At 44.9% G+C, this 60948-nt stretch overlaps 2 protein-coding genes across 3 annotated transcripts; both read right to left on the bottom strand.

The window, feature by feature from the left end:
* Positions 1-556: 556 nt before the first annotated feature.
* Positions 557-20519, bottom strand: LOC119170934 (uncharacterized). 2 transcript variants are annotated; one of them, XM_037422175.2, is made up of 4 exons: positions 20340-20519; positions 17517-17575; positions 14902-15003; positions 557-3274 (listed from the first exon to the last, which is right to left on the bottom strand). In XM_037422175.2, the coding sequence occupies exons 1-4, from the start codon at positions 20374-20376 to the stop codon at positions 1127-1129; spliced, it is 2346 nt and encodes a 781-aa protein (XP_037278072.2). In that variant the 5' UTR covers positions 20377-20519; the 3' UTR covers positions 557-1126. The 2 variants fall into 2 exon arrangements, with proteins under 2 accessions (XP_037278072.2, XP_037278074.2); XM_037422177.2 differs by lacking the exon at positions 557-3274 and adding an exon at positions 11562-12535 and having other exon boundaries at positions 20340-20510.
* Positions 20520-34551: 14032 nt separating this feature from the next.
* On the bottom strand, positions 34552-40237 carry LOC119170970 (uncharacterized). The gene is made up of 3 exons (XM_037422178.2): positions 40084-40237; positions 38540-38587; positions 34552-36583 (listed from the first exon to the last, which is right to left on the bottom strand). Exons 1-3 carry the CDS (start codon positions 40115-40117, stop codon positions 34710-34712), a joined length of 1956 nt encoding a protein of 651 aa, XP_037278075.2. The 5' UTR covers positions 40118-40237; the 3' UTR covers positions 34552-34709.
* Positions 40238-60948: the final 20711 nt, after the last annotated feature.

Genomic DNA, 60948 nt, shown 5'->3' with positions numbered 1-60948 from the left:
ATGGACAAGCAGATAGACAGACAGACGGACGGACGGATGGATGGATGGATGGATGGATGGACGCACAGGCGGATGCACGGATGGACGCAAGAGCGGGCACGCAGGCGGATGGATGGAAGTGCGGACGGATTGATGAACGCTTCGCCCCACTAGTCACCATTCATCGCGTGGGTATGCTGTGATTTTTTTATTTCGTCTAGCCACATACAGCTTTCGCTGTAAAAAGAAAACAGAAGAGAAACAACGAAAGCAGCCCAGCTGCACCCTTCCTACAGGTTTTGGAACCCCTTGTGTGAAGCTGTCTTCATTTAGTTTTTAAGAGGGATGGCTGACTAATAAATGATAACGACCCCGAAATAAGTGCCATACAATCTGGGAACTGTGACACCTTGGACCCTGTTTTGCAACAATCTTTCCTGAGAACGATATTTCACCCGTTTTGTCATGTGGCTCATCTTCGGAAAAACGGAGATGTGGCTTTGTGCTACCCGGTATTTCAGTAGCGATATATTTATAAGAAAAACTGTTACAATTGTAATGATACAGGCAAAACGCATTATTTACTAAGGGATACATTTATTGATCGGGAAACATTTATGACCGTTTTTTCAACTTGCAAAGACAATATAATTGGATTTTACTTTCTACAAGTCAAAAGGTCTCCAAGATGAACGTGAATTTATATTTAATGGGGCAGATGCACGAATCAGTTCCGACCGGATCGTTTAAAGAACTCACATGAATTTGTCGGATAAACTTAGTTCGACGTCGTACCTGCGTACATTGGTCGGTATCATTACCTGATTAGTCTGTGCCGAATTCCCATGCCAAGGAAATTGCGAACAAGTCTTCTAGGTGCACCCACTCCACCGGTCACTGGAGAAGTGATGGCTGCTCTGAATCCTTGAATCTTTGATAATATAGGGGATGACATTCCTTCCGATTTGCCACTAGTAACGGGCGTTTCTTTAGACCTTGAAACTGTTGATGTGCTGCCGGGCAGTAATACTGAACTTGAAGTTGGTCCTAGCGGAACACTTCCCTCTGTGCCACGTATTGCTGTGCTCAAAGAGCTTACCACCGCGCCTCCTACTGGAGGACCAAGGCTTGGTGTAGCTTTTGCAGGTTACTTCCCTGCTACGCCTTCAATGGATGAAACAGCAGTCTCATGCGGTGTTTTGATTAAGGTCGACCCCCCTGCTTCAGATGCCCGGGCAGAACTAGATTCCGTTACTGGAGGCGTTGCGGAGGGGGTAATCGAACTTTCGGACGTCATCGAAGGCACCGGGAGTGCGTGCGATACTCGCGTTGTCTCCGGTTTTGCAGAATGTGGAGGCGTTGCATTGATTCCAGGAATTTCGACAACCTGTACAAGTGAGGCACCACCTTGTACTTTAGTCGATGTAGTCGCTACTGACGGATTTGCTACACCGGTGCCAGATGCCGCCAAGCTTGGGTTCGTTGGAGAAATGCCCAATTGAGTCTTCGCCTCTGGAAGTTCACTAGAGCTTTTGTTTACCGCTAGTACAGTACTACGCTCGGACGTTGTTACTGTTGATAAAGTCAACTGAGGCGCGCCTGATATTGTGTTTTTGTTACCACTGCGTGCAGGTGTCGTCAGCGGCGTGGCATTTGATGGACTAGTTGCATAGTTTGTAAACGTACTGGGGGTTGAACCTACTTTTATAGAGAGTTCATTATTACTCGCTCCGCTTCCCGCATCTATTTCAGTTGCGGAATTGTTCGTGCTCTTCACTACCGTACTTGATCCTGGGTTCTTACCATGTGAAGTGCTTGGTATTTTACCCGGTGCTCTTGTCGACGTAGGTCCTAATGATGTTCCGGGTGAGCTGAACTGTTGTGGTGTCCCTAAGGCTGGGACATCTTTATTGTTGCCTTGTGCCGTCAGTGATGGCAGGGCTGGCACACCTCGATCAACGTCGGGAGAATTCACCGGTGTTGCAACACTTGATGCTCCAGCTATTGCATTCGTCCCCGTCACCCTTTGACTTGCACGAGAACTCGAGACCGGCGGAGCACCGCTGGATTCGGAACTTTTATGTTTCAATTTACTTAGAGCACTTCTTATTGCTGCAGTGCTCCGAAGTTTTGATATAAGTCGAAGCGATCGTAACGCTGGCAGTGTACCTGATGGTATGTTTCTGTTGCTGCTTTCATCTGGCGCCGCTGGAGCAGATACTGGTGGACCTCTCACAGAGTTCGCATTTGGGGGCGACATTCCACCCACAATACCAGTCATTCCATCACTGCTATTCGGTGAATTTTGAACGTCAGTGGCACTTGTGGTAGGCATAGGACTCCCTAAAATACCTGCTCTCTTGTTCCCGCCTAGCGGTGTCGCTAGTCGTCTCCCTAATACTATTGCTGACAAAAGTCCGGGTATTACTCTGCGAGACCCCAATCCTGGCGGCACCGCTGGGGTCGATATTTCACTGGTGTTACCAAGCGCTGGTGGCACCGACGTTTGCAGACTTTTCCCGGTCTTGACTGAATTTGTTCCTGTCGTTAAACTTGATGCTCCAGGCACCCCTTTCTTGATTGTCGTCGCATTTATCGCGTCCATTTCAGCTACGGGAGAAATAGGACTCCCTGTGACAACAGCTGGCGCTGAACCTTTGCCTGGTAATTTCAATAATTTGTTGGTGAAAGTCAATGTTGGGGACAGTCGTGAAATTCGGCTAAAAAGTTTCGACCCTAAGATATTGTTTGTAGGCGGGCTGTGGTTGCTGCTGCCCTCTGTTGGCGATGGTGGCACAACTGGTGCAGCTCCACCAACATCGGCAATGCTCGTTCCGCCACTGCTGGTTGCTGTCGATTCACCTGGTTCCTGCTGAGGGGTGCTTGACGGTGTCTTATTGGCAGCAGTAGGCCGCCTGGGAGGTCCGGCTTTGAGGTTAAAAGGAAATGCTTGCACCCAGATACTCGTGAGTGCAGAGCCCACTGATCTGACCAAGGAGCTAGTGCTGTTGCTGAAGGATGGTAAAACTGAAGAGCTGGGCGGTTGGCTGCTCGCAGGGGGCGACGTGCCGTTTACAGTGTCCTTCGAACTGATTCCGCGCAGGGAAGGATTGACGGACACAATGGGTCCAGATTGTGTGCCTGGTTTATCGATGGCTTTTTTGTAGGAACCGGAGGCAAACTTGTCGATGTTTGTGATTACTCGTCTGAAAATTCCTTTGCGCTTTTGACCCTCAGGTTCAAAAGGATAGCATGCTCCATTCTTGCATACTCCTCGCCGGCGTAACAGGAGCGTCTGCAAAAATAAAAAAAAAGAGAGAGAGAACTGATTGATTTTATTTTTGCTCAGATTTCATATGCCTTATATTGCGAATCAATATTTACCTGTGGCTATGGTGGTTTGATTTCAAATGGAGTGTGAAAAAGTAATTTAAATTGAATTGCGAAGTACTGAAATGGGGAAATGAAAGCTCCGGCTTTTGGCACATGTTTGCTTAAAATGGATGGACAGATATGGAAACACTATAGTCCTGAGAGACGCGACAAGCACGCAGTCCATGGGCTTCGCCCACGTTGGGATGGGCACGCTAAGCCTGAACGCCGCATCGTGGGCTCCTTGGATGTGCTGATCCCCGTTGTTCGGGATTCTGATGGCAGAGCACCACTTGACCGGGTTGGCTTGATCGCGGCCTAGGAACGAGGCCAAACGCCAGAGCATATGCTCTAAGTTAGCTACTTCCCCACAACAGGGACATGACCTGGTAGTGCAAGTATCCGGGTAAACCTTGTGAAAGAAGGTCAAACTTTGATATGAATCCGTTTGTAGGAGTCTAAGTGTTATTGCCTGGACTTTGTGTAGTTTTTTGTGATGAGGGGGGTAGACCCTCCTGCTTTGGTAGAAGTGCTTCGTAATATCATTGTATGTGGCGCGCTTATCTCTATTGTATAGTGTTGTGGGCTGGGAAGAACCACCGTGGTTGCGGAACGTGATACTTGGTGCCTTGGAGTAGACCAGCTTGTTAAGATATCCTCGAAAAATTCACGTCAGTATTTGAGCTCTACTACATAGATGCGCAGCCCCGCCGCGGTGGTCTAGTGGCTAAGGTACTCGGCTGCTGACCCGCAGGGCGCGGGTTCGAATCCCGGCTGCGGCGGCTGCATTTCCGATGGAGGCGGAAATGTTGTAGGCCCGTGTGCTCAGATTTGGGTGCACGTTAAAGAACCCCAGGTGGTCTAAATTTCCGGAGCCCTCCACTACGGCGTCTCTCATAATCATATAGTGGTTTTGGGACGTTAAACCCCACATATCAATCAATCATAGATGCGCAAAAATCATACGACTAATTGTGTTTGAAGTGACACTAATTGAGTGCTTTGGCCTCATTTGTGGACCAGCACATACATACATACATACATACATACATACATACATACATACATACATACATACATACATACATACATCTAGATAACTACAGCAAAAGTGAAGTTAGATTGTTAAGAAACGTTTCGCTCTGTAAAGCATTAGGTTAATGTGGGCACAGTAATTCAATGCTCCTCATAGTCATGAACCTATGAAGAAGAAGAAGAAGAAGAAGAAGAACGAGGAGAGGCCGTCTTGAAAAGCTGGTTACTAGCCTGCTATTTTTCACGGGGGCAAGAGAAAAAGGCAAACAATGAAACCTCCTGTTGCTTCATACGGCCAATACATACGCTTTCGAAAGCAACCACGACGCTGCGCCACTCTACCACAGATGCCATCGTTCACGCGTCGAAGGGCTTGCGCGGTGCGACACGAGCTGATCACTGTTGTGCCTTCTGTGCGTCTACGGCGTTATGTTTAAGACAATTGAAGTGTGAGTGTGGGGCGATGACGTAGAACACGTTTTGCATGCAGGTGGGTGGTTCTGTTTACAAGAAAACAACCGAAAGACGCGTTTCGTTTACCGAGTAACAAGGAGCAGCACGGCATGTTGAATTGTGACCTACGCTGCTAAACAGTGGTGAATACAATTTCGAATCGATGTGCAGAAGTATGTGCACAAAACTCATTGATACCTCGAGATTGTCGTTTCCTGCGATTCTAATTTTAATTGCCTAAACTGGGTAGGGAATCGGTATCACGTTGGCGAAACCTTTGCAGTTGGCTAAGCTCTTTATCTTCATTTTCATGCTCGTTAGGCTAATGCTACCTACCGGAGCGGACATCGCAGCAATGATACGTAGACTTCCCGTTTACGTACTTCTCACATTTTAACAGATAATTGAACAGCCCTGCTGCATTAACAATCGGTTGTTTGCGTAAACAATGGATTGGAATTTCTCACTGGTGAATCTGAATGCAATAGCTCAGATGACAGATGTACAAGTGGCACCTCCGAGACATTGTTCGAGCTACGTAGCACTTGATTTTAACAAAATAATAAATTTATTATTTTAGGAAAAAAGTATTATGTACATATACGATCGTCAGCGTACAAGGAATATCTTTTTAGGCATGCCCTGAAATGTACAGAGCAGTCCAACAACATACTGCGAATAGAATCTATGAAAGGTGACCTCGAGATATATCCGTTAGGAACATGAATGTAAGGGAGAGAAACAGCTATGCCAGTTACTAATAGTTCATGATATAACTTCTTTAGCGTGCACAAAAAAAAAAAACAGGAGAAGAAAAAGACAGACGAGTGCTAACGAGTGCTAAATGTATGGCATCGGTGTTGTTTTGAGCGCCCCTATTAGGACGCAACATTTGTGCCAGGCCATTGGCGAAAAGCTCAAAACAGGATAAAGAAAATGTGGCTGTGGCCTAAAAGAACAATTGAAGTTCATAAAATGCCGAGAAAGAGTGGTATATCTGATACCACTAATTTGTGGGAATGTATACATAGGAAAGACTGGCCGCTGCAACAATACATGACTAAAAAAGCAGGGTAACTAAAAAAAACATTTTCACACTTGTCAGATCATTGTAAATCATGCAATTGTGATCCCGTGTTTCGCGATACACATATTTAGAGATAAACTAACACGTGAACTGACGGAAGCCTTTCATATACATAGGTGTAAAAACAAATGTCTTAGTCAACCATCGGTGGCTCTAACAGATAGAGAGCATAGTTTTCAAATTTTATTTAGCGATGTCTTTGTATGTCTGCCTGTCGCATGACTTGCACATGTAACGTACTGATTTTCAGGTCTTTATATGTTTTCTTCCTTTCAAAAATTAATTAGTTGTGAGTTAGCGCTCGTCTGCCTCTTTCTTGTCCCGTTTTTTTGTGTGTGCGCTAAATAAAGTTATACTTACATACAAACTCGCCTAGCTATCCGTTCTACTACTAATAGTCAATTAGGCTTGTGCCGTATAAAGACTCGCGAAGAGCTGTAAACTGAGAGGGTACGAATGAAAGAAATGTTGCAAAAAAGTTACAAAGAGCGTGTTCGTGCGCCTTCTTCGTTTTTCGTTTGTCTTGTTAACAGTTATGTTTTACGAACTAGCCCTACCAGAAACACTTTTTTACTATTTTTAAGGAGGAAGACACGGAACGTCTATGCTATTTAGGGCAACACCACAGAACAAGCACTACAATAAATGCAATGGGCAGTGTATCCAGGCTGCTTTCTTGATTGGATTCACTCTACACAGGGGTTTAGAACTTATCTCAGGCCACGTGCCACAGTCACAGAATTTATTCCCTCAGGGGCCGAGTTAAAGAAGCCCTTGCCAGCGAAAAGATGACAGGCAGGGAGTCTTGGCACAATACGTCGCCAAACTCAGTCATCAGTAGACTCGCTGGGACTCGCTCAGAATCAGATCAAGCCATGAGCCTTACCCTGAGTTAGTCCGGGTGAATATATGTGAGTTTGAGCCCCAGTGAGTTCGGTCTAAGAATATTTTCGTGAGTGTGAGTCCCAGCGATTCCGGCCCAAGAAAACTTTGGTGAATCTCACTCTGAATGAGCCGAAAGCGCAAAATATATTTAATGAGTAAATCTGATTGAGCTGCACGTTTTTGGCCGACCTGTGGGACTCCTATCTACTCGTTTCTAGAATTTTTATCAGCCTAACTTCAATTCACGCTTATGCTCACGTCGACTCTGATGTAATTCAAAGTAGTGTTGTGCATACACCATTTAAAATTTAGGAAGTTTTTGAATACTTTTGGGGCCCAAACAATTAGCGTCAAGGCCACTGCGCGTGCGCAAAACCCAAACCGCGTTTTGCTTTCGGGTTGGGAACGCAATTTCTTGAATTGAGTGGGAGCCCTAAAACCTGCCCCGAAAGTTTTAGGTCAGACAAACGTGACGGCACCCACCAAAGTGATGGCTCTCGGTCAAGACTAGAGTGACATAAAATAGGAGTGTCCAAAACACCGCAGACCCTATTTGAAAACTCCTCACTCCTGCTTGACCCAAAGCGTCCATACGCGAAGGGCTTTGATTTGGGGCCCCTATTCGAAAACTCCCTATTTACTTATCATAAGCGTAAATAACGTAGGGGTGGTGCCTCGAGCTCCCACCCACCGACTCTTCCGAGGAAGTTCTTGATAAATATATTTTCCCTTGTAATTTTTAAAAACATTTCCTTAGTCGTCTGAAACCACTCGTAGTTCGTTTTCCTGGGCACCACAATAAAAAGCATCAAGAAGATCACTGATTATGAGAGATATTTGTGGTGAAGAACATTGACACCATGGTCAAACAAGCTAATTCTAGGCTAAGGGACTCGCGAGTCGACTCACACAGATTCACTCAGACTAAGGTTGAGCCATGAGCCTGAGTTTGAGTGAATCTGGGCGAGTAATATTTTGGTGAGCTTGAGTTCTAGTGAGTCCAGTCCAACGTTTTTAGATACTGTACAGTATCTAAAAACGTTGGTCCAGTCAAAGAAAATTTTGGTGATTCCGAGTCCGAGTGAGCCTTAAGCGCAAGCTATATTTAATGAGTGAGTCTAAGTGAAGTCACATTTTTTACCAACCTATAGTTGACCCACAGTGTTAGAAAACGTTGCCAATTCCCATATCTTATAGATGGGTCATTTCTGAAGAATATTTCTGACAAGGATTTCGTTCACCAATATGTCGGTACTGATCTCCAACATGAGCTAAGTCTGGACGCCGATAATATTGTTTTTATTTAACGGTTACGCTTCAACACATGGTAACCATATGACCTCACGAAAGCAACGCTTTATATCAGTCGTGTCCGTGTTTTTATGCACATGCCTATTGTGAAAATAAAGTAAACATATAGGGCGAACACAGCCATGTCTGGGCCGAGGGCCGCAGGTGAGAGATTCGCGTGCCACATGCGGCCAGCGGGTCGCCTGTTCGAGAGTGCTGCTCCATGACAACACGTTTCGCATGATGCGTCCGAAATGTCAAATGAACTGAGGGGAGTGTTTGTCGTTTTTCGCTTGCTGCTGAGTTCTGTCGAAGTTCTCAAAATAAACATTACGAGGGAGGAGAGCTCTCGTGTTGAATTAGCATGGCTTGTAATTATATATATATATATATATATATATATATATATATGGCGTTCAGTAATAATTGGGACTTCTCACGAAACTGGTACAGCTCCAGCGGCACATGTAGAGGCAGAAAGTACTATGCATATTGTGGAAGAAATAGTACTTATTTTAGACTTTGTGTTGGGTAAAGCGGGAACACGAAGCTCTACGCATTTGCACATAAGTATTCATTATACCTTCCTGTCCTTGAAAAGTCTAGCACTTTAAATAACGCCAGAATTGTCAAAGTCATCATTACACTGTTATCACAGCTGAATGATTGAAATAAAGTGGATCAGTTGATCGGCTTTGTGGTGATAGATATCATAAGTGTTACGCGGGTAATGGAAAAAAAGCTCTTGTTCATCGTATCAGTAAAATGACCTTTAGCAATGCCAAAAAAAAATAACCCTTCCGCCGAGAAGACGTCTGTTGAATCCGAAAACGCGCAGAAAAGCAATTATAAGTGGTGTTACCACCTCGACTTTCGAGCACTAGCTTTTTGTGAGGTTCTGAATTTTGATGACGTGTATAAAGGATCACGCAACGTTTTGTTACAAAATTGAAGTGCATTGCATTCTGCGAGAGGGAGATACGTAACATAGCCAGAATAAACATCTTTATTTCGAAAGTTAGCTGAAATTTCATTCAGCCAGCATAAATGGTACTTAAGAAAACGAAAAAATCTTGACCAAAGCGTACTCGCTTCCCTTGAAAAGTTGCTTTCACCTCATGGCGTCTACGCGTTGGGTGGACCGGCTTCACAGCGGTTGCCTGCGCGGCAAGTTAACGCCGCCTTCCGAGGTACGATGCTGCTGCTCATGATGATAATGATAATGATTTGAGGCTGATCCTTTTGTATTGGGCGGGCCAGATTAATCTGCCCTAGCCAGAGAAAAACACTTAAAAAGTAGATAAATAAAACGCTCCACTGGCGTACACACCCGCATCTGCACGCCTTCAATTTTGTCCACATAAATCATTACCGCTGCGTCGCACGCCACCACTACACCAGCCTTGTTTTGGCGGTGCGTACTGCCGCATAGTTCACTGTGCCAGCCGCTCCATCGAGTGCGGGTGGCCCCGGGTCATCTTTGTGAACAAACTCCATAGCCTCGGGCAGTGTGGTGCCCTTTCGTTGGTGTGGGCCCAAACACGTACAGCATAGCACTAGATGGGACATGGTTTCTTCTTCCTGCCCGCACACCCGGCACATCGCACTCGTGTCATCGGTATTTTCATCGAATCGGCGACGGTACACAAGGGTTCGTAGTGCCCCAGCCCTCGGTTCGAACAGAAGGCCAGTACCGCCATTGTTGTCGTACATGCGCTCCTTTTCTATTTCATCGTTGCAACTTCGATATACCGTCAAGGTTGCCTTGGAACGCATCGCCCTCGGCCACTGCTCGTTCTCTTCCTCCCGTACCTGTTCTTGGACGGCACGGGCCCATCCGCACTCTGTGCTTGCCTTCACGGGTTTCGCGAAGAAACTATACTCCCGTGGTGACGCCACCTGGCGGATGTGCTTTGCGGACTCATGGGAAAAGCGCTCTCTCAGAAACCTGGTACTTCTCCGGGACGGTAGACTTTGGTGACGTGTCCGTGGAATGGCTCTGCGGTTTGCCCTTACGAACTTCTTGCCATGGTTAGTCGAGTGGGAACAACACCACATTGGAGTGTCAGGGTGTGTGCGTTGTTTTGTGTGTGTGTGTTTGTGTGTGTGTGTGTTTGTGTGTGTGTGTGTGTGTGTGTGTGTGTGTGTGCATGCGTGCGTGCTATGTTGGCTCGATATGGTGCTATTTTTTGTGTCACTGTAAAATTTTTAATGATTCCGCTGGCTGGTTTGCTGTTGGGTAAACAGTTCTAGGATATTCCCAGGTGTCAGCGTGTCCAACTGCGTGTACTGTGTCGGAGGCTCCATGAACGTGTGAGAGAGATTTCACTATGTGTCACGTCACACTGACTTCAAGGTGCTGAAGTTTCAGCTGGAAGTTACTCAGTGAAATAGTCTTCGATTATTTATTTTAAGAACGAAGTTTTGGTGGAAAATAGAGATCACTCAGTATTTAAAACTACTTTTCATGAACTTATTTGCAATCCTCAAAAACAATATTGATTCACTTAGTGTCTCAGTGCAGTGAAGAAGCTTCTGACTGAAGTGGCAAAGAGCATGACACCTTTTGAGTAGAATCTATTCAATGGTCAGATGATTCTTTTTGAGCACTGATTGCTGTGTGCATAAGGCCACAAGCATGTCTCCACATATAATTCTACGCTCAACGTTATTGTGCCTATCTTTCTTAGCATTATCATTTTGCCCCGAATTGCGAATTTCTCAACCTGCTCAAGATTGTTCAGAAAACGGGCAGGAGAAGCTCTTTGTGTAAGATCTATCAATTGCAGGGCAGTAAATGTATCAATTGCATACTGAAAGACACGAAGTCGAGAAACCTTGGAAGGCCTCATATGTATCGGTACATTTATTGGCAATTTGATCAAAATAGTCCAAAAGTATGTGAAAAAGACACTAAAAGACCAGAACGCACGTGGTAAGATATGATACCGGAATCGCCTAAGATTGATGAGCGTGTGTAATGCCAACTATCCGGCCAAGTGAGGATGTGCATTGGGCGTCCCCTCTTTGAAAGAAATATGGCTGTACTGAGTAAGCCAACATGGCCTATTAAAATGGATTACTTGTGGTATAATTAAAATGTTGTTTAGTGGTTGAGGTAAAGCTGAAATTGTCGCGCAGAGGACACATGAAGAAGAGACCGCTGTATCCTCGTGCATCTTTTTTTTGTGTGCCCGGTTCAATACTGCTGGAACCAGCTAACAATGTTGTTCTAGACAAGTCTACAAGTGACCTTGGGAGAAAGTTCGTGTGTCATTGCAGTGGCGTCATGTTGTCCGCGTTCTTGCGCTAATATTGCATACTTGTCTTCACCATGCATCGAAGTCTAAATAGTATTGCGGTGACCATTATGTCATGCTGTAATTACTTAAAAAACAAGTAGCAAGCATTCTTAGGAATGAAGACAGGTGTGTTTTGTAACTTCAAGCAGAACGAGCTGTCGCACTTTTATGATTTTATTTCGAGGAACATCGGTATATATTCGAACTTGACAATGACGCCGTAATGTGACAACTGCATCGAGATGACGTAGCGAAACAAATCGGCAGCCGTATTCGGAGTTCCCAGATTCTGGTACCACTGGTAGTAGAGAAAATTTCATCTGTCCAGGAAGTTGCGTGCCCTGGTAGTGTACTTCAAGAAGGTGATACTCCTTCCGTTGTCTTAAGACGGTAAACCATAAATGCTGGCCAGCGAAGTGGGCTCTGCGTTCGTGCCCCGCGACGCTGCGCCTCCTACTTTGGACACTCCTCCGCTCCCTTCTCTCACGCTTCCATCCGCACTTTTCCCTGTGGGTGAACTCAGACTTGATGCAACACTCGGTGGTACTGATGGGATTGCACTGACAGGAAAACTTGGGGATGGGAGACTACTGCTGGACCCCAATCCTGGTGAAGCCCCTGGGGCTCCTAGTGCTGTCGGTGTCGGCGAAGCCTGGTTTGCACCTTTGCCTTCTGGTCCTGCAAACGGTGAGGCTACTGGTGTACCTCCACTTAAAGAGACGGTACCGATGCGTGCCGTTTTCGGACTTGGTCTCAGATTTGGATAGATCGAAGGAATCTTGCCGGTCTCGGAGGATTTGACCGTGGGCACGATCTTGGTCGTTGGCAGAAACGGGAGACCAGTGTTGGTTGGCGGGACACCCACCATGGGCCTTGCTGACGATGAACTAGGCGTGGTGCTGCCAACCGGAACTGCCGGAGCAGCCACGGTGTTCGAGGCTCCAGTGTACAAACGGGTGTCCACAATCGGTCCGGAAGGCTCACCCGATGTGGGGGCTATCTTCCTGAATACTCCTGAGGCCAACTTGTCGACGGCTGAAAATGCCTTGCCAAAAGCCCCCTTGTACTCGTCGGCATCGAAAGGAATGCAGCCCCCGTTTTTGCAGACTCCGCGCCTGCGTAGGAGGAGCGTCTGGAAAGAGCAGGATAATCATGTTGCTTGCCTGCTCCAAACATTGGAAATTCCAAATATTCATATTGTGAGTGATAAGTTCAACTTGCTGCTTTAATTACTTCTGTGTGGGTATATGGAAGCGGGAACAGCAGGTTCGCTAGTTTTCGACATGCCCAGCGGCCGCCCCTCGGGGAACAACGGCGTTAGATCTCTGTGTCAAACTGTGACATGCCATGGTCGTCGCTTTGCATATCACCGATTTATTTTGGCGTTACCTGTAATATTCAGTACTTGGTCGAGACCACTTGTAGCTTGTGCGTACTCGATTGATCACGGTTGATAATTTGAGTAGGGCAACAGGAATTGAACTACGACCAAAACGGTAAGGCCAAAACGTTTGTCAATACGACTAATTTACTGCTAAAATGTTTCCCATGCTGAAGACGTCATTAGATTCAACGGTGGCGTTAAATGAGTGCATGAACAAGCTGAACACCTGGGATGCTTTAGCGTTGGTCAGTTTGGTCAAGGCCCATGATAGCTTATGTTCGTTTACTGGCGGCAAGAGCAATATACCTTCCACCATCGAATTATTAAAAGAATTAGTTCTTCGAATTCTACTGTTTGCAGCAAAAAAGAAACAGCATAAATATTTTCACAGTTCTTGACCACGATTTTAAAACAGACGTTTAGAGGAGGCTTGAAGCTCGGCAAGCTTGCAGACCCGTTGTGCAGGTAACAAAAAACACAAAACCTACATAAATGGGCCAAGTATTTATCCGTTTTCCTCATGTGATCTTTTTTTTCAGTTTTACGTTTTATGTCACAGAAAAGCCTTAGGGTAAAAAAGACTGATAAGATGGGCAAGTGCTGTAAGCATAACAGAAGCTTTTACCCTTATGATCAAAATCACTTCAAAAGGGAACAGCGTAGTCCAGTGTGCTGGCTTATTTCAAATAAAGTGCGACTTCTGTTCAAGATTACGCTTCACGTGCGACACTTAGTGAAGATTCAATTTCGAGGAGTAAAGATATCTTCATTCTTATTTCCCATAGCGTCGCCATGAAGTTTATTGGCCGGAACACACAATTCGGTAGACTGTCATAATTAGCTAAGTATATGCGCTGTTTTCTGAACACTTTCACTCAGCAAGAAGTCCCACTATCTTTATGCAATCAAGGTTTGCGGTGCAAAACGTTTCTGTATACATATAGGTCGTTTATTGAGAGGTGTGGGGTTACGATATTAAGATGTGCATATAAATAATGCCAAGCCGAGAGTAATCGTTGAACGATGGCGTAAAATAATTGGTAGGTAATTGTAAGGGCCACAAGAGAACGTATACAGTAGACCACAGCCCAGAGTGGAGCAGCGAAACTGTAGGACGTAACCAAAAGGTAACTTTTATGCCTGAGTTTACATTTTAATCACTAGATCTTAGTTAGTGACCTAACTATTCTCACTTCCTGTGTTGGATATCTTTCCTGAATTCAAGAAAAACAGCTCGTACAAATCACTAAATAATTAAGTTAAAACATACGGTACACCTACACTGGTTTACTTTTGTCGCCTGCTGTGCCTTTTGATTGTGATACTTGGACTGTGTTGCCAGTTTGAAAAGTAGCAGTTACTAAGTTGTACGCCCTTGCTAGGTACATATTTTGATAACCGTGTAACAAAGTAGACTTACGTTTGCCGTCATATTTCGAATTTATAGAGAAAGGACTCTGCTAACAAAACATTAAACTTTAAAACCTGAATGCATATCTCAACGAAGCGCAAGATCTTCTGCGTAGTCCAAAAAAATTTGCGCACATTCTGTTCATAAACGTTGCGTAGATTAGCGTCGTAACTTACACATGTGGATTTAGGCAGTGCGTAAGTGATTTCGCACGTTCAAGTGACGCGTGCTCGCAAGCAAGCATGTAGTGCCTGCACTGTCAAACAGGTGCGTCGAATTCGTGTTAGGATAAATTTAGTGTGACCGCAATCACTGCTACGATTGTTAGGATGTATTTAGATTCACTGACTTTGATGTGAGTCTTTTGCTTTATGCGGAGGACTGTCGGAGTGCACTGAAAACACTGAAATACTTACACTATAAACTTCAAAAAGGCAGCTAATTTACGGCTTCATTACTTGAAGTAAGTACAGAAAGAATGTCTACAATGAGTGCCCTTCCTCAGATAGAGCAACTAATTAACAATCGCAATAGCTCGGTACATTAACCATTTATACAGGTTAACGGCTGCCCATGTAGCATTGCTAAGAAAGAATGATGCGTTTTATTGCGCTACGACAACATAGAAGAGCGAATTACGTATAAATAAAACACGACAGGCCGGCGTTAATTTTGTTGAAAATGAACATTTTCATTTTCTTACCGAACAAAGGACTCCATCCCGCTCTGTTGATAAGATGATTGAGGGCAACTCGAAGAAACTGATCCTGACGCATAGGTAGCGGCACGGAATAACCTTCCCACTCTGTAAAGAAATGACAAGTGTGAACATTGCGATTTTTTGTTCTTTTTCTTTATTTATTGAAGCAATTGTTTGAGTTTGTGTACTCGTATAGATGGCTGTGAACGTGTAAATAAAGTTAATCATTTTCAGCTGGATCGCCTTAAGATATGGGCACACACAAAAAAGCCCACTGTCTATTAAAGCTGCTTAAAAGTATTCCCGTAGGTTGCTGTTCGTTCAATCAGGCAATTTGTTGTATTTGGTAAATTTAAGCCAGCTAGAGTTTAAGTAATATTTAATTTTTAAATAGCCAGTTTTAAAGGCAAACAGATATTGGTACTGACGCTTACAGTTTCGCTCTCACTTTTAATGTACCTGTTAAGAATGCGGTCGTTACGCCTGTTATTTCGTGGCTGTAGTTATGGCATGGTCGGTCCTAGTCACCAAACTTTCCATTTCTTAACATCAAAGATAGGTGATGCGAGAAAATTTGTACATTGTGTACGGCCCTTATGTCTATGGTGGTTGAACGGCACCGAATGCCGCAGGTGCTCTGTAATAAATATGGAAAGGCTAGTGGGAATGGCACTTAAATATGGTATCTTCTGTGAACGTACGTATGTCCACCAGAACTCTTGTATTTATGCAAATGGACCTTTATTGTTTTTGCATATCGAGGCGCGAGCACAGCAGCAGTTGCGATAACCGCATAGACAGGCTTGCCCCAGTACCCGCAGCCGTGGAGTTTCCCAAAAATACACTGGAGGCAACTCTGGCGCTCGTGTTTATATATATGGGAGCTGCCCCGTACGCCGCTTCAGCCAGCATGGGAATGACGGATAGTACAGATATTTGCCTAATCTTGCCTAGTTTTCGTTCTTTTCGCTTTGTTCAGCTCCCTGTGGCCTGAATCCATTTTTCGCAACACGGAGTTGAGCAAAGGTTTGCAGTTACGCTTCAACACCTTGACCCTTCAAGGTTAATGAATTCTAAACGCATCTCGTAAAGTTCACAATGATCCTTTATTTAGTCCGAAACAGAACCGAAACACAACAATAAACAAAGCCAAGAGTGCGTTCCAAGCCACAAGCACGAAGACTATACTCGCGGACAACGTTTCTTGTAAATGAAGGGAAGGCTACCGCGTAAAGTTGGCGTGTGTCACCGCTCTTATAGTCCCAGAGTTGCTTCCGTGTTTTTTACGAAAACATCATGAAAAAACAACAACATAATACTTTATTATCTACTGGATGCTGTTTATAAAGAGACGTTGCACTAACTAAAATATATTACTATTTGTTTTACGTGATACAGTGTAATTTTTCGTTTTTGAACATGCAAAACGTCGCAAGTTTGACGTATACCTCACAGTCAAAATGGCGTCGTCATGGTTAAGTGAGCGCTCGTCACCCTCAAGCTATTTAAACGACTCGCCGAAGAAGCTTGAGACAAATTTCACCTACTAATGGCTGTTTAATGGTTGTAGAATATAGTATTCGGCGTTTTTATTCGAATATGGCCATAAAAAATTCGAAGCGTTAGCGAAACCAGACCCTGCACTTCGAGGAAGAGCACATGTGCTGTAGCTCCGCCCCCATAGCTTTCCCTTTATTGCCAATAAAATTTGTCCACAATTGTAGGCAAATTTGTCTACTACAACTCATTCCCATGGTGGCTTAACGATTGCAGCGCCAGTTTCCACTAGTTAATATTAAGAAACTCTATGCCCACAGCGAACAGATCCCAGGGCGCAACAGGACGTTTTTGGAGTTTCACATAATTTCCCGGGAGGGCGACGGCCACAATGGTGCGAAACATTCGCCTGCAGTGTCCTTATAATCGCTGAAGCAGTATTCAATAATAAGGACGTCACTAAACCTATATCGACGCTAGCGGGCGAGTACTTCAGTGAAGCTGGGCATTTCCAACGCAGCTTAGCACAAGAAATGCCGCCAAAATTATTTTTTACCTTTGATATCATTTCCAGGTACCTGAGTATTAGATAGACTGAACGATTATAATTTTTTACGCTGAGCAGCTGAGCACGCTGTAATGTAACAGCCGCTATATGTAACTAGTTTGGCTACTCATAATATTGTAAAATGGTTGGATATGACGAGATCTTAATTTAAGTACGAATCGTTAAGAAGTTTCTGTGAGGACCCTGTCGGCCATGCACATTAAAAAATGAAATATCGCAATGAAGACTACTTGCACAGAAAATATACAGAGAAAAAAAAAGCCACATGAATGAAAACATCAATGTGTTGTTGTGCCAGAACTTGTGAATATTGCATATGGATGAAACTCGATTACTGATGGTAAGAGATGTGCTGCTGAAAAGCAAACTACATCCTGCGGCAAACTCTTGTGAACCTAATATCAAGGATGGTGCGGAAAGTGCAAGGCATGAATGGTACTGCGTGGCTTTTATTTCCACGTCCTGTTTTATGTCGGTCTTTTATGTGCGCAAGCTTACGTTGCTAGGTCAGTTGTTGAAGTGCTTCAACACACGGTGTTAAGCAAAAACTTACTATGGCGTTAGGGGCCAGACGTGGGCAGTAGGCTTCGAGCAGAGGCAGGGAGATCAGTGCTGCAATAAGGTGCATAAGGGTGTGGTTACGATGGCAAGTCATTGAAATGTGGCCTAACACAACAACGACTTCACAGACTCCTCGCTCTTTATGCGAAGAGAAAGAAAATGAAATGGCACAAGAAATCTCCACGAGTTGCTTCGACTAAATAAAATTTCAGTAATCAAATAAACAGTAGCTAAAATGAATATTTTTATTGGTGAATGAAACTCAAAAAGAAAAGGAAAAAATTGGCGGATCCCACGTACAGTGGGAATCGATGATATGTGAAGCACGAATGAAAAATGTTGAAATGTCACTTTGAAATCAGCACAACGTTACGAGGTGGAGGTAAATAATGCCGCACATGACTTCCGTGTCATGATTATCATGTTCGGATGTGTCATTTACCTTCGTCATCTATTCACGCCACGTGATACTAAATTTAGTATATGTGGAGCTAGCGAAACTGCCGTGAGCACGCTATGAGTGTGGTATGTTTTGATGTTCTTACATAACACGGGTTTCAGTATTATCAAGTTTGCATCAGTCATATATTTTGTCATCCACTGACGCCACGTAACACCAAATTTGGTATATGTGGAGCTAGCAAAATAACCACGAGCGCATCATGAAGGGCCCAATATACACCAATTCAGCGTTGACGCGCGTGCACGCTGGGCACAACGACGCTATACGTTAGCAAAACGCGAGTACTCAATGATATAGTCTGACGCCAGGCACGACCAGCGTCCGCCGGTGCGGCCCGACGGCATCCGGCGCGAAATTTGACATGCTGCATTTCGTGCCGATGCGTTACCCAGACAACACTGCGTCTCCCTCTTTTCGTGACAGAGGGACGCTGGACGCGCTCAAACGAGCATGCGTCAAAGCAACGCAGCTGGGCGCGCGCCTGCGAGTGTATGGCAGAACCAGCGCCTGGCGTGGCAACGCTGGCGTGGCAACGCTGGCGTGACGCTACGAAAGGAACGCCGGCAAGCACGCGCACCGCGTCACGTCGAAGTGTATTGGCGCCTTGACTGTGGCATGTAGTCATGTTCTCTTATGACACGCATCCCATGATTATCATGTTTGCATCAGTCCCATACCTTTGTCATCCATTGGTGTCACGTAATACCAAATTTGGCACATGTGAAGCTCGCGAAATGGCCGCGAGTGCATCAGCAGTGTGGCATGCACTCATGTTGTTACATGACACGCATGTCGTGAATATCATGTTTGGATGTGTAATTTACCTATGTCGTCCGTTCGCGTCACGTAATACCGAGTTTGGTACATGGAAAGCTAGCAAAACGGCCGCGAGCAAATCATGAGCGTGTCATGTAGTCATTTTGTTACATGACACGCATCTCATAATTATCATGTTTGGACCAGTCACATACCTTTGTCATTCATTCACGTACTGTAACACCAAATTCGGTATAAGAGACGCTAGCCAAACGGCATCGAGCGCAATATGAGCGTGGCATGTAGTCATGTTCTTACATGACACGCATGTAGCGATTTTCTTGTTACGGTCTGTCGCTTGTGTTCACCATGCAATCATGCAATACCATACCAGTTTTGCAACATGTCATGTGAACAAAACCACCGTAAAAAAGCTGCAGAACCATGAAATGTAAATCATGACATTCTTCACATACATGTCATGATTTCATGTTATGACTAGTCAAATATATTTTTTATGCAGTCTTGTTATGACATACCAAGTCTGGTATTGATACCATTATCGAAACGGCCTGGAGAGCTAAAAGTCGTAGGTGGCTAGATAGATAGATAGATAGATAGATAGATAGATAGATAGATAGATAGATAGATAGATAGATAGGTACGCTCAAAGTCGCCGAAGTTCACTAAGGAATGCTTCGCATTTAAAAGAACTGATGTGTACAGCTTGCACGGTTGGATAACATGAGCTACAAAATGCGAGCGCGGATGATAGTTTGGCTGAAAGGACAGTAATCTAGCATACAATTAATGGGATCAGACACGAAGCGTAAGCTCGTAAAATTTTTGAAGCCAATAGAAAAGCTAGAGCTCAGAAGTCGTGAATACGAACAGATACACAAAAAATTGAATGTTTCAATCTGACTGATAAAAAAATGTCGAGGCAAAGTGTTCAGGACTCCGTTTGTGTCCTTTTCATGCAGTTTCTGCCAAGAGCATATGAACTTTTGATGAAGATAGCTTGTCTATAAGGATAGTGTCAAAGATACACAAACACGTTTGACTTGTTCAAAAAGCTTCGCCCGGAACTATAACATGATCCATGTATTCAACCATCACTACATTCATAGTGAGCCACAAATAAGCTAAAGCGTAAGCAGTTTAAAATGCAGAATGACTGAATTGTTGCGCACATCAAACTAGCAGGCAATGAAGCAACAAACAGAAGTGACAAAATGGCTTGGTCTTTCACACTTTCGAAAGTGTTCTCTAATTGATAACGTGAATTGATGAATTTCACTGAATACAACTTGGAACCTTTCGAAGTGGTTAACTCTATGGGAGATATTGATTGGGCTTTGAAGTGCGTTTGAATAGCAAATGTTTTCACGATTTAGTTTTCGTAGTCAAATGAACAATACCAAACTAGGCAATGCCGAAAAATAAGAGCAATACAGAGACTGAATGTACAACGTCTGAGAGAAACAATAAACCCTTAAAATTTGAGTAGAGATGATCGCATCAGTAAAACGTAAGATAATTACTAAAAAAAAACATTGTGCCACACACAGTTCATGAGGTGGTGCCCTGCGTTACCTGATAATGCCAGAACATTTCTTATTGTAGAATCCATGATGTCTCAGTTTTTGTCCGCTTTGCTGAGGCCAGCAAGGCTACGCTCCGAGGTCATCGCAGCTGTTTGCGTCTAAACAGTCAGCCATGATGACGGCGGCCTGCAGAGAGCATATAGATAGCTTTCGGAGCATGGACAGCAAAGTGGACTGCGTCTCTTTCTAGATTGACGAGCTATTGTTTTAAGCAGAGGCATGACGAACGAAAAATATGGTTTTATTCGTACACAATGTTGTCCTATTTTGTCATGTCGATTGAAAAGGCTACAGGACTTGCTTACCACTGCCTTGTCAGAAGGGTAAATTTTATTCGTTGTAGGCGTTCAGCAAAACTATGTAAGGCGCACCTTTTTAACTAGATCAGTACCACGTTTGCTTCTAATTGTTCTATAAATATATTGCATAGAACATTTGCGTAACAATGCCTAGTGATGCAATGAGTAACTGCCCCCCCTCCCCCCTCTCCTGAGCCACGTATCGACATAAAACACCTCCATTTTAGGAGTTGACATAGACAAGATATGTAACAAGTGCAAACTAAGGGTTGCGCAAATTTCCGGACCTTGGAAGAGGTCATGGCTGGCAGCTTGTGAAAGTATTTGTTTGAAAGAGTCCATGTTCTCCGAACATCTGCGCGTGTTGAAAATGGGAAAGGTAGCGGAGTGCATACGTGCACTATGTGGCGAACGCTTTTTGGGTACCCCTGCACGGGGTCGTCCTGCGCTGTCTGCGTACTCTGTGTAATAATTATCTTTGAAGATATGAAAAAGAGTTGCACTTGTTGCTTTGTGGTCTTCATCTGTTGATCAAAGCTTACCTGATCAGCGCGCGAGAGAGATATAGACATAAGGGAGAGAAAGACCGGGAGGTAGACAAAATACTGTAGCATGCGGTTTGCTATCCTGCGTTAAGAGAAGTGTGAACGAAGAAGGAAGATAAGAAAGTGAGTATAAAAGTAGACGCGTGAAAGAAAAAAAAAGAGTGTGGGTGCTATAGCCCATTCAATAAGCCATAGCCAGCCTCAAAGAGGCGAGGCTTAGCGCGACAGCGTGGATGTCAGAGGCGCTTTCACTGGGTAATTCTCGAAGATTATGGCGCACATCCAAACTATGGTAGCCGGTAGTGTCCGTGCACTTTCTCGGACCCGTTGAGAGCCTTGGTGGTTTCACGGAAGGATATAACTGGGTACAGGAACCAGCAATTGACGGAAGTGATGTTATACGCACTGTTTGCTCTGGACCTCTATCGGCCAGACACCATTCCCGAAATGCAGAGTGCTTGTTCTCTGGGTTCTCCCACTTACAAATAATAAGGCAAACATAAGTAAACGGGATAGCCGAAAATAGAAAGAAATGTGAAAATGGAGCAAATATTACCAAGACGTAATGTAACCGGTGATATTGTGCGAGACATATGTGCATAACCGTGGAAACTCAGTGAAATGGAAAGCGACAAAACAGTAATACAAAAATAAAATAATAATAAATAAAATATATTAAAATAATAAAAAGTAGATGAAAAATAAAATAAATGAGAACAGTCATAACACAAAAATCGCGTATGTATTGTTTTATGACTGTTTTCATCTATTTTATTTTTTATTTTTATTTTTATTTATTTAGCACCGGTATGTGTCGTCACTGTATCGTCTCCGTCTTCAGTCGCTAAGTGTACGCCACCAGGAGGCTAATCCAATGTGCTTAAAGCCATTTTGAGTCCATATCTTACTCCTACGCAAGCTAATGACCTAATGGCTTTTTAACGAAACACCAGACTTGTTTTGACGTTTGTTCGGATGTCTTGGGTCAAACGACGACGGCCTTTCATCGCATCGCCACAGACGGGTGTATCATTCGCCATCGCCCTTACCGTGTGTCGTTCTCAGAACGCAAGGTTATCGAGGAACAATTTTGTCAATGACATTCTCGCACGCAACGTTATCAGGCCTTCAGTAAGCCTTTGGTCTTCTGTTGTCCTAGTTGAGAAAAATGACGGATCAGCGCGAATTTGCTTTGATTACAGGGCACTAAAGAAAATTACCCGGAAGGATGTATGTCCTATGTCTCCGTCTGACGGTGCCCTAGACACCTTACAGGGTGCAGAATATTTTTGAAGCCTCAACCTACGATCTGGCTATTGGGAGATTACAATGCATGCACCTGATAAAGAGAAAACAGCGTTTGCTACTCCTGATAGCCTTTCAAATTCAATGTGATGCCTTTTGGGTTCTGCAGTGCCCCCGTCACATTTGAGTGAATGATTGATTCGGTGCTGTGAGGCCTAAAATGGAAGACCTGTCTATGTTACATGGATGACATCGTCATCTTTTCATCCAGCTTATCGCAACACCTAGAACGTCTAGACGAGGTGTTCACATGTCTAGCCAAAGCTGGTCTCCAGCTAAATACCAAGAAGTGTCGGTTTGCGAGCCGTAGCATCAAAGGGTTAGGCCACGTTTTCAGGAAGCTTGCATCGAACCTGATCCCGACAATGTGGCCGCTGTGTTGCACTTTCCTAAGCCCACCACGCTAAAAGGCTTTCGCAGCTTCCTTGGCTTAGCCTCATACTTCCGATAGTTTGTCCGTGATTGCGCCAGTATCGCGGATCCTCTTCACAAACTCCTGACCTCAAGTGCACCATTTATTTGGACAGATGACTGTGAAGCTGCTTTTTAGACCCTGAAGCGATGCCTCACGTCAGGGCCAGTTCTTCAGCATTTTGATCACATATCCCCTACTACGACGCAAGCGGGCAGGAAATCGGCGCTGTCCTGCTGCAGCGTGGCCAGGCTTCGCAATAGCAAGTAATGGCTTACGCGAGCCGTACTCTATCTCCAGCGGCACGGAATTACAGCATCACTGAACAAGAATGTCTGGCTATCATGTGGTCCGTGCAAAAATTTCGCCCCTATTTGTATGGCCGCCATTTCACGATCGTCACGGATCATCATGCGCTCTGTTGGTTGCCCTCCTTGAAGAACCGGTCAGGATGCCTCGGTTGTTGGGTGCCCCGACTGCAGGAGTATGACTACAGTGTCACATATCGGTCGGGCCAAAAACACCTAGATGCCAACGCTTTGTCATGCTGTCCACTGATGCAAAATCATGGCGCATCTATCTGCTGCGCAGCACCTCCCAGCCAAGAGACCACACAGATGACCAGTATTAGTCCTATTGAGTTCACTGCACTGGATGACCTCCTTCAATCCGCAGACCTCACCTCACTCCAATGTGCAGACACATACTGCCGTACAAACATTGATTGGCTCAGCGGCTTGTTCCGTGCTCCTAACAGCCGCTTACGAGAAGTCACGTGTTTCAAACTTAATGACGGGGCGTTGCTTCGGCAAATTTACCATCCTCTCGGTAGCCGATGCGTCCCAGTCATACCTCCTTCACTTCGACTCCAAGTTTGGGAAGCTTTTCATGAGGACCCGACGTCTGGCAACTTGGGTTTTCATAAAACCTATGATCGCATCAATGTTCACTGCTTCTGGCCTGGCATCTCTACTACTGTTTACAAAAACAACATGTTTATCATGTCAGCACCGAAAACGTGCGACATCTCTTCCCGCCGACCCTCTACAACTTCTCCTGTGCCCGTCCACTCCCTTCGAGTTCGTCGGTATATTCTTATCACGGACGCCTTCCGCTTACCCCCGTCGGTCACCGCTGGATCGTTACTGCCGTAGACCATCTAATTCGCTACGCTGAGACGGCAGCTCTTCCCTCTGGCGCTGCCTCCAAAGTGGCCGACTTTGTTCAACGCGCCATTATCTTGCGCCACGACGCTCCTCGTGTTCTTCTGACTGAGTGACCTTGACAAGACTTTTCTTTCCCATATGCTCACTGAAGTCTTACAGGCCTCTGACATCATTCATAAAACCACCTCGGCATATCATCCGCAAACAAATGGTCTCACTGAGCATTTTCATAAACTTTGTCAGACGTGATCTCTATGTATGTCCAGCCCGATCACAAGCACTGGGACACAATACTACCTTTCTCCACGTTTGCCCATAACACTGTCATTCAACATACAAGTTACAGCCCGTTTTCCTAATGTACGGCCATGCACCGTTTTTTGTTCTGGACACCTACTTCTTGTCCACGCCCTCTGTCCCATCCGCGTTCCTTCCAGAAGAGTTCGCTGCCCGTGTAAACAACTGACGCACAATCGCCCGTGCGAACCTTTCTACCATTCAGGCCTAGCGAAAAGTTCATTGTGACGAGAGACGTCGCGTTGTGTCATTCTACCCAGGCGACGAATTGCTCCTCTGGACACCTGTTCGCACACCCGGCCTCCGTGAAAAATTTGTTCACAGATACCTAGGCCCTTACACCGTGCTTGAACGAACATCGGCCGTGAATTATCACGTCGCCCCGGTTACTTCGGCTTCTGATTGCCGTCGTCGCGTGACCGAGATTGTCCATGTGTCTAGCCTATAGCCTTATATCCGGTGCTCGTACCCTTACTAAATGGTCGTCTTGCTGACCGCTTTCGTGTAGGGGGGAAATAGTGTGAGCGCTGAATGTGTAGTTCATCATCTTCACCTGCGTATACAAATCATCATGATCATCATCATCGTAGTCTCTCGCCGCGTGTTCGGTTACGGGCTCTCGCGCCTGTGTTGGAAAATACAACGGTTACAACGGTCCTTCCTTCCTACCTAATGTCGTCGCACAACACACACACACACACACACACACATATATATATATATATATATATATATATATATATATATATATATACATACATATATATATATATATATATATATATATATATATATATATATATATATATATATATATATATATATATATATATATATATATATATATATATATATATATATGCAGGCATGGTGGCGAAAGTGGAAAGTGGCCGTAGCGTAGTAAATAGTCAATAGATCCGCCATGAGAACAGTAACAACGGAAGCGTTTAAACCGACAGTTCTGACCAGAGTCTGGCCTACGTCAAGAATGAGGGTACATTCTGTTCGCGCTCGCATTTTTAGTATTTTGAGTAAAGAATGAGGGAGAAAGAACGGCTAAGACAGAAAGAAAATATGACAAAAAGAAAGGGAGGGGAATCGAGAACGTTGGAGGGTTCACTGCGCTATGCGAGTGGCGTCATGAGTGTGTATTTTCTTAGAATTATTGCGTTTAGTGTAGTTGGGTGGTGGTTCCATTATTGTAGACGGTGGCTGGCTCAAGTAAGCGCTTGCGTGTCATGAAAGTTCTTTTTCTTTTTTTTTTCCCACCGGCCGTCACTAATCAGGCGTCGGAGACGGCTTCCCGAGGCTCCAGGGAGGCGGCGCGGAAGAAAAGGTTTTTTAAGGCGCCGTCTCGCTTTAAAGGGGTACCAGGCAGTGTGGCCGAAATGCGGGAATGGGCGTTTACAGTGAATATTACTTTGTTCTGAGAATCCGCGTTTGGGTGTTTTTAGCTGTGGATGCGGTGACTGTTCGTCTTGTCGGGCTTACAACCATTGATCAGTTAGTATGAGAGATAAAAATGAACGACAGCAGTACGTCAGAAATTGTAGTTAAATGAAACACGAAAAGATATGTGTGATTGTCTAGTCCTCGTCGCTGTTACACTGCGGCACTGTAAAGGACAGAAAAAAAATGCAAGGTCTGGGACTTAAAACCTCTACGTAAGTATTCGGCGGTGTGTTTTTTCAGCAGAAAATAGAGATGCGACGCATGATCGAAAGTGAGACGCTATGCATGAAACAGCGCTCTGCCGATGACCTGTTGCTGCCATCTGGCAGTGGACCCAGGTTCCACACAAGTTTATCTTTCTCAACGCCACTCCCAGAGGGCGTCCACATCTCACGCAGCGTAGAGTGCCTCGATGCGCGCGCCCCCGCTTAGAGTGGTGTCAGCTTTTGCAAGGGCAGATGCCGCCGCCTCGGCTTCGGCGCCAGCGCGACCGCCATTTTGGCGCCTCCGGCCGGTAGTTCGTGCTTGGCGTGTGAGGTGTTGTTGGGCAGTGTTCATTCCCTTACAGTTTTATGCACCCATCTCCGCATCACCATGCCCGGCTGCTGCGTGCCGCAGTGCTCGAATCACTCGAAAAACGGATGGAAGTTGTACCGGTTTCCAAGAGACCCAAAAAGAAGGCTTCTTTGGACCGTTAAAATCAAACGAGACAAGTGGCAACCGACTAATACGTCGCACGTATGCAGCGTAAGTAAACATTTTTTTTTAGTGCGTCGTATTCTGACTGGTCAGCATTATTTAGGGCGCCGTTGTTTTTTATTTAGGTGCGCAATGTAAACGCAGGACAGCCAAACGTCGTGCAGGGTACTGTGCGGCGTGCTCGTGTTAAAAGATCACGCTTTAAGAAAATGCGTCAAGTACGGGGGCTTCGGAAGCCCCCGTGTCGATAACATTTCATGCTGGTTCAAGGGCCTCGAGTGTGCTACTACATTCATAGGAATTGCGACTAGTTTCAGTGCCCTTGCACGGGAAAGTGTTGCCTTGGCAGCAGCGTTGTGAAATCCTTCCCACCCCCTACCCGAGGCTGTTAATTTCGTGCACTGCGCTTCGCAGCTATTGTGCTCGCGAGACCGGCTGCCGCTGTCGTGACCGTCCGCCTCGCAGCCCGAAGACAGACTTCGTGAAATTGCCGTACTCGCTCGCCAACTCGCCCCGACAGCGTACGCGTCGACCGGGTGCTGGCGGAGTTGAGCTGAACGAAAAGTAGGCAAGAGATGGGGACGCAGGAGGTGTAGTTAAACAGATGAGAATTTAGAAAGTGGAGGAGGGAGAAAATTATATGCAAGGGCAGAAAACGGGGAGTGAGTTCAGGCCGCGTGCCGGCGAGCGAGTACGGAAATCTGACGGCGCCTGACTGCTGCCGAACTTCAAGAGTACGGCACGTAGAGTTCACGTAATTCACATAAGAGGAAATTGGACGTGAAATGCGCGCATATGGCCTCGCAGGGAATTAACATAGGCTCGGGTGCGTGGTAGGGGGATTTCACAACGCTTACGAGGCCTGCCCATGTTTATTCGTGCACGCGTTGGCACTGATCGGTCGAAATTTGAACGCCTCTTGTGAAATCAAGCCGTTTGAACATAAACATGCTGTTCCTGCGAAAAACTCGTAATATTACGAGGCCGGACTTCTGCCCGTCTTGTGTGTATCGTCGTATGTATACTTGGGAATCAGGAACACTTCAGTGACGAACAAAACAAGCGCTGTTACGGAGTGTTGTCATTTTTACCTGACAAATAAATTCGATTGCATTAGGAACTTGGAGGCTTGGGTACAAAGCTTTCGATAGAACGAAATCTGTAACGCTCGCTATAAAATCAGACCTGGTCCTTTGTCGGCACAATCGACTAATATTTTATTCACATGAATTCAGGAATCCTTACAGATTTTCATTGCGAAAATTGAAAGGGTTATTATAACAGCAGGCTGGGTCTGTGATAGGCTCACTGAAGTGGCTTACGTGAAAGCGCGCGTGAGCTCAATTAGTTTCCTTCTTTTTGTGCTTCAAAGTTGCTGCTAGTTCCTGCTGCGAATCATACTGAATGCATACATGAAATCTTGTTTATTGACAGTGACAGACATTCGTTTTTCTTCTGCCAGTGTGTTAATTTCCAATTCTGATGTTATTTGCAGGCTCACTTTGAAGAGAACAACTATGAGCAACATCGTGCGGATGGCTGGAAGAAGTTGAAACCAAATGCCGTCCCAGCTTTGTTCACATTCAAACGTAAGATTGAACTTTTTTCTTGCATTACATAAAGCAGCACCAGTTGCAAGTACTCTATGTACCTGGGATTTCTACGAAGCTAACACCAAATAGGTCCTCATATGCTGCGTCCACATTAGTGCATAAATTCTGGAAATGCAGTCACGGACAAAGCTAGAAAATGCGAACACAAAAATGTGAACCAGACCACGCAAAATCGAAAAATACTGCTAATATTAGACGGTCAAATAATGGCACGCTATTAGTGCGTTTGGAAAGCTACATTTCCCAACTTTGTTTTTGTGATTACGTTGCATCACTTTGACTTGCATGTAAAAAAAAATTGCGATACTTGAGTGTTGTGGTTTATATTTCTTGTTTGCATTTTTTGGTCATGACTGTATATACGTCTGGATTTCAGTGTTTACAGGCATGACCCACTGCAGAACAGTTTTCCGCTACTTAGCACACGGTCGTGTACTGCTAGGATGTCAGGTGCAGTGGCTATGTTATTTACAAAGGGGGAAAACGGAAACCATTATGTATATGAGATCCACGATGCACGAGCCCCCACTATAGTGCGCCTCATTACCTGCGTTGCGTTGGCGTGTTAAGCCCTACAATCAAATAATCAATAAACTGCATAGGGAGCGAATGTCAGTTGAGCCCTCCACAACGGCGCACACGTGTAGCACTGGCATATGAAGCTCCAATTTGAATTAGAGCCATTTATTGTGGGGAGAAATTTTGAGCACAATTTAATTATGGTATTTTAAGACCTTCCCCTATCCCTTGTGGAAAGGGCGGGGGAAGGACAAGTGTCTTCCTCACGTCAATAACTAAGCCGGTATCTGCTGCATGTGTTACATTTGTAAAAGTAACAAGCTAGACATGAACTGGCATTGCTTGAATATGTTCATGAATACATACATTTCTGCTTGCAGCACTGCCTAAGGAACGAAAGTCACCAAAGGAAAGAACTGTGCCTGCACCCTCCAGCAACGAGACCAACAAATCTCCTCCTGGTCTGCGTCAATATCCAGCTGCAGTTAAAACTACCCTAGAGACCCCACAAAACCACGCCGTTCCTGAATCTACACGGCAAGGAACATCGTGTTATGGGCACGACACCATGGAAGTTGACGACGCCGTTGTTGAACTGTCAGCGAACACTAGTGATGCAGATTCAAGAGAAGTTAATGCAGCGGCTGGTGAGACATCAAATTCTACTGCAGAATCAGCAGAACTGAAGAAGAAGCTTGCTGACCTTACAAGAAAGTACTCTGAACTTCAGCAACATCATGACACAGCCAAGAACACCATTAGTGGTCTCAAGAAAAAAGTGCAAAAACTCGAGACTGAGGCAACAAATATTTCGCAAAATATGAAATTTCTCAACGACGATCAAGTACGCGCTCTCTCAAGGAGCAGCAGCTTGGGGAACTCTTGGTCTCCGCACACTGTCAAGCAAGGCCTTCAAATTAAGTTTGCTTGTGGAACAACCGGATATGAAACTTTGAGAAAAATGGGATATCCTCTCCCATCCAAAAGAACGCTCGCACGGAGGATTCAAAATTTGAAGTTTCTCCCAGGCGTTCTTCACGAAGTGATAGACGTTATGAAATGCAAAGCCGAGACCATGGAGGGTGTAGAAAAGGACTGCGTCCTTTTTTTGGATGAAATGGAGATAGTGCCGGGGTTTGAGCTAGATCGGGCTGAAGACGCACTTCTCGGAGGAATAACTCTTCCTCCGAAGCCTGAAGAGCCTGCGGTTCATGCTCTGGTATTTATGTTGGGCGGACTTAACCAGCGATGGAAGCAGGTGATTACATATGAATTTACCGGTAGAAACATCGATGGCGGCTTGCTGAAAAACTATGTGTTGGAACTAGTACAGCTGTGCAGTCAAATATATCTGAGAGTTCACGCAATCACATGTGACATGGGCTCGGCAAACCGCGCAATGTGGAGGGAATTCGCCTTTTCCAGTCACAGAGATTCTTCCACGGTGTGCTCCATACCTCATCCGTGCATGGACGGGAAGGAACTTTTTTTCATTGCTGATCCGGCTCACGTCTTGAAGAACCTCAGAGGCCAGCTCTTGAGCTCAGAAGTTTTCACGTTGAGTGAGGCTACAGTTGCCAAACATGGCCTGCCTTCTTCACAAGTCAACTTGGAATATGTTCAGGCTGTGCTCGAAGAAGATTCTAAAAGAGAACTGAAGGTAGCCCCAAACTTATCCGAAATGCACACCAGCGCAGGCCACTTCACCAAAATGAAGGTTGGTGTCGCTGTACAACTTTTTCGGGAAGCTCCCCCAGCTATCAGATTCCTTATAAAGGAAGGAGTTCTTAAACAGGAAGCAGAAACAACAGCTTGGTTCATGGAGCTGATTTCAAAATGGTATGCACTGATGTCTTCGCGGCATCCAACACTGGCCCTGAGTCGGAGAAGTAGGGCTAAGTACTCCGAAGCCCTAGATACATTACACACAGCAATAGAAACCATCAGAACTATGAAAATGGGTGCCACATCCCATTGGAAACCGTCGCAAGCAGGTGTACTCATATCAACTACAGTTGTACTTCGCCTCCAAGACGTTCTTTTAGGAGACGAAGGCTGTGAGTTTTTTCTTACGAGCAGGCTCCTGCAGGACTGCTTAGAGAACCTCTTTTCTGTGGTGCGGCTTATGAAGCCGGTTCCCAATGCCTACGATCTCAAGTGCGCTCTGAGACTGGTGAGCGTAAGCCAATTTTTGCATACACCGAGGACGACCAGCTACGAGCTTGATGACAGGGAGTACCTGGTGGACCTGCTATCCCAGGGGAAGGAAGCCTGCGTCGAGAAGGAAGCTCAAGAAATCGATGATTCAGAGATTTTGTTCATCGAAGGATTGTCGTCCACAGAATGCAGTATTCTCTTTTACCTAGGAGGATTTATTTTGAAGAGAATTTTGACATCTGTGAAGTGCGCAAAATGCAAAGATGCTCTCCTTGGAACTGCCAACGACGAGCATGCTTCGCTGACAGCACTGAAAGAGTACGTTTCAGATGGAGGCAACCTCATCTACCCCAGCAAGGGAGTTATGAAAGCCTTGATAGACTATGAGGAGCATTTTGCTGCCATAAACTCTTGGTGCACGGACAAAGTAGTCACGATGAAGTCGCCGCTTCGTTCACTCACCGCATACCTAAACAAGGTGCACCGCCGCAGCTTGTGTGTATGCGCGGAGCACGAGGACAGTATATACCGACTGCTCACAGAGAGGTACGCAAGAATAAGGCTGCGCATTCACCTTCGGCAGGTTCCAGTCGGGAGTTGCAATGGACATGGAAGCAAAACATGTGCCGGCGTCAACCTCTCATGAGAAATGGACACGCCAAGATAAGCTGTATGCTTAAAAGGTTTCGGCTCACGTGGGCACGCTTTTGACTCTTGCATTTTTTATTTTTAAACATTTCATTTCGTACTGCATTTGGTTTGTCTTGTATCTGACTTTGATTTTCACTAGTGGGACAGCGCAGCATTAAGGCGCACAAATAAATGGCCTGTTCACTGAAATCGTGGGTGTCGTTTCATAAAGGTACACTGGTAAAGCATGTTACTCTCGGGTATGCTGCCTGCACAGTGCATGAAATGGTGAGGCAGGGGAAGGTGGTACCGAATGTCAGATAATGTGTGTGTGTGTGTGTGCGTGTGTGTGTGCGTGCGTGCGTGTGTGTGTGTGTGTGTGTGTGTGTGTGTTATATATATACACACACACACGCAAGTATATAAAGTACAGCGATTCCTGCCTTTGCTATTCGGCTGATTCACAAAGACCCAAATATTGCATTCCTTTCAGCAAGCGTAGTAATAAAAGTTCATGCGCCCCTCCGTCTTAACGACGACAACGGTTTAACGCGAATCTTTCTGGTGTGGGAGTTCGTGGCTCATTTCATTCAGTCTATGTCAGCCCCTGGCGCATTGTACAAGCACAGGCCACCAGTTTGTATGACGTGCGTTGTTCCATTTAACAATTAGGCAACAACAGCACTAAGAGGTGTCCAAGTTGCACCAAAAAAAAAAAAGCTCGCCAACGAGTACTTCTTTCCTACCATACGCGAGCACCGCAAGCGGTAATGCGCTTCGCATGCTGCCCCACTACGGCAGGAGCCGTAATGGCGGCCGTCGTAGCAGACGACGCGGCTGTCCTCACCCTCAGCGGAGCGCGCGGGCATCAAGGCACCCTAACGCAGCGCCTCCTCTATTTTATCAATGTCAGTGCGATGCTGCCAATTCAACACAGAGGAGGCGCTGCAAGAGGCAAGACAACACATGAATGGCTGCTTGGCCGGTAAAACACTATCGTGTTTAGCCGACATTCGCAGTGAATCACGCTGATACACGGCCAACTTTTTATGTAGGCGAATTTCTTATTGTGTGGAGGGCACCATACCATGCTAGTGGTGACTTTTCTCATAATCTTAAGGAAAATGTCTTCTTGGACTTACGTCTGTGTTTGTCTTATGACAAATTCGTAGGGTCTTGAACTCTTCGCTGGTGGACTCTTCGCAGTGCTGGGCTAAGTTCAAGAATTAATCCCTGGTTTTCACATTCGGCGCCTGTCTTTTCAGTTGAAAAAAAATCAAGATGGACCATAACCGTGACAAATTTACCGCAAAAGGTAAAAGAAAATACTTGGTTTCGGACTAAACTGCGAGCAGTTTTCAATCGACTTCGTTAGCTTTAGTAGGTACAGGTACAGGTAGTGACTATTCCATGGCATCTGCCTAAGCAGTATAAGTAAAGGTTATATATTATCTATTACAAAAAACTGCATAGGATCGTAGCACGTAAGGATGGATGTTTCAGCTCCACTAACGTGAAATCTGGAGAGTGGAAAAGCTTGGAGTGTTTTGGGATAGTTATTTTTGTTGAAGCATTAGTGGGTGCCAAGCGTGATATCGGGGAGTATACAGGCAAGAGTGTTCCCGCTGCAGTAACGTCTCTGGAAAACAGCGTCGGAATGCTACTTACTAGAAGTCTCTTGTTTTTGTTGTTTTTCTCTTTCCTCTCTACATGCCCGGCTTCATTTCCTTGTGAAATGTAGGGACAATGTTTCCCTTGCCCTGGTATCCTTGGCTATTCGTTGGGCCAAGTGTTGCCTTCTTCATTTTTAGTGGACCGGTCGCAAGATGTGGGATTTACGCATTGTGATGCATGCCCATTTTTATGATAGACCGCGAACGCATGACACACCGTGATGACAGGAGATGCTTACATGCCAAGCCGCCAAGCTGCCTTGGACCTAATATACGAGACACTATGACCTATTTGCAGATTATCAATGGAGACCTGTGGTGGATCCTGCGCAGATAACCCCCTTCTCATTGCTGCTTCGGCTTGTCCTCTCAAGAAGAAACCTGAACATTATACCAGTTTGCACGCTTGTCAAAACATCACGGTACAGTAAACCTTTCACTAATGTGGAAGCGTTGGTGTTTTGGTTCCTGGCCATATCCTTGTAAGACCGAAGCAACGCGTCGCATTGTCGAGAGTGGCAGATAATAATGGGCGACCTATTTTTGATCGCCTTTATCCTTTATGCAGTGCAATTTACGTGCACAGAGAATTCCGCGCATACTTGTGCAACTGAAAGTATATCGATGTGAAACGGCGTTACAAAATCACTAAGCCACAACCCACTCACATAGGGCGTCCTCTAGCATTTTGCCATCAAAACAGAAAGATTTCTTGGCATGTAGCTAGTGATTATTGATATTTTATTTATTATTGGCACGCTGGTAGCAGTGTTGAAAGCATCAAAATGGCAAGATTCTTTCCCTATGCTGTGGCATTAAGGAACTTGTTTTGCTGAAATTTGGATGTAGGTGTCGGCTAATTGATCGTGAGCGAAACATCGGCGTTGTTCATGATCAGAAATTCGCGATTTGTGCAAATAATAAATATCAGGGCTCTGAATCGCAAATGAACCAAGGCTTTCTGAATGAAAATTTGTTACTCTTTCTGCACTGGAAGACATTTACTGTTGCCATAAGCTTTTCATGTTACAGGACTTGAATTTTATAGTATACGACCACAATAAAATGTGGCGCATGCATGCAGGTATCTGGCTTGTTTTTGCGTCAAGTTCGTTACACCAGGTTTATGGCATTGAAGAATTAAGGGCAAGAACAGTATTAGAAATGTTGTCGCTCAAGTAATTTCACAATTTCTCGTCCCCACTGCCATTATTCGGTTATAGCACTGATATCTTACTGCATGAAGATGGTTCCTAGCTTGCAGAGCGTGGGGACATGCAGAGCGTGAATACAAGTTATCATATGACCCCAGATCGAGATTAGTATTACGCTAAAAGCGTAAAGTTTTGACTATTACTTAATGCTAAAATGAATATTAGTTATCTTTTAGTTGAAGTAAGCATTGAAGACGCCGCCGAAAGAAATACACAATACTTGTGTCAGTTTTTTGTTTATTGAGTTTTAAACAAAACCTAATTCACTAAGAGCAAATAAATTTATTGCCACTTATATGCCGTTAGTACATATGCACATGCTCCACTGGACGGTGGGATGGGGAGAGGGCATGCTTTTCAAGGAGCTCGTGTTCATGTTTAGAGCTTCAGAAGAGAAGATCCGCTCGAACTATCAGAGAAAGATGAGCTGCCTGAATTCCTTGAAAGTCCACCTCCAGACCCTCCGAAGAAGCCCGAAGAATCACCCCCAAAGTCTCCGTAATTAAATCCTCCATCACCTTGAAGTGGTGAGCTCGACCAAACCATCCATCGCCGCGATGGACGTCTGTGTTGCGGAGCACCAAACCTTATGATTCTCCATGTGAATGGGCTGCCAATTCCTGAGCCTTGGCTACTCCATAAACTACCATAACCTGATCCACGCCTAAGACCTTCGGTACCTCTACCTCTCCGTACCGAATACAGGCCACCGTAGCCCGCACCGTCCTCAAACTGCTGTCCACTGGTGCCACCAAAACCGAAGCTTCCTTCACCCATTTCGTCACCTAATTGCCCTAAGAGGCCACCAGAACTTGCCCTGAAAGAACCAGGCATGTCAGCACCTTGACTCCATCGTGATCCGCGGAAACCGAATCGTCCTCCTATCTGGGGACCTCGCCCGAAAACGCCACCATATTCACCACCTCCATACAAACCTCCTTCCCCCAACATGCCTCTGCTTCCTTGTCCCGCCCCGATGCCATCAATACCACTGCCCGACAGGCTACTTCCTCCAAAGCGACTGCCTTGTGGTCCACCTATGAAACCAAAACTGCCTCCCGACGGGCTGCCTGACCCTAATGAGCCACCACTTCGTGACCCATCTTCGAAGTCACTTGGACCACCTAGCCCTAAGCCTCCCATTCCACTGGATCCTCCTCTTCTTTCAAAACTCATGAACCAAGGTCTACGACTTCTTCGGCGACGTCCTCCAATGCTCGAGGAACGAAACCCGCCTAAACTTTCCATTCCACCCAATCCGCCTTGTCCTAAGCCACCCAAACCCGATAAGCCACTTCCTCCAGAGCTGCTGCCTAGGCTTCCACTATTACCTAGAAAGCCCAATGAGCCTCGTCGTCCACTGAATCCTGATAGGCCTGATTCACTGACTGCATTAGTGTCGCCCTGCGCACTGCTAGAGTCGCCACTTTGCCCTCCTCTGCCCGAGGCGCCCCCTTGTGCACCCGGCTGTACTTGACGGCTAGTGGTGATTCCCAAGTCTAAGTCGCTACTGGTGCCTCTACTTGGTTCTCGTCCTCCTAAGATCGAGCTTCCTTGCCTTCCACTGGTTGACCCACCACCCATGCGCTCACCAAGTCCTAGGCCTCCTGTACCAGCTAATCTTCTGGTTCCTTCGTTCATGCCTCCCCACGGTCTTCCTTCTCGCATGTTTTGGTCCCAAGAAAAGAACATTTCATCACCGTCAGGGCCTCCTTGTACTGGACCCCATGGGCCTGCTTGTCCCATTCTACTTCTTCGGCCCCCTCCGCTTCCCATACCTGGGAAACCCCAATATCCTTCTAGGCCAGGCCCGAAGTTGGGTCCCATAGGCTCAATGTTTCCGACGGGACCGACATGGCCCTGCGGGATGCCAGTCTTTAGGCCACTCGTAACTCGCCTATCAATGCGGACACCCGTGGAAAGGTCAACTGTATGCCCGAAACCATACATTGGTAGCGGGATCCACAACCGACGTCCACCATGAATAACCCATGCTCCAGTCCTGATGACGCCCCAGCGGCCGCTATGCCTGGCGTCCGCTGGGCTGAGCCATGGGTGAGAGCCTAAGGTGCCTCCCCATAGACCACGACCTCCGTGGTTGCCGAGCCAGGTCCACACACGTGACGACTCCACTCCACTACGCTGAAGCTTGCGGCCTCCGGTCAGGGCGCCCAGATGAATGGGATGAACGCCTGCCAGGCCAAGCTCGATGAGTTCACGGCACACACGTGGCGCACGCCCGAACTGGAGTTCTGTAAGGGGTTCGGAAGATTGAAATATAATGGTAGCGGGTGTATTGAATTTGCTATGAATATATGTCAAAGAAACTGAGGTTAATTTAAATGGCAACACCACGCTAACTGGTGCGGAGTGAAATTGGTAACTGTTCAACTTCTAAGCAGATTTTGGGATCGGTCCGCAGAGCTAAAGCTCACGACTGCCAGAACCTGATAAGCACAGGAATTATGAAAACGAGCTGTTGTTTAAAATCATGACAGAAAGAAAGCAAGGTTCTTGAAGAGAAATGGTCAGCCTTTTACTGCATGGTTACAAGGCAGGCTTCCAGGGGTGTAGAAGCTCTGGTATCTATATATTTATTAGTTTACACAACTAATGAAGCAAACTACAAAAACTTAAGGTAATTAAGCATACCGGGGGCTACTCGTAATGTTTTTTGTTTGAACGTGATGTTCATGCAACAAATAGAAATTAGTGCAGGCCAGAGCAGCTTGACATTGCTATCGAGAAGCAAACCCGCAACATTTGCATTACGCTTGCGATATTCTACCTATTCAGGTACAGGTGGAGTTGTCCCGCATTAACTTTTTAAAAATCTGTTTTTGTACGTGCAAAGTAATAGCTAGTGGTTCTCACAACCATGGCAGTGGAAATAGGGAATTCTGTTTTTCACCCGACGGCGTCGTATATCACCTGCTCGAAGGCAGCTGGCAATGGAGAAAGAAACACTCACCTGGTGCCTAATAATGCCCCTACGACTTCTTTAATTTCATCATATGTTAACTTTGTAGTTTCACTCTAATAAAGAAAGCTTGAAGAGAGACATGGGTCGCTTCATTGTTTTTTTCCCTTTCGTTTGTTTCATAGCGATTGTTCTGACACGGCCATTTTGATGTCTTTAAGTATCATGTGAAAAGTCACATGGCAGCTCGTAAACATCAAGTGCTGCGTGAGACCGTCATGAAAAAAAAAGATTCTAGTTCAGTTCTCATAACTGTATATTCTACTGCTTAACACTGCCAGCAGTGCCGGCGCAGAAATTAAGAAAAAAATTGGAGGGAGGCGAATGTGGCCGAAGCTATAAGTTGGCCGATAATCGCACGTGAATGAGATGGTCGGGATTATGGTCTCAAAAGGCGGCAAGGTGGTTATTCTTGGATTTCCATATTCATTTGCACTGTATCTACCACGCATTAATTTTTAGAAATATCAGAAATAATGACGCCTGCGTTTTCCTTCAGTTTCATTATTTGCCGGCTTCGTATTGTTGCGTCTAACAATCATGACAACAACCTGTAGAAGTGGGAATACGCTACATCACTCTACAAAACAATGCTGTATTCGCACCGAAAACCCTTCCTAACTTATTCATCCGCAAAGGCACTGTTGTCAATATGGCCAGTAAGTTACACTTTAGCTTAGACAGCACCCGCAACCTATACATACCAGCTACTATTTTGCCCACATTTATGGAAGCCTTCCTAGGTGAGTCTTAGGGAGTTCTGACTCATTTTTGACTGTTACAATGTATTAAGTTTACCTTCTTACTTGTTTAATTTTATTGTAACGGTCGTGCTATACCAATGAAAGTAAGAGTCGTGCTAAATAATTATGTGCTGTAACAGGAGGCACTGGCTGTTCCTGAACTTCCAGTAGCGTTCAGAAAGCTTGTGAACGTCTCTTAAAAGGTCGAAAAATAAAGAAAAGAAAGCTAGCCTATATATGTGTTGATTCAGGTGCGTGTTAACCAACCACATTAAAATAAAGTTGTTCTGAAATCATCTGCAATGATGTGTTTTAATATAACGCCATCTATAGTTTCGGTACTTGTAACTCCGTGTTGGTTTAATCAGGGGTGGTTATGACATCATATGTTCGTAAAAAAGTTTTCGGGAAAGTAATCTTGTCTCTAATATTCACTCAACTTTTCAACATTACTGCTTAAGTACAGCATAGAAAAAAGTACGTACCATTTTCGAGGTTTAAAGATTGTGCAGAGCTGTAGGCGACTAATATGCCTGTAGGCGAAAAACAAAAACAAAAAAAAAAACGAAAGCGTCAGTAACAAGCAAGCACTTCTAGGTGTTTTCCGAGATCTATCTATTGTTGTGCAGTGAAGTAGGTAGATCCCTACAACGAAAAAGAAAATAAAAGAATTGTGACCTAGGTTTGCAGGATTCATGCAGGCCCTGCACATATTTTACAGAAAATGTAAATATGTAAGCCCTCTAGAATTGTTAAAGATGTGAGAACAGTATTTTTGGAATGTTTTGGACAACGCTTGAAATTGCATAGCTTGTTGAAGCAGACATTCTTGAGAGCTTTGTAAAATGAGTGAGTATGAATCTATTGGTGGCAAATTTTCCTTTATATTCTCGATTAGCTGTTCATTATACTAACCAAGAAAATTACGTTATATGAGTTTCAATGTGTTTGCCCTCTGAAGTATACTTGGCACAACTAGAAGACTGCGTCGGTTATCGTTTTTATTTATCCTTTGTATTGTTGAGACGAGTCTAGTATATAGAACAGTAAAAATTACCAAGGGCCAGTTTGATCAGCACAAACCACATCACTATTGTATATGCACGCTTGTCGCTTTATTTACCTCCAACAAATTATCAAATGAAGTTTTCGTATTAAAATTTGCCGTTTTACGGGTAGCGTGAAATAATAAATGAATGATGCAGGTAAAACAATTGGCAACAGTCTCCGAACTGCTCATGCCCTGATAGATTTTTTTTCTCACTCGTGCAAGCTGAAATTACCTGGTTCTACAAGTAATTTTGTTAGACCGATACAGTGCACTTTGTGACACGAACTTCACTTCAGTTGCTTTCGGTGAGAGTTCAAAATACTTACGCTCGCGGAGTTTTCGACATGATGCGAGAGCTGTAGCACTACTGAGGTAGAACAGAGTGTTTCATGGTTTGTGATGGATCTCCTCGGAAGTGTCGGTTAGGGTTAAGTAGAAGCGTGGGCAGTACGAAAACGCGTTAGACTACAGCCAATTCATCACGAAGACCTCGAAGGCGTTTTCTCTGTAGAAGTGAGATTTTCAGCATCTTGAGCCGAATGCGCAAAGCCCATACCTCGCGAGAGCACTTTCTCATTGGTCCACGGCTTTGCTTAGAGATATGTCTTGCATAATGTTTCGCCTAAATATTCTCTTACGCAGAGTTTTTAGCTCAAGATGGTGCTGTGAGTACAGGCATTTGCGAGTAATCTAGTGAAGTAAGGCTGTAGTGAAGTAAGCTTACTTGCTCGCATCGCGCTTAAAATCGAATGCTTTTCCGCAAAAGAAGTATTTTCGAGCGCAAGTTATTAAGATTGCAAAAAGGGGTGCCATTTCACAGCTTTAGGACAGTCTTGAATGCTTCTACGTAGCTTGAACAGTGCAAAATATGCGTGAATAGTTACACAAAACACATCGGTAATTGCAGGTAATTTAGTGTAAACATGCTCTGCAGGATCTTGAATGTACATTTAGTCTTTTGGCCTTGCGCATACTCACCCAGGATCAATAGGCCAGTGCGTGCCGACCCCATGATTAGAGTGTGGCCTGTACGGCGCCTGTGCAGAATGTCTTGTGCCTCGTTGGCAGGGAAAAGCCTGGCTCTCGAATGTCCCCAGAGGACAAACAAAAGAAAACGAAAGAGATGGAAGGCGTTTTTTTTTTATTCAGATGGCCAATACCTGCTCGCGACGTGAGCGTTGAGGTCGACGGATTGGAAGGAGGCAAATCAGTGCGAGCGCGTCCCTCAAACAGAAAATAGACCGCGCCATTGTTTTAGTGACGCACTCACAGACCGAGAAGAAGATATGACAGTGACACGTGGGTATTGTTGAGAGAACTTTACAAAAGGATATGTAACCCATGACCTTCTCGGCTAAGGTGGAGGTGAGCCTAAGATGAACAAAATTTCGCCAAAATATATCCACGTTTTCAGGCTTTGTTGAAAGCTGTCTGTTTTCCAACCGCCACTGTTCGTAGAGAGCGCTTCAAAGAGAAACACTGAATGTGGAGAAGAAAACAAAAACAGAATATGCTCGTCGCTTACTTTGTTTTAGACAAAGATTTGGCCATGAAGGAAAAAAATGTTTTGTACTATAGTATCTAATTTATGAAAGTCACCATGGAGAATATACATGAATAATGTAATTTCGAAGCATATCTTTGCATGTCTGACGCAGCATTTTCAGATGAATGCTAGATACTCGTTCACCACCGTGGATCAGTGGCTACAATGTTCGGCTGCTGACGCGAAGGTTTCGGGTTCGATCACTGCCGCGGCAGCCGCATACCGCGTGTTGAAAGACACCGGATGATCCAAATTTCCAGACCCCTCCACCATGGCATCTCCCGTAATCCTATGGAGGTTTCGGGAAGTGAAATCCCCGATAATATTTTATTATTTTAAATATAAAACCATGTGCTCGAAATATTCGTGGTTGTTTTACTTGGATGCTCACAAAATGACTTTGCCTTTGTTTTTAGGCCATAGCATGGCAAAGTAACTGTTAACTTTCACAGGTTTAAGGAGTGTATCACTTAAAAGGAAGCCTTGGTTGGGGGCATATCCACGCAAGTTTTTCAGGTTCGTGAGAAGCGCAGAAATGCTTTTATAAAATACCGCCTACACCTATTTGAGTGAAAGCACTTGCATTAGAAATACGAGGTTCAATATCTTTTTGTTATTAGAGATGATAGTTTCAGATTTCTGTCACCCTTTCAGGTATAAAATATTGCCAATGATTTATATTTCAAGGTATGTGAGACTTGTTCCGTTTTGTACTTGACGATTCCAAGAGCTTCCGAAGTAAAACATTTATTATACTGGTATTTTTTTTCAACATGAAGCCACTGGGCCTGCCATTATTTGCTGACATTTTACGTGCCAACCTTATGACATGGTGCTGAATGGCTCACCACAGGGGAGGGGGGGGGGACTTAGGATTAATTTCGACCTTGTTTCTTTTACATGCACCTATACACAAGCACGTTAGTGACCCTTACATTTCGTCCCAATCGTAATGCAGACTCCGTGCTGTCGAGCTTACCAGCGCGGCATCTAGCATGCTCGGAGCTACCATGGTGGTCTGTGACAGGCGTATGCATTGCAAAGAACTGGCTTGAAGTATTAACTGACCCATATACCCATCACCTGGAAATAAAAAAAAGAATGGATCTATGATTGGAAGAAAAACTTTATTTGTCCTTGTTTAAATAAAGGAGGTAAATGGACAGAGAGTGGGGGAGATGAACTTCTTGAAGTAAGGTTCCTCTACGCTTAGTCCACACCAAGATGGCCTCTTCAGTGCTGGACATCAAGCGTTGCAATTCAGTGCCCGCTGCCCTTCAATATAAGGGTTTAAGGAAAAGGAGGGAAATGTCACATTGTGTGGAATAAATAGGCTGTGAAACAGGCGCAATATTTACTAGAGAGACATAGGTAACTGGAAGGATAAATGCGGTGGATGAGGTATGGAAAAGGAAAGGTGCGACTCTGCAGCTGTTGGCAGAGAATTTAACACATCCGTGGGAATTTACCCATGAGCGGTAAAAAGGTTAGGTGTTCTATACAGTACTATGTGAAGCTCGGGGGACATGGTGACTTCAAGTGGCAACAAGTAATTCCACAGGTGATGCCGCTGGAGGTAACGTTTCTTTTGGGGCAATAAGAGCGTTATCGTAAGGGCAATTTAAACCTCAATGAAAACAAGACGACCTGTCGGAATGTTCTCCCCATTGGCAACGCAGTTGCACAACTCGAATAAGAATTTTATTGATGCATACAAGATTGGAATCGGTATACACAAGTGAAGCCCGTATATCAGGCCCCCCTCGAGCTTCCATAGCTCGCCTGGTGGATGAGGTGTCCAGTTCACTTCCCAAGTCCAGTTTGAAAAACCGCACATTCTACGACGAGTATGCAAGTAACTCCATGGTGAAAATCTTACGTAGAACATACAAGCATTGAACCTGTCGTTGAGCGTCAAAAAGCGCATTGCATGCCAATTTCCAAAGCTTCCGAATCAGATATCTTCTATAACGAAACCTACAAAGAGAAAGAAATAATCAAAAGAAGTAAAGAAATAAATAAATAGGCAACTTTATTGATGCCCTAAGAACAACTCTAGCTTGAAAAAGTCTGGAAGATGTGCGGTGAGTTGGTTCATTTTTTTTCTGTGCAGAGGCTGTAGTTTATTGTGCGCCACTTTGTAAATAATGTTAGCCGGTGGTTTGCTGTAAGAGGTAAAACATATTTAAATAATCATGGCTTCTCATCAGGGTGCCAGATCAGAAAGACAAAAAATAGCCAAGCAATAGCAAAACCTAACCAAAAGTAGCCAACTGGAGACAAGGGCAGTCGAAGTAGCCAAAAGTAGTCACGCGTACGCGAAAACAACTGCGACGTTCTTATATAGATGGCTAAACACAGGGGACTTTGGGTGAATAGGCGGGGAAAAAATTCTAGCACTGGCTTAGCTCGCGTATGCCAAGGTATACGTAGCGCGATGATAAGGGCGCGCCGCTAAATTGAATGCGCATGACACTAATTACCAGCGTCAAGTCTTTCATGTGCCACAGTCTTTCACACACGTCACACAGATATCCAAGCCCTGCCGTGGTGGTCTAGGGGCTAAGGTACTCGGCTGCTGACCCGCAGGTCGCGGGATCGAATTCCGGCTGCGGCGGCTGCATTTCCGATGGAGGCGGAAGTGTTGTAGGCCCGTGTACTCAGATTTGGGTGCACGTTAAAGAACCCCAGGTGGTCAAAATTTCCGGAGCCCTCCACTACGGCGTCTCTCATAATCATATGGTGGTTTTGGGACGTTAAACCCTACATATCAGTCATCAACAACATATCCAAGTGGATCGTTTACAAAGTCCGCCTCGAAGGTCCTAGTCGCTTGGTAGTTTCACTAAGTTTCCCCTTATAGTCAGTTAATAGGCCTCCAGCGACGCCGCTTTGCTACACGTTTTTCCCTCTGCTCCGGTGTCTCCGCAGCACATTTAGTCTTTTTCTGTTCGTTCTTGCTACGCTCAACTGCTAGCATCCAGGATTGGGATCCGATCAGCTAAGCTTCTTCACTTCTTTGCGCCGCAAGCAGCAATTTCGTTCTCCTTCTCCTTGGGTATATTATTCTGATTAACGCCCCGCTATATGTATATAGCACAACGGCAGCTGCGACCGAAGAGAGCAGCGTGGCTTGAGGTGCACGAGCCACGAGGTACAATCAAAATGTGTCTGCCGCGGCTGTGACGTCATTGCTCTGGATGCACAGACAGACGAGACGCGTGTAGCCACTGCTCCTTGCACTCGCACCGCAAGGCTCTTGTGCGTACACGCAAAACCGCTTGGCGTGGCCAGTGTAGCTAACGATACATAAGTACAGCAAGAAACTGTCAAAAGCATATAATGTAGACCTTAGCCACGATTTCGTGAAGGTTGATGAAATTTATGGAGCTATTGCAAAAAGGAGAGGGAAAGAAACTTCATTAACGTGTCGCTGCTGGGTTCAAAGGTCGCGGGGATCCGGGAGACGGACCCCTCCGCAATCCCTCTTCTCGAGGCAGCGGCCAGCAAAGCTAGAAGCCCGAGTGACAATTATCCGAGGCAATCTTAAAGCGACACTTTCGAGTTTCCTCGCCAGCTATAGCAGCAGGCTCACTGCGGAAATGACGGAATACACCGTCAAACTCTCTTCAAGCATCTTGCGTAAGTTTTCTTCGAAGGAGTAGAAGAGACAGCCTAGTGGCGGCAATAAAATTTAAAAAGTACTGCACAATTGTGTCGAAAGTAACACTAGCTGTGTAGTCACTTTCAACATAATTTCTAGTGCAATGACGAAGTTAGTATTTCTGAATCGCAATTTCTTTGTAATTTTTAAGGAATAACACTGCCAGTTTGTCAGGTACATGATTTTCAATTTCAACCAGTGCAAAACATTCAGAATAGGGATCACTTCGATTGTTCAATTGACCTCAATTTACCGTACGAGTCTCGATCAGCAATACGTACTATCCTGTGTAAGGACCCACGCAAGTTTTTTTTTTCCTGCGCTTTAGCCACAAATTCAAAAACAATTTCCTTGTGCAATAAACGTCAAATTCAATTTACGAAGCTGGAAGGACTCATTGGTTCCGATGTTTTCTTCTCGCACACTCGAACGCCAGTGGCTGCAACATCACACGTTATTGGCAGTTTCTATGAAATTGACGGAACAAGAAAACCACAAAAAAAGTTATCAAAGTCGTTTTTTCTGTCACCACCAGCAAAATACAGCCGCCAAATTGGCGCAAAGTTGCCAAACCTGGCAACCGTGCTCCTTATTGTGTTTGGGGGTGCAGACATATATATATTTCTACTGTGTGCCTTTATCTTGCTAACAGTTTATATCTTTATCTTTTTTGTATTTCTTCCTACGACAGATATCAGATATAACCTCCTATAACCTTGCCGCGGGCATTGCCTGGCTCATGGATATATAATTTTGTGTAGCAAATTAGATCGCGTAGACTGGTCTAGCGGTGCTTTTCGTTGCGATATATTCAGTTACATGTGTGCCTTTGCCCGTTGGGCCGCAACTTATTGTTCTCATTTGTGCAGCTGCGCGTCTCGGTGCAGTTTCTATCACTGTCTTGCTTCAAGGTACAGCTGGCGGAGGTTTCCTTTTGAGCAACGTACGATGTTAACTTGCGCGGACGCGAAAAATTCTGGACGAACTCATTGCCCATACTAAACATTCAGAGAACGCAGTGTTCCAGAATCACCAAAAAATCTGCAAAGAAAGCAGAAAAATTGTTTATCAGTTGTAACTAGAACTTGAACAATCTGTGTAAATAGTTGATACAACAAATCAATGTTTAAATAGTGGTTACGTTATTACTCAAGGCTACATCAAGTGAACAAGATAACGACACCAGCCAAATTGGAAGCATGATCATCATCATCCGGCTGACTACACCCACGGCAGGGCAAATGCCTTTCCCAAATGATCCGCCAATCAACCCGGTTTTGTTCTTCCGGCTGCCGAGTTAAACCTGCGAACTTTTTAATGTCATTGGCCCGCCTAATTTTCTGTCTCCCCTTCGTGCGTTTGCCTTCTCAGGGAATCCAGTCAGTTACCTTTATTGACCAGCGGTTCTCCCGCCTACGTGCTACGTGCCCGGCCCATGTCCTTTTTCTCTTCGTGATTTCAACAATATTATCCTAAATCTCGGTTCATTCCCTGACCCACTCTGCTCTCATGTCTCTTAAGGGGTCCCCTATCATTTTCTTTTCTATCGCTCGGTGCGTCATTCTCAAGTTAATCTGAACCCTTTTTTTAAGCCTCCAGGTTTCTGTTCCGGTAATTATCGGCAAGATACAGCTGTTAAATATCTTCCTCTTGAGGGTTAGTGGCAGATTACCATTCATCATTTGAATATGCTTGCCGAATTTGATCCACCCCATCCTTATTCTTTTAGTTATTTCAATCTCCTGGTTCGGCTCCACGTTACTATCTGTCCTAAGTGCTTCCCACCGGAATCCTACTTCCTGGTACTGGGGCACGCCTGTCGTCTGCGCCTGAAAACCGCACGTTGCATTTTCAGTTTCCACCTCGAGCGCTTTCTTGCTGTCAGTGTGAAAACTATGTATCTTATGAATTAAAGGTTCGTTGTTTCTTCTTGAAGTGTTCCAATTAGCTGAACAATAAACACAGAAAAATTGCTGAAGGTTTTCAGGAATTGAAAGTTCTGGTTCTAGAACTAGGGACTTGTAAACGTTTCTGTATGATAACATCATTTACTTGATTCGTGTTCGATGCCTCTAAGAACTCTATCTCAAGTCGGTTAATAAGTCCTCTGCGAGGAGCTTTTCTTCCTCGGGGAGCAAGAGTTTCTGCGGCATTGGTCATGCCTTTTCGTCAAGGTGGAACACGAAAGGATACAACTCATTTTTCGACCGACTTGGTGCTAAGCAGCGCCCGTCGAGTTGTTTTATATGATTTCATTTGTTACATATCGTGTTTCAATGCATCTATTATATCGTTATACCATTGTATCATGATATAGCATTGAGTTCTTGTGTACATATATGCCAACATTGTCATGTATATTAGAGCAAATGTCTTCACTGTGGCGTAGTGATGTTAGTCGTGAAATATTGATGTGCCGAGGTGTATATGCCCTGTTACTGGAATGGTATGAAGCCTTTGTGTTCTGTACATGCTGTAAATAATTTTTTTCTAAATAAGAACAAAGTGTCCATGCCTTGCCTTTATTACTGAGAAGGTAGGCTAGTGTTTGTGATTTCACTGAACCTGCATCTAGTATTGTATAAGTATTCATTTATTCATATACGCACTTTTTAAAATGTTGTTTCTCGTTTCTTTTCATGAATTGTACGTACCCCTGCGCATAGTTTTCTTTGTGCACGTTAGAATTTCTGTTTACAGTTACAAACAGTTCCTGTTGTGCATTTTAATGTATATTAAAATATATTAGCAATGTCTTGAGAACAGAAAATGTAACATATAATTGTATTCTGTGTATGTAGGCTTCTTTCAGAAATAAAATTCTCCTAAGTCCTACTACACGCACAGGGCCTCATCAAGCACGAGGCCCACGACACGGCTATATGCTCTCCGATAGTAGATTACCATGTACTTTAAATTGTTAACTACTTCATGATGATACGGGGCGCGAAAAAACGACACACAACAGAGAAGAAGTACACAGACGACGCGCTACTAGCAACTGGAATATTTTATTCAGGAAACACCATTTATACCGCAGTGACGTCAACTTTAACCCAACGAATCGACCAAAAACTAAAAATACATGCTCAGCATGCCTATAAGTAACGTTGCAGATAGGCTATCTCCCCTTCCTGCAGACTGATAGAGGGGTGGCGGATGCAATCATGCCCCTCCCTCTGGATAAAGAGGGCTTCTATAATCTCCCTCTCCGCTGAGCCCCTGTGCCTGTAGATTACAGTTGTCTGCTCAAATACCGGCTTACAGTTATCCTGATCGCATCCTCTGCAATGCATCGCCAGATGCGTGAACGGCCTTCCTATTAAAGAGCTGCTGTGCTCTCGCAACCGCACGTTGAGGCATCTACCAGTTTGCCCTATGTATGCCTTGCCGCACGACAGTGGTATTCTATATACAACACCACGTGCGCAAGGAACGAACTGCCTTACGTGCTTAATGGCACATCCTCTTTTTTCACACTGCTTTGGCCTACCTGTCTTCTTACCAACCGCTGAGCAGATGCGGCCCACCTTGTTTTCTGCGGAGAACACGAGATCCACCCCATACCTCGAAGCCACTCTCTTAAGGCCGTGCGAAAGCCAGTGGATATACGGGATTTTTGACACTCTTTTTCTTCCCTGCGGGACATTCGTGTCTAGGCCTGTCCCCGGCCGTTGCTTAATGAACTTTTTTATTTTTTCGCAAGCAGCAGCTAAGACACTATCAGGAAACGCCGCGTCTCTTAGTCTTTCCACCTGCGCGAAAAAACTTATCTCCATAAGATGTGGGCATGATCTGTCCAACGCTTATGGAGATAAGTTTTTTCGCGCAGGTGGAAAGACTAAGAGACGCGGCGTTTCCTGATAGTGTCTTAGCTGCTGCTTGCGAAAAAATAAAAAAGTCCATTAAGCAACGGCCGGGGACAGGCCTAGACACGAATGTCCCGCAGGGAAGAAAAAGAGTGTCAAAAATCCCGTATATCCACTGGCTTTCGCACGGCCTTAAGAGAGTGGCTTCGAGGTATGGGGTGGATCTCGTGTTCTCCGCAGAAAACAAGGTGGGCCGCATCTGCTCAGCGGTTGGTAAGAAGACAGGTAGGCCAAAGCAGTGTGAAAAAAGAGGATGTGCCATTAAGCACGTAAGGCAGTTCGTTCCTTGCGCACGTGGTGTTGTATATAGAATACCACTGTCGTGCGGCAAGGCATACATAGGGCAAACTGGTAGATGCCTCAACGTGCGGTTGCGAGAGCACAGCAGCTCTTTAATAGGAAGGCCGTTCACGCATCTGGCGATGCATTGCAGAGGATGCGATCAGGGTAACTGTAAGCCGGTATTTGAGCAGACAACTGTAATCTACAGGCACAGGGGCTCAGCGGAGAGGGAGATTATAGAAGCCCTCTTTATCCAGAGGGAGGGGCATGATTGCATCAGCCACCCCTCTATCAGTCTGCAGGAAGGGGAGATAGCCTATCTGCAACGTTACTTATAGGCATGCTGAGCATGTATTTTTAGTTTTTGGTCGATTCGTTGGGTTAAAGTTGACGTCACTGCGGTATAAATGGTGTTTCCTGAATAAAATATTCCAGTTGCTAGTAGCGCGTCGTCTGTGTACTTCTTCTCTGTTGTGTGTCGTTTTTTCGCGCCCCGTATCATCATGAACCAGCACCAACTCGCCCAACTTTTCACTTTACTGTTAACTACTTTTTATAAGCCAAGCTAACTCTACAATTGCGGCCCACGGGACGATTTACAGATCTCACATAGTTCAGTACCAAGTGCTCCAAATCAATAACTCATTTTACAGCGAAATCTGTTATGAGATCACAACTCGGGTCACGCGCACTTGTCGGCCGTTGCCGCCACCGCCGGTGTCCGTGACCACATCGCGTGAAATAATAAAAAAAAAACCTAGCAGCGATGATACAATGGGGCTCGAGCCCGTGTGCCAGCCTAGTATTCTACCACGGAGTTACGCCGGTGCTTGTAACTTTTTCAAACTGTTTTAGGCAGGCTTGACCTACCACAAATGACACAGTGGGGCTCGAACCGGGGTCCTATGGGTGCCAGCCCAATATTCTACCACTGAGCTACACCGTTTCTTTTTTTTCTTTAATGAATGACATTATCACCAGTAAAGTACACAGAACATACTCCATCAGAAGTCAGGCAAACACACATAAGCGTCAAGAACGGGAAGCCACTCCGGAACGGGGTCAAAAGTCTCGACAACACAGCGCACTTGAGCAGCTGCTTCTCAGAAGACAGATCTCGTCGACCGTGGTGGCTCGGCGTGTCTATCGATCATGCGACTTTTCCATAATGAATAAAGTCCCAACAACATAAACAAGTCGTAAGGAGTACTATCAGTCAGACTCTTTTTGAACGGAAGGAACCTAATACCATGGGCTGTGACTGGAAGTTCTTTTCTTAACGTTCTTTTTAGAATGTCCGAAAAATAAAAAGCATCACGACAATGAATAAAACAATGCTCTATAGTCTCAGGTTGGTTGCAGAGTCTACAATTCACTGTCCATGGTACGTATATTGATTTTTCATTTAGCCACGTTTTCACTGGCAGCGTGGAAGTGTGCAGTTTAAAGAAAAATGTTTTCGCTGAAGGAGATATACACATTCTACGTACACGAAATAATACATCGTGACCAGACAGAAGCGAAAATGGCTTTCGATAAACAGGTTCGGGGAAAAGATTATTCACAAGTGCAGCGGTTAAATTTGTTCTGTCAATAGTATACAAATACTCCAAGGTAAACCTGGCTTTCAAAAAACTGACAGTATCAACAATTTCTTTTAGGAATCCCCGCAACGGCAATTCCTTAGCAACGCTTGTTGTGACATGAATAAAAGGAAGGTGGTAACATAGACGGTTACGAAGAACCGCTAATAGAAATGAGTGGCACACATCCTTGAGGTAGAAAAATCGCAACACCAACTGTCGCACGAACAAATGCACAAGGCCGAGGCCACCCTTTTCGAGTGGAAGAAAAAGATTGTCTCTTCTCATGGGTTCCCAGGAAGAGCTCCAAATAAAGCAGGCAAATATCCTATGAAAGGCTCGAATGTGTACCCGAGAGCAACGCAACACCTGCAGAATATAAATAAGCTTCGATACAAGGAATATATTGCACGCTTTCGCTCTGGCAAAAATGGAAAGCTCCCGTCCGTGCCATGTTGCCACCTTTCGGCGGATCGTAGTTATCGCAGCGGTCCAGTGTGGGCCGCTGTTATGATAGCTATCGAGAGGCACACCAAGGTATTTCATAGGAGTCGCATTCCAATGAATATTTGCGAAGACCGAAGGAGTTGTAGCCCACATGCCTAGCCAGAATCCACTACTTTTATCAAAATTTATGCTGGCGCCAGCGACTTCACAGAAACGTAAAGTAGTGTTGACTGCTTTTTGAACGCTTTGTTTATCAGCGCAAAAGAAGGCAATGTCATCTGCATAAGCTAGAACTTTAACTTCCTCAGCATCATATGGGTAGCGTCTTATGCTGGACTTTAGAATCACACTTAAACATAATGGTTCCAGATAAATTACAAAAAGCAAAGGTGACAGCGGACATCCCTGACGTACAGATGAATTTAACTCTATATTGGAAAGTGTGCGATTTACAATTAGCCTAGTTGTGCTCTTCTTATAACAGAGTGAGATACCATTGTATAGTACATCACCCAACTGCAGGTGTCTTAGGAGCCGGAACAAAAAGGCATGCTGTACCTTATCAAATGCTTTTGCAAGGTCTATTTGAAGGAGGGCTACTTGGTCCATGCTACCATCTATACACTCAAGAACTGAACGAACAATATGAATGTTTGTCTGTATAGAGCGACCACGAATTCCACATGTTTGGTGGTCACCTACACATTTAGTAATCACTGTCTGTAGCCGATTTGTCAACAATTTAGCAAATATTTTGTAGTCAACGTTACATAACGATATAGGCCTGTATTCGTTAACTCCCTTTAATGCGTTAGAATCAGCACTTTTTGGGATTAATGTTGTATGGCTCTGATAGAAAGAAGGAGGAAGTTCACCACAGTCATAAGCCTCTTTAAAAAGTTGCTCAAGGAAAGGTATCAGAAGTTCCTGAAAAGCTATGTAAAATTCGCCACTAAGGCCATCTGGGCCAGGAGTTTTGTTTTTCTGCAACTTTGTTATTGCAGATCTAATTTCCTCTCTGGTTATTGGCCCCTCTACAGGGAGTCTATCATCATCTTGTAACTGAGGCACAAGGGCAATGAAGTGGTTAGCTTCTTCCTCAAAATTCTCCTGAAGCTCAGCCACGGTGAATAAATATTTGTAATAATCTTCAAATGCGGCTCTTATTTCACATGTCTCTGTGCAAAGGGAACCCCACGACTCAATTTGCAGTATCTGTTTAGAAAGTGCATATATCTTTTCATCCCTGAGGGATTTTTTAGTGGGTTCCTCTTCAGTGAAATGGGTAACAAGGGAACGAATCTTAGCTCCTCTGTATGAATATGTATCATGTTTTTGTATCTGTGCTCGAATCACATTTACCTCGTCCCCGTACAATCCCGGCTGTTGACTTTCAAAAGTATGGAGCTCATGAAGTAATTCATAAAGATAGCGCTTTTCAGCTTTTTTCTTTGCGCTATTTCGCATGAAATACTAATTGCCTGATACTTGACTCTTTCTTTGAACCTTTCCCATTGAGCGAAAATTGGTAGCTGTTGACACTGTGTTACCTCTTGTACCGATTCTTTTACTATTTTAACAAAACAATCTTCGCGCAACAACTGTACGTTAAGCTTCCATAGGTCCCAGTTTAGAGGGGCTTTACGAAAATTTTTAGGACCCCAAGAAACAGTGACCAAGCAATGGTCTGTAAAAAATATGGTCTTTACAGCATAATTATGAATGTGAGACCATAAGCTCAGAGATACATATACACGGTCAAGCCGAGCATGAGAGTTGCCTTGAAAGTGCGTGAACCTCACCGAGGAAGGTGCATGCGTTCCCACATCTATTAAATTGTGGTCATTCAATAGTTACTGCAATAAGGCTGCACTTGCATCATAACAATTTGTTATATATGAATGATCTCTAGCGTCACAAACACAATTAAAGTCTCCAAAAACTACCAAAGTTCTGTCAATGTTTAGTAGCGAAGTTAAAGAAAGGAAAAAAGAATTCCTTTCATTCACTTTGGAGGGAGCATAGACACAGATAAACCTCCAATTATGGGAATGAAAAGATAAGTCGCAACAAATGAGGCGTCCTTCCCCATCAACATGTAGTGACGTCAAAATATGATTCAAGTGCTTTCTGATTAATAAAAAGCATCTAGCGGATGCACCACGTGCTGGGCTGATGTATAAATTGTAATCACGGAAAACTTGCAGTGCAAGATCGGCGTCACGAGCAGCGGAAATCTTAGTCTCTTGCACTGCAAGTACATCAATGTTGTACTGCTCAAGCACGTGGCGCAACTGCCACTGACGCCTTACATTCCTCAAGCTACGTACGTTGAGTGTCGCTACACACATGGGAAACGTTAGCGTGGTAGCCATTTTGATATCTTACTACTTTTGTAGGTCACCTTTAGCCACAGGGCAACCTGTGGCTTTACCTCCTTTGCACTTTTTAGGAGCACTTTCCTCAGGACGCTGGCATAGGCGGCGCGTCTCTCGGTCCCCAAAGAAGGTGACACGTGGACCACACGAAGACACTTGCTTTGTCGTGTCTTGTGCACTCGTTGTTGCTTCATCGGTGACCGGTGCCTGACGCTTCCTTGTCTGGCTGCAATCCATTCCTTCTTGTTCCTCATTGTCAGGAGGCTTGTCCTTAAGGCCTTCCAAGTGGTGTTCGTCAGCAGCATTGCATTCATTTGTGCTTTCACTGGCGTCGTTAGCGGTGTTATTTTGCGTGCCAATTAAGGGTATCCATGGACAAGTGTCCCGCTTCCTTTAAGGCACCTTCTGCTCCTCCCGCTGCTTCTCCTGTCGCATCAACTACCTCAGTGACACCCTTAAGATGATCGAGACGTTGGTCTTCTGTGCCTTGGCCAGAACGGAGTTTGTTGGCATAAGTCGACACGCAGGCATCTGACGAGTGACCAAAACGCTGGCATTGCAAGCACCTCGTTGTTTTGCACTGTCGTCGTACATGCCCCACTCGCTTGCACCGAAGACACAGTGGAGGCCTACCGGGAATAAGTACGAGGCACTGGTGGCCGTAGATTGACATAAGGTGTGGTATTGAGCTCACAGTGATGGTGTCCTTGAGCTCTAAGGCAACGTCTCTATTTGTTGTCATCCATTGTTCCATTCTGGCACATCTCCACGCCTCTCTTTCAACGGACTTCACAACGCCGTAAGCTTGGAACGCCTCTTCAACACGTCGCGATTCAAGATGAGGCGGAAGCCTAATTAGTATCAGCCTAATATTCTTAGTCTCCGGATCTAGCACCATGCACTTCAGCCCTTTTACACGGAGCTCACCACAAGTGACGAGTTTCTGTTTCGCCATGCTGTTTGCACACGTAACCATCCATACGTGGCTCATTTGATACTGGCCAACTCCTATGATGTCCGCTGTGCTCAGCACTTTAAGCAGCGCGTCACGGAAGTCTGGTCACGGTACGGACTACCACTAAAGTCGGCATGAAGGAAAACGGAATTCAAAACATCGTTACCGGTTGGAAGACGTGGCAGGACGACTTTATAGCTTGAGTCTTCATCATGAAACGGAGTCGATGATCCTCGGCCGTTGGCCGATACGCTGTTACCAGCAGAGAGCATTTCGGAACGCAGCCGATCGGTGCGGTTTCTTTTTTTTCTTTAATGAATGAAATTATCACCAGTAAAGTACACACAGCATACTTCATCAGAAGTCAGGCAAACACACACAAGTGTCAAGAACGGGAAGCCACTCCGTTTCTTGTGCCATGTTGTCAAACTTGCCTTAGGCAGGCTTGATGTCGGAAAAACAATCGCGTCAATACGACCTATAAAGCATTTTAAAACAGCGAAAGAACAACCAGTCGTCGCAGAATGCGAATAGCACAATGAGTGGGCCGTCCAACGCTCCAAACTATTACTAAAGCTTATTCTTTTTCCCCTAATAACGGTGGCGCATACCCACTTAAGCCATAGTTCCTCATCGTCGTCAGCCACTGCATGAACAATTGGCACAAAATTCTTTGCAAGTGTTGGTCGCTTCTCAGAAGAATTCCGAAAAACAGCAAAGCGAATGCCGGCCTACTAACCAAACAAATTTAATAATAATGAGATAGTGAGTATCAAGCAAGTGTGAATGCAGTAGTTACCCAGTGAGTGTTTCGAAAAGGCTCTGAAAGGACACTCTTCTAGCTTTCGCTGTGACTGCATGTGCTGCGCCTTCCGCACAGGCTGACGTTTTTTTTTTCTAAACACAACACATGCTTGTCTGAAACCAAAACTGGGACGGCCTTCGGCTATCCCATAGAGTACCGAGTGCTCTAAATCGTTGGAAACTTTTCTATACACACGACACAATAGTTGAGTGCGAAGTACTTGATTTACACATATTTAAATACGGAGAATTTCTTAGTCGCGCGATGTCGCGCTTCGGCTGTGGCACCGTCCACACTCCCAGTGCGCATGCTCGCGCCTCGTGCCGCATGCTCGCGTCTTGTGCTGGCCCAGGAAAACACCCGCAAAACTGTCGCTCCCCTCCCCTTTGTCGCCTCGCAAAGCCGACGCAGGCAGCGTCTGCTAGTAAAAAAACAAAAATTGGCAACATATCCACGGAGTTTTTTTTTATTGATATGATATATAAGGAGATGTTGGCGCACCATTATGGCGCCGGCTACTCCTTAGCCGTTGATTGAAACATGAACACGTATGTGTAAGCAAAACATACAAAGCAGTGCATGGAAAATGGAAAACTCGGGCACAGATATGCAAAGACACACTTATACGCACATATCACAATGGTAAGTAAATGTTCGAAAGTCAATGTAAGAAGTCTCTGGAAATGTCCCTCGTTATTATTCGGTCCACCAGCACAAAACAGCAAAGCACACGTTTGGTCCTTACTAAGATGCATTCACTTGTATGTACTTAATAGTTGATACGTCATTCATTTCACAACACACGCGTGATGGGTGTCACATGATACTGTAAATAATAAGTACATGTGTTATAAATGAAGGTTTGTTTTTTGTTAATACTTGTCAGCAATCCCGCTGTCTTGTAAAAAACGTGTTAATGCTTTTAAAGCGTGGGACTGTAAAACTCCAGTTGGCCACGGGCCCAGAAGTTTTTTCATGCTAAATGGTCTGTGGTCCAATGCGAACAGTTCGCACTTAAGACGGCGTCTCGGCGGGTCATGATGTGGACAGTCTATGAGAAGGTGACAGACGTCTTCATGTATAAATCCACAATCGCATTCGGGAGTTTCAGCTCTGCCGATTCTGTGCAAAAAATGTTTTGTGTATGCGGTGCCTAGCCTCAATCGGTGAATTAGAGTTTCCATCCTTCTATCTAATGCCAGCGTAATTTTGAATTCAATACATGGATCAATGTGATATAAATGGCAGCTCTTTGTACTTTGGTCAAACCAAGCAGTTTTGCTCATTCTGAAAGTTGTATTCTTTATAATACTGCGCAATTCATTTTTCGAAATTGGTAAAGAAACAGTAACGTCTTTACGATGTGCTTGTCGTGCTGCTTCATCGGCAGCTGTGTTTCCAGGAATGTTGCAGTGGCCAGGTATCCACCGGAATTTGATCTCATGTTGCGCCCTCTTTGCTTTGGTGAGCTCCTTCAGCGTTTCGTATGTCATACTATCACTTAATACTGTCCTGTTTGTACTGGAGAGTGATCTTAATGCGGACTGTGAGTCACTAAAAATTACCCATTTTCTAGCGTCTGCTACCGAGTTTATAAACTTTAGAGCATACAGAATAGCGAAGAGCTCAGATGTAGTAGATGACGTCATGCGACATAATTTAAACGATTCCTGAATATTGAGCTGTGGTATGATAAATGCCGATGTTGAAGACGTTGTAGTACTTGAGCCATCTGTGTAAATATGTATGTACCCTGGATACCGCATGTGTATCTGATAAAGCGCTAGTTGTTGAGCAGCTTGGATGAACATGTCTCTCTTTCTGATAATGCCATCCACTGAGAATTCAATGCTTGGTATTACAAGCAGCCATGGAGGATAGTCCATTTCAGAGCTCCAAAATTCATTTCTGGGTAATATATGTACATTACTCTGTACATCGTTATGAGCATTGCTTTTATCTCTTAGTAAAATCTCCTGTGCCAATGGGTGGTCCCTGTGTTGCGTCTGTAAGCGAAAAAAATGGCGGCATATTTCAATTGTTCTCATGACTGGAAAGGGTGGTTGTCGAGTCTCTGCTATGACAAGGCTGCAGGAAGTCGCTCGTGGAACACCTATGCAGACGCGCAGTCCCCTAGCTAATAGTCTTTGAAGTCGCTCCTCTGAAGTGCGGGAAAGGCCGTGTAACACTGCTGCAGAATATGCAACTTTTTGTCGTATTAAAGCATCGTGAACAGCGAGCATGGATGATGCAGATCCACCCCATGATGTCCCAGCAATTCTGCGGAGTATATTCACTAGCGTATTCACCTCGTTTTCGAGTTTATTTATGTGAGGTGCCCATGATAGCTGCCTATCCAGTATTACTCCGACAAACCGATGCTGTGTCACTATCATTAGTGGTTCTTCTTCTAAATTGAGATTGAAGTTCTTTAACTTCTTACGGGTGAAGGGCAATACAGCTGTCTTTGCGTGCGATAGAATCATTCCTCTTTCTTTTAAAAAGTTGCTGATAATATTTATTCCGTCCCGCAATGCAATCTGAATTAACCGTATGTCCGTGCCAGATGCCCAAATGCACACATCATCTGCATATAAGGAGTATTTCAACCTGGAAGGCAGTCTTTTAGCTTAATCAGCCATAACACAGTTGAAAAGAAAAGGGCTGAGTACGCTTCCTTGTGGCACTCCCTGTCTGACGTCGTGTTCTGCACTTTTTCCTTCGCTCGTCTGAATGAATATTTTACGACCTGATAAAAATTTGGATACCCACCGCAAAGGCCTGCCGGACAGTCCATGTTCCAACATACTCAGCAGAACATGAGTGTGACTGACTGTGTCAAATGCCCTTTTGATATCCAAGAACACTGCGACCGTCAAACTACCACAGGCGCGTTCATGCTCCGCATACGTTACTAAGTCCAGTATTGCATCCATTGTGCATCTCTGTTTCCTAAAAGCTGTCAAGAAGTTGGAGAATACACCAGTTCTGTCGCACCACCATTGAAGTCGCGCATCAATCATTTTTTTCATTACCTTACATAAACAGCTTGTCAGACTGATTGTACGGAAGGATTCAAGGTTCAAGGGCGTCTTAGCCGGTTTTAAGATCGGAATGATGCGAGCAGACTTCAGAGACTCGGGTACAATTTCTTGCGTCCATAGATTATTGTAAATATCTAAGAGAATAGTTGTTCCTGTGGGCCCAAGGTTCTTTAGCATATTGTACGTAATGCCGTCCGGTCCAGGGGCCGATTTTTGACGACATGATGCTATAGCACAATGCAGCTCCCTTAACGTAAATACAGGGTCTAGTTGAGGATGCTGGGCCCAAAAGATAGCATTAACTTTCTGGTTGGCTAACGCGACAGAATTATCAAATAATGCACATTGTGATGCGGCGGGCCTACTGATAAGTTGACAAAATTCATCTGCTACCACAGCTTCCGGTTTGTCCAAGGCTACAGCAAGAGCACGAAATGGGAAGCTCTGTGAAACAGGGCCACTAAGTGCTCGAATTACAAGCCAAATTCTTGGAACAGGTGTGTGGGGAGAGAGCGTGCCACAGAAATCACGCCAGCATCGTTTACCTAAATTTTCTAGCCGTCTGCGCATTACACTGTGAATTTTGTGTGCATTTTTGTAAGCTTCTAAACTTCTGCTGCGTCGATATGCCCTTTCTGAACGTCGTCTGATGGCTCTTAGATGTTCATACTCTCCATCGACTGCAGCATAGTCTTTTGGAATCGGGACTTTCTTTGTACATTTATTCGCATTATCTTGCAGAAATTCAGTAAAGCTTTCAACTGTCGTGAGGTCACTATTTTGGTTTCTTAGGTGGTGCCGAAAAGCTTTTCAGTTCGTCAGTTTGCTGTAGCGTCTGGTGTCGTCTTTTCGCAAGTAGGGGTGATTTATTAGAATGGGAAAATGGTCACTCCAACGTGTTTCTACATCCGTTGTCCATACCACATCATTCACTAGATCATGGGAGCACAAGGTTACATCGATGCAACTAGAGTAATTATGCCCTCGGACAAAAGTTGGGGAGCCGTCATTTAAAATTGTCAAATTGCATTTGTCTGCAGCACACTCAACAATGTTCCCACGTGCATCACATCGATCACTACCCCAGATTATATTGTGCGCATTAAAGTCTCCGCATATAAACGTATATGAATGAGAAATGTTGAAGATATTTGTTAGCTCTACTACCGAAATGCGGCTTGAAGGTTGTAGGTAAAAATTGATCACTGTAACGCACTGCTCACCAAAGGATACTTTGCAAGTGACGAATTCCGGGAAGTCCGAATCACTTGAGTGAACTTGATGAGAAGGTAGGTCCTTCCTGACGCACAAATGTACTCTGCCAGGACCACTTCGACGAGATGACTTATATATCACGTAGTTGGAGAGGCGGAAATCATCATTCATTCCTGCCTCTTGGATGCAAAGTATTGGAAAATTATACTGCAGAAGGAGTTTACGGAAGTCAGCACACTTCCTTCGAAGACTATTGGCATTCCACTGGTATATGGAGACATCTTTGTAGCGCTTATTCATATGTTACTTGTCGCAGGTTTGACCCGGACTGTTGACACAATAGTTCTTCCAGAGGCAGCAGGGCTTTTACTTCTGGCAGGTTGTTTGCTTCCGGTAGAGCAGACAGGATTGCCTTAAGTGCTGCGAAAAGCATTGGCAGAATCAACTGCATGACTGGTGCAGAGGCACGGTCTCCATTGAATGGTTGATTTTCTGAGGCCTGTTGAAAATGACGTGACGTTTCGATGATGTAGTTGGGGCGAACACTGGCACTGTCGGTTTTGCTACTTTCCGGCAGAGGTCCCGTGGGCGTTCGCAACTTTGACGGGTATGTTGGGTTATTTGAAGGTACTTCTCGTGAGTGGTCTCTCGAGTGTGCTCTTGGCGGCTCTCTTGGCGGTTCTCTTGGCGTGTTTGTCGACTGTTGTTGTGGTGGCCGCTGAGGTGGATCACGTACAGGATGAACAATCTCAAGGTTTGGAGATGGTTCATGGGGCGTGGTTTTCTTCCATGAATGAGCTCATGCCGACGCATTTTTGCAGCAGCTTTACTTTGCGGGCAGCCTGAATATGAGGCAGCGTGATTACCTGCACAGTTTGCACACTTAGGCTGAAGAACAGACTTGCACTCCTTATGATGGTGTTCTTCTGAGCAGATTTTACACCGGCGTGTGTTACGGCAACTTTTCGCCATGTGTCCGAATCGCTGGCAGTTATAGCACCGAAGTGCTGGACCAAGATATTCTTCCACTGGGTGACTGGTGAATCTTAAGTAGATTCTTCCTGGAATGGGGCGGTCATCTCGAAAAGTCAGGATCACTGAGTGAAGTGGACACGTCGTTACTCCTCCATCTTTCTGGCGGTAGTATTTTATTTGCCGTCGCGCTGATATAACCCCTGCATTTCTCAAGTACTCTAGGAGTTGTTCATCTGAATACTGCAGAGGAACATGTTTTACTTTCCCAACGTTCCGAGTGTATGACTCTGGGATGAAAGGCTTAACTTCCAAGCCACCTACATTTGAAAGCATCAGAAGACGCTTGGCGGAACTTAAGGAAGCAACGCTGACACTAAAGCTTCCATCTCTGGTCGTTCTGAATGACTGCACTTTTTCTTTAGCAGCGGAAACTACTTCAGCTGACACTCGATTGGGGTTCACTTTCCAGAAGCTAGCACCTTCAACTGTTGGACGAAAGACGACTGGGATACCTTCTGTTTGTTTCTTTTTATAAGTAACCAACGTAAATGGTTCATCTTCACCCATGTCTTCTTCATCACTTAGGTAATAAGTTGACGCTTCATCGTCGAGAGGATTCTCTTCTAAGCGAGGCTTCTTGCTCTCAGCTTCATCGTCTTCCAATGCTGCTGTGCTCGCTGGAGCCATTTCAAGGTTGTAAATTTGCAAACGTGCCGGCTTTATGATGCTTGGACGCACCTGTAAGCCCCCAGGCTTTTCATTGTGTCCTGCAGTATCACTCATGTGGTTTAACGCACTTGGACGAGCATAAGGCTCGTGGCGATGGCTACCAACCACCGTAGTGGTCGCGTACTAGCCAAGTCTTTGATAACGGAACCTCGTACCTGTAGGGCACCGAGCCCTCGAAGTCTTCACCCGGCGTCTTGTTGGCACGCCGCGAAGAAATGGATGTCAGTGTAATCGGTGCAGGAGCTCGATCGCATACGTCCGACGCCACTCGCGTCTCGGCTCGCTCTCCTATCCACGGAGTGAATGATGGAGACTGGGCGAAGCATTCGTCTGTCCATTCTTTCTTGCTTC

This window comes from Rhipicephalus microplus, chromosome 3, assembly GCF_043290135.1.
Source record: "Rhipicephalus microplus isolate Deutch F79 chromosome 3, USDA_Rmic, whole genome shotgun sequence".
NCBI lineage: Eukaryota > Metazoa > Arthropoda > Arachnida > Ixodida > Ixodidae > Rhipicephalus > Rhipicephalus microplus.
This window is presented reverse-complemented; position numbering and strand designations above follow the sequence as displayed.

Bases quoted from the DNA above. Each gene is read 5' to 3' on its own strand.
- LOC119170934 (XM_037422175.2), bottom strand. From the start codon at position 20,376: ATGGATTCTACAATAAGAAATGTTCTGGCATTATCAG. The intron at 17,576-20,339 runs GTAACGCAGGGC...ACCTTATTGCAG, and splicing joins AAATGTTCTGGCATTATCAG to CACTGATCTCCCTGCCTCTG. The intron at 3,275-14,901 runs GTAAGAAAATGA...TTATTTTTGCAG, and splicing joins GGGATGGAGTCCTTTGTTCG to ACGCTCCTGTTACGCCGGCG.
- LOC119170970 (XM_037422178.2), bottom strand. From the start codon at position 40,117: ATGGGGTCGGCACGCACTGGCCTATTGATCCTGG. The intron at 38,588-40,083 runs GTGAGTATGCGC...TTTCGCCTACAG, and splicing joins CACTGGCCTATTGATCCTGG to GCATATTAGTCGCCTACAGC. The intron at 36,584-38,539 runs GTACGTACTTTT...AACCCCTTACAG, and splicing joins ATCTTTAAACCTCGAAAATG to AACTCCAGTTCGGGCGTGCG.